Consider the following 69,135-nt stretch of genomic DNA (forward strand, 5'->3'; position numbering starts at 1 on the left):
TAATGGATGAAGTGAGAGGAAATTCAGGAAGGATTTAGGAACTCCAAAAATGAACCAAATAGAAATTGTAGAACTGGAAAATATAATATTTGCAATTAAAAATTCGTTGAATAGAATGAATAGATTGGATAACGTAGAAGAAAGGACACTGAACTGGAGGAATGGTCAATAAAATTACCCAAACAGAAGGACAGAAAGAAAAAACATTTAAAAATCCCCAAATAAGCAGGTCCCAGGGATTCAGGCCACCGCAGTGGTCAACTGACTTTTGATAAAGACACTAAGATATTTTAATGGAGAAAGGAAAGTCTTTTTTTAGTAAATGGGGGCGGGAACAACTGGTATCCATAGGCAAAATACAGCTTGACCCTCACCTCACAACGAACACAATAATTTAATCACAGATTTCAGGCCTAACCCTAAAAGCTAAAGCTATAAGATTTCTAGGAGAAAAATGGAGGAGAGTATCTGTGAGACCTTGGGGTAGGCAAACATTTCTTAGATAATGTACACTAATCATCAAGTACAAAATTGATAAATTGGATTTCATCAAAATTAAACATTTGTGCTTATTTAAAAATTCAATTATGAAAATGAAAAACGAGCCACAGTCGGGGAGAAAATATCCACAGTGCATAGATGTGACAAAGCACTTCTATCAAGAATATATAAAGACTTCTACAAATCAATAAGAAAAAGTATAGAGATGAATTATTTAAATAATGGGCAAAAATTGTGGACGGCAGTCTGGACGTTTCTCAAAAAACTGAAAATAGAAGTACCCTATGATCAAGGAGTCACACTACTGGGTATTTACCCAAAAAATACCAGGGCACTAATTCAAAGGGATACATGCATCCTCATGTCTACTGCAGCATTATTTACAAGAGCCAAACTATGGAAGTAGCCCAACTGTCCATGGATAGATGACCGGGTAAGGAAGATGCGGTGCATACATACACGGAATATTATTCAGCCATTAAAAAAGAATGAAATCTTGCCATTTGCAACAATGGATGGAGCTAGAGAGCATAATGCTAAAAAAATAAGTCAGTCAGAGAAAGACAAATACTGTATGATTTCACCCACATGTGGAATTTAAGAAACAAAACAAATCAGCAAAGGAAAAAAGAGAGAGAGACAAACCAAGAAACAGACTCTTAATTCTAGAGAACACACTCATGGTCACTAGCGGGGAGGTGGGTGGAGGGCTGGGTGAAAGGGGAGACGGGGATTAAAGAGTACACTTATCACGATGAAAAAACTAAAATGAAATGATTGAAATAAACAAATAAATAATGGGCAAGATTTGTAGGCTTGCACAGACACCTCGTATAAGAACATACACAAATGTTCTAACTGGAGAGGGGCTCAGCATCTTTCTCATCGAGGAGACGCAAAGTAAAACCAAGTCATACACCACTTCTCCCCCCCGTTGGAATGTCTGCAGTGGAAAAGACTGGCAAGAGCAAGCGTGGCTGAGGATGCCGAGCACATGGGACTCTCAGACTTTGCTGGTGGGAAGGTAAATTGTGAGCCACTTCGGAATGCTGTTCTTAGAAGCATAACCTACCCTGTGATCCGGTCGTGCAACTCCTCGGTGTTTACCCACGGGAAGCTGAAAACACGTCCACAAGAAGATGTGTACAAGAATATTCTTCGTAGTCGAAAGCTGACAACCAAACCAGTGCCCATCAACGCGGGAATGGACAAGCACATTGTAGAGACAGAGGTAACAGCACTCAGCAGCGGACGCCAACACACCGTGTAGACAGTAACATGGATGAATCTCTGAAACATTATGTTGAGTGAGAGAAGCCAGACACAAAACACTGAACGATTCCATCTCTATGAACTTCTAAACCACAAGTCAGAGTAGTGATTGCTTTCTGGGGGGGAGGGGGTGGAATGACCACAGAGCGGCAGGAGGGAACTTTTGGGGGTGATGGCACGGTCGTAGACTTGCAGTGAGGTGGCTGCTGCATAGGGTGACCAGCTGTCCGGTTCACCTGGGAATACGGGCTTCCTGAGATGTCAGACTTTCAGTTTTAAAACAGGGGCAGTCTCAGAAAAGCTGAAACCAGTTGGTCACCCCACATGACCAGCATGTACGCGTTTGTCATAAAAGTTTTGCATGCACACCTACATGCACGTGGAAGTACATTCACACTTAACATTCGTGCATCTTATTACATGTAAGTTACACTCAACACAGAAGAGTGTTTTAGGGGCGCCTGGCTGGCTCAGTCGGTTAAGCCTCCCACTCTTGGTTCCAGCTCAGGTCAGGATCTTGGGATCCTGAGATCGAGCCCCTGGGAGCTCCGTGCACTCAGCGCCAAGTCTACTTCTCTGCCTCTTCTTCCCTCTGCCCCTCCCACCACTCGCTCTCAAAACGAAATCGATGAATCTTTAAAAAAAAAAAAAAAGTTTTTTAAAAGGGAAAACAACCAAACCATTGAAAATAGAAGTTGACAACAGAAGAAAGCATTTGCCTTTCAGGCATCCAATCAAACTCAGTTTTGATGTAATGGCTGTGAAGGGATCATAACTTAAGGGGCTGCCCAGCACGTCCCCTGTACGCCTCCCTTCCTTCAGGACGTGGGGATGTTGGATAAACAAAGGGACAGTTGGTGTTCGCTGTATTTGATACCGTCTTCTGGGAGAGAGTTTAGCAGGTTGGGATAGTTCCATTTACGTCCTCCCTACCATTTGTTGTGGGGTCTCAGATACCCACGGACACAGTTTTCCTGCAGAAGGACCCCTGGTAACATCAGGACACCAAGATAAGCAGGTGATTCGCTCACAGTACAGGTTGGCTTGTTTGGCTTGAGGTGAAAGGAATCTCGAAGCTCACCCCCACCCCCACCCCACCCCTGGCCCATTAATCCCCATAAGCTTTTCCAGACTCAGGCAGAGCCAGGGTATTCTGGGCTGTGTTTGGATTTGCTGTTGTTTTCTGTCTGGTACTTGCCTGGGTGACCTTAGGTACAGGCTGGTCCCTGTGTGATCTGGGGGTTTGCACACACGCCCACACATCTGGGGACGCGTTCTGAGGGGGAAGTCACCGTGCCCCTCCGCCGCTTACATGTAGCAGTTAGCTAATGCAGTCTTTCCCCTTCTAAGCATCCCCGTATTTCCCAGCAAAACACCGTCCTTATCAATTACTCACTCCCAATCCTCCAAAGCAGAAATTGAGCACAGATGTGTCAGATCGTTTTCATTATTATGGGAAGATGATTGCCATATTTTTGGAAGTGGCTTTTAAAAGCACTCCGTGTCCTCAAATTGCCAATTTTTAAACCATACAAACATTTTACCAAGTTTTTGTTATGCTGAATAATGCTCTGAGGAGTTTCTCCCAAAAAAAATCAGTGGAAATGTCTGCACTTGAAGATAGCACTGACCAATTGGAAACCTTCTGGAGGGGCCCACGCTCTGCCTGGTTGCTCTCTCAGCTGTAACAGGGCTCGGGGCTCGGGGCCAAGGCAAAGCCTCCTTGCCAGCACCCTATCTATTTTAGGAACATAATAGAAAAATAGTTTGCCACTTACTCATTTGCATCCTGTGCTCAAGGTGAATTCTTTATATCCATCTCCCCAGACAAAGAACAGTTTATAACATTTGCTACAAGCAATTTAAAAAATTCAGCTTTGTTTCAAGCAGAACAAAGATTATATGGTTTTTTTTCTCAGAAACATTTTTCTAGCTCACAGCAAAATGTAATCACAATACAAGATAAGATCCTTGGAATGATCAACTGAAATAACCCCCCCACACCCCCTCCCTCGCAGAGTGCCTGGCAGTGACACGTGTATACATGCAGTGAAGCCCTACTGAATGCAGTGTGTGCACGGGAGAGAAGAAAAGGAGGGAGACTGGTTCCTGTCCTCAGTGGGTCTCAAGGCAGCAAAAGGAGCCAAAGCACGAGTCAAGTCCAGAACCGCCCTTCTCCAGTGGAGCTTCTCCCTGGCAAATCAGGAAGGAACACCAGATTCATGGATAGATGTGATTTTTTCCCACAGGAAGAGACGGTAGCAGAGGAAAGCCCAGGCAGGGGAGCTGGGCACAGCACCCTTGCTGTTACACGGGCCTCGCGGTCATGATTTCACTGCCCTAAGAACAAAATGTTAGACCGTGAAGGGTAGAAGGTTATGCCACCCCAAAATGTGCCTCTTTGGCATGAGAGTTATTCTGAGCCGATTATTTTAAGAAACAGTAGACACAGAAGAAGCTCAGAATGCAGATTAGCAGTCGCCCTTTTGTGAGAGAAATTTGCATGTACAGAGGCAGCTCTGGGTGTGGGGGCGTCCCTCTCTACCAGGGAGACAAGCTGACTCTGAACCACAAGGAACTCTGATCAGTGGGAAGGTGTCACTTGAATCTACACAACCTTATCCTTGCTCACTGTGCTTTTCCTGCTGACCTCCCCTAACTGGACACCCACTCTGCCTTTTGTCTTTGCTGAAGATGGCATTTCAGCCAGAGCCTTGGGCCACCTGGAGAGTTACTCATTTTTTTCTGGGTACCTCCCATGTATGCATGAGGTGCACATGTTAATAAACTTCTGTTTGTTTTTCACTTTTTGTTACTCTGTATTTTATTACAGGGCTCTCAGCCAAGAACTCAGAAGGATAGAGCAAAAATTATTGTTTCTCCCCCACAGCCGTCTCTGTGTCCTCCCTGGGAACACCAGTGCTATCATTCTGAGAAAGGGACTCTGGATCCTTGCTCAGCACCAGACCTTAGCTATTGACCAAAGCTGCTGGCTGCCTTGATTGGGCAGAGATGAGACACCGCTCCCAAGAGGAAGGAGGGCCTCTGGACTTGCGGAGGAGAGTGTGGGTGGGAAGGGCAGGGACTGGGCTGGGGGATGGGCCAGGGCTGATCCCAGGAAGGAAGGCCACCCTCCAGAACAAGCCTAGAGAAGGGGACACTTTAAGAGGTGCCTGAGAGAGGAGAGCAAAGAAGAGATAGTCTAGGCCACGAATCTGCAGGTAAGCTTGTGTGCACCCTCGTGTGGGGGTGTGGGGGTGTGCGCGCACACGTGCATGTGCGTGCGAGCAGAGTACATCACTAACTTTCTGCTTCCCAGTCTTGGGCAAGAACTTGCTTTTTGTCTTTCTGGGCAGTTGATGAATGCATTGTGGGGGAACCATCCACATGCAGGATACTCAAATTATTTCGGTTCCTAAATGAAATGTGTCTTGCATTCTGTCACTCACACGGTCATATAACTGTGCTAGGCCCTTTTTGGGTGGGAAGCCCAACTTCTTGTTTTTTTCATTTACCCACCATGCACCAGTTCACTCGCCATTTCAATAAATACTTACTGACGGTCCTCGGGGAACAAGGTCCTCCTCCTTTGGTGGAGTCCCAAGGGAAGCAAAGCCTTTTCCTCCATACTTGAAGACCCTCTTTCTCACTATTCTTTTTTTTTTTTTTCTGAGAGAGAGCGTGAGCGCATGAGGATGGGGGGAGAGGTAGGGAGAGTGGGAGAGAATCTTAAGCAGATCTCACAAAACTGAGATCATGACCTGAGCTGAAATCAGGAGTCGGACGCTTAGCCGACTAAGCCATCCAGGCGTTCCCCCCCCCCCCCGGCATTGATGGTAGTACATCCTATGGTTATTGGGGCTTTTAGAGTTGCCGGTCCTGGTGAAAGAGCCTCTGCTGTGAAATCTTACCCCAGCCTCTGTTTCTAGTTCTGCCCCCTGGGAAAGTGTCTTCTGCATCCCGCCATGTTCCGGGGAGGATAATGGTCTACTCAGGCTTCAGTGCTTAGAGAAGCCGCCTTCACAGCCAACCTGGAGAGGAAGAGAGAGACATGGAAGCAGATCAGGTACGTGCCTTCCCCACTTGCTTCCACACCGGCATTTCTGCCAGTGCATCTCCGCACTTCTGGGCGGGGCACGTGCGCGTGGAGGGCTTTGGTAATTCAGGTAATTCAGGGGCTCATCATAGACTGTTATGGCCACATTTACTGTATTGCTGGCGTGAATAATTTAATTTATTGTACTCTTTACTTTTTTTGACATTTTCTTTGGCCTTCTCACTACACAGTAGGCTCCCGAGGGCATTTCTCTGTGGCTCCGTAGCTCTCTGGCACGGTTCCGGGGGCACGAGAAGGTTTTTGATAAATGCTTAATGAGGGATACGTTTTGAGATCTCTTATGCAAGAGGAATGTTGTGCTCACTCCATTCTCTGTTGGTCAGACTGCTCTTGGGGCTTCGATCTGGTTCTGGGATAAATTTATGTGGGGCATCGAGGAAGTATCCAGAAGGGCAACTGGGAGAGGGGATTCGGTGATGTGAAGAAGCCGAGCGGAGTGGACCACTGAGATTGTGAAGACGGAGCAGCAGGCGTGGCTGCAGTTCGCTGATGCCACGTGAGGGAGACTTTCTCAGTGTTAGACCCTAAGGGGCACAAGGAGCCTCCGGGCAAAGCACACTTTCCAAGAGAGGCCCAAGGAGGGGCTGGCGTCAGGCCGGCGGTGCACCCCCGCCTGTGTTTCCTTACCGCTAGCTCCAGGCATGACAATAGGAAGCTCTTGGAAAATGCACTTAGGATCCAGTAGTCGGGAAATGCTGGTTTAAATCGGGTCAAACAGGTTGCACCCCCATGGGACTTCTCAGGCTCTTCTACACGCAGACGCGCATTGACTCTCCAAGAAAGGATTGCAAGGAATGGCCATTCTGAACGCAACTGGCCACAGAGCCCTTGTCCTCGAATCATATCACACAGGTCTAGAATGCACAGAGCCCACTTCTGGAGATAACAGAGTATGGGTCTGTGGGACCAGATGTGGGTCAAGGGCTCCTCCGGTTGCCAGACTGTAGCAGAGTGACTCGGCCACCAAGCTGGGTGCCCTACTTGGAGCTTTCTGTGGCTGTCTCAGTCCATCCGGGCTGCTACCACAGAAAGCCATGGATGGGGTGGCTTACAAACAACAGACCTTTATTTCTCACAGTTCTGGAGGCTACCAAGGCCACGATCAAGGTGCTGGCAGATTTGGTGTCACTGGAGGCCCACTTCCAGGTTGAGGGACTTGCTGTGTCCTCATGTTGTGGAAGGGAGGAGAGATCAATCTGGGGTTTCTTTTACAAGGGCACTAATCCTATTCATGACGACTCCGCCCTCATAGCCTACTCCCCTCCTAAAGGCCCCACCTCCTAATACCATCAGATGGGGGTGAGGGGGCGAGGGGGGTGGGTTTAGGTTTCAGCAGGTGGATTTTGCAGGGACCCATCGGTGGTTTCAGCATAGCCACCGGTGTCTTTTCTGTCCGGAATCAGAGTGCATTTTAGGTACATTTGCCCTGATAAATTGAAACACTATAAAACCAGATTGGTGGTCACGTTTTAGAGTCTGTAGGCCGTGCTCAGCATGAGTAAGAATTATTACACGATCATCATTAGAGTAACAGCCATCGCTCTGAAGGTTGTCTGCCCTGCTCCAAAGAACCCCCTTTTCGCTCAGATATTTATTCATGTTCATCGACTGGACAGTCCATGGGCCATGGGTATGTGAGTTTGGGGTGGAGACTGAGTGACCGACAGCCACGCAGGGCTGATCCTTCGTCCTTCCCAGAGCTGAGGGCTGCTGCGAGTAGGGAGAAGTAGAGAGGCTGGTTCCAGGCTCGCTGTCCTGGGCTTCAAAAAGCCACCTCAGGAGATGGCTAATAAAATCCCTTCTATTCCTGGTAGCTTGAGTTAATTTAGTAACTTGCAGCCAAAAGAATGTTTTCGAAATACACTGGAGACTGCCCCTCCCTGGCTTCCGGTGGTTTGCTGCAATCTTTGGCTTCCCCTGGCTTATAGAAGCATCCCCTCCATCTTGGCCTAACTTCCCCTTCTTGTAAGGACACCTGTCACACTGGATTAGATCCCACTGTGATGACCTCACTTCAACCTGATGACCACTGTTTGCCTTTAGGTCCAGATGAGGTCGCATGCTGAAGTCCTGGGCATTAGGACTTCAACATACGAATTCTGGGAGGACCCAATCCAACTCGTGACCTTGGCTGCCATAAATACTCATGAGAAGGTCAGTCAACGTGCTTTCCGGTAGGTCTGTCTCTGTGAAAAGCAAGCTGGGAGTTTGCTGAGGTGCAGACCTTTGAGGTTCCCGAACCAAGAGAAGTCTTTGGACTCTAAGCGCTTGTACTAGGTTGAAGAGCACCCCTCAAATTCACATCCAAGGAGCACCAGGGATGGCCAGGAACCACCAGAAGCTGGGAGAGAGGCATGGAACAGATTCTCTCTCAGAGCTTCCAGAAGGAACCAACCCTGTTGACACCTTGATTTCCAAGCCTCCAGGACTGTGGGACGATGCATTTCTGTTGTTTGAAGCCACCCATTCTGTGGTCATTAGTTACCATCAGCCCCAGGAAACTAGCGCAGAATGTAACCCAGCCAGGGCCCTCTGTGAGGTTAATTGCCCGACAGAACATCAGACCAAGCCCAGGTCCTTCTGAGCTTGGTCCCACTCGTGGCTGCATGGATCACACGCTGTGAGGCGCCCCCAGCACTCCCCGGGCCCCAGCCAACAGGTGCTGGGCATGGAGTTTCCCCAACAGAGATGATGGTTGTAACACGAGCACACACTCACTACGTCATTTGTTAGTTCTAAGTGACTAACTAGGACGATCATATTCTCTTGTGAAGCACTTGGCCACAAGAACAGAGACCAAGAAGGAACAAAAGGACAGCAGTGGGACTCTGGAGAGGTGGCAGATTATCATTTGGTCCCTAGAACTGCAGCAAGTCCTGAATCCCTTCAGCCCAGCCCCCATGAGATCCAGAGTGCCCTCCCACTGAAGTCCCTGTCGCTTCTTACAGCCGAAGAACTGATGACATGGTGGCCTTGTCCCTGCCGGCTGGGCAGGGGCTGGGGACCCCGCAGCCGGGGAAAGAGGGAGCTGAGCTGTGCCGTGGAGCCCCAGGGCAACAGCAGCACCAGCGCTAGTCAGGAGGCCCATCTGGAGACCAGCTCCCCAACCAGCAGCTGGTGCAGGGCTCCTCCCCACGCTTTGTAATAGGATGGGTTTTGGGGGAGCACTCGAATGAAAGGGCCCTTGCCTCTCACCCCTGCAGCTAGAACCTCCACTCCCTGCAGAGGTCAGTGTAGGGCCTGTCTGGCCTCTGCCTTGTCCTCCCCCACTGCAGAGAGGAAAGTATGGGTTGGCAAGCAAGCACAGAGGGAGGTTCAGGGCCTGACCTTGGGTTTGGAGCCTGCACTCTCCTTTGCAGGTTGTGGGACCCAGGGCAGGTCTCTGACTTCTCTGAGCCTCAGTTCCTGCATCTGTAGAAGACGAATAAAGCCGGGCCTAGGCCACAGGAAGTTGTGAGCAGTCAAAGGTTGGGTAGGGTCAAGTCCCAGCACAGAGCCTGGAATGGCACGAAGCCGTTGTATGTGTGTGCTGGGGGGCGGATCTTGGCCCTGGAAGGAAGGGACCTACTCTAGTCGAGATGTGTGTTGATACAAATTTCCTCTGAGGGCCTCCTCTCTGTGTTCGGGGCAGGCCAGCTAGAACTGGTAAGTCTGAGGAGTCAGAGAATGCAGTTCTGGCTGCCAGAGTGGCTACAAAATAAGGGCCAACATCTTTGTTTACGGAGAGTTTTTGTCATGAAAGGGTGCTGGAGTGTGGATTACATTAACTGATTATTGAATGTTGGGCTAGTGTTGTGTACTTAGGGTAAATTCCCCTTGGTTGTGGTGAATAATTCTTTTTATACATTGTTGGATTTGATTTGATTATATTTGTTGAGGGTTTTTGCATCTGTTCATAAAAGATATTGGTCTCTAGTTTTCTTATTATATCTTTGCTTTTGGTATTAGGGTAATGCTGGCCTCATAGAATGAGTTAAGAAGTATTCCCTCTACTTCTGTCCTCTGAAAGAGATTGTAGAGAATTGGTATGATTTCTTCTTTAAATGTTTGGTAGAATTCACTGGTGAACCACCTGGACCTGGTGCTTTCTGTTTTGGAAGATTATTAATCATTGATTCAATTTCTTTGATACGTCTAAGCCTATTCAGATGATTTCTTCTTGTGTGAGTTTTGGCAAATAGTGGCTTTCCAGGAATCGGTCCATCTCATCAAGGTCATTACTTTTGTGGGCATAGAGATGTTCATAGTATTCTTTCATTATCCTTTTATTGGCCCTCGGCCTTATTAATAATGTGTTTCCTCCCTCTTTTTTCTTAGCCTGGCTAGCAGCTTATTAGTTTATTGATCTTCTCAGAGAACCAGCTTTTGGCTTCTTTGATTTTCTCTATTGATTTCCTGTTTCCAATTTCATTGATGTCTCCTCTAATTCTTATTATTTCTTTTCTCCTGTTTACTTTGGATTTAATTTGTTCTTTCTTTTTTTTTCTAGTTTCCTCAGGTGGAAGCCTAGACAGTTGGTTTTAGATCTTTCTCTTTTCAAATTATGGGCATTCACTGCTATCCATTTCCCTCTGAACACTACTTTGGCTGCGTCTGGCAAATTTTGATTGAGGTGTATTTTCATTTTCATTTAGTTCAAGACATTTTTAATTTTCCCTTTAGGTTTCTTCTTTGCCTCATGTGTTATTTGGAAGTGTATTGTTTAACCTCCATGTATTTGGGGGATTTTCCTGTTATCTCTCTGTTACTGGTTTCTAGGTTAATTTTGTTGAACTGAGAGCAGATGCTGTATGATTTCTATTCTTTATGCTTATGAAGGTGTGTTTTATGGCTCAGAATGTGGCCTACCTTGATGGATGTTCCATGTGAGCTTGAGAAGAGTATGTATTCTGCTGTTGTTGGGCGGAGGGATGGGATCTTAAAGAGAAGGGAGCCACAGAGGAGAGAGCCCCCAAATTCTGCATGTTGATTGTGCTCAGATCCTTAGCTGACCTCTCAACACTGCACACACAGGTACGACTTCGAGAAGCCTGTAGGGCGTGAAGAGCTGACCAAGCCTCAGCTTCTGCCCACTGTAGGAGAGACAGAGTTTGGAGCTTAAGTCCTGCCAAGTAGAACAGCTTGGTAGACTCCTCAGGCTTTCCGTTCAGACCCCAGAAGGGCCTCAGTTTAGGAGCAAAGGCTATGTGCCAGCACTAAGATTCACCCTAGGATTAATGGCAACCCAAAATGGGTCCCACCCTACCAAGGTGTAAAGCGAAGTTTCCACAGGCTCATGGTGACCCACCAGTAATTTAACTGGCTGCTAGGAACAAGTCAACACTCTCCAAAGGAAAAGAATCTAGAATCTCTGCAACCCATCATTCATGATATTTAATACATACCAACAGTTCCCAGACAAATGAAGAAACAGGAAAATGTGACCCATGGTCAAGAAAAAAACAAAAAACAACCCATCAATAGAAACAGACTACAAACTAAACACATGCTGGAATTAGTAGACAAGGAGTTTTAAATACTTTGAGGGGGGTACCCGGCTGGCTCTGTCAGCAGAGCATGTGACTCTCAGTCCCAGGGTTGTGAGTTCAAGCCCCAGGTTGGGCATGAGGCCTACTTAAAAACATAAATAAAAATAAATAAATAAATAAATAAATAAATAAATAAAATATTCTGACAAATACGGTCAAGAATCTGTATGGAAAGAAAGATCATATAATAGGCAAAGAAGGGTGAATTTCAGAAGAGATTTAGACATTCTTAAAAAAAAGTACCCAGTAGAAATCAGAGAACTGAAAAATAGGATATAATATACTTAAGAAACCAGTAAAGGAGAGAGAAGGGAGTACTACAACTCCTTGCTGAACTCAAAAGGAAGTAGAAAGGAAGAACAAAGGAACAAGGAGGAGAGGGAGCAAATAGAAAATGAACAGCAAGGTGGTAGACGAAGCAGAGCCGCACCCTTAATTACATTAAAAGGAACTGGACCAGACACGCTGAGCTAGGAGGTAGACAGGAGGAACGCGCTCACGGTTAAGCCTGCCCGCTGTTGGGGAGACTTGCACAGGGAGCGTGAACATGCAGACAGGCTTGCCCACTTTGCGTTCGGGGCTCTGTACCGCCTTTACCTCCTCCTCTCCAGCCCCATCCCTCACCACCCGCACCCCCAAGTCAGCCCTGTGAGGCCTGGAATCAGGTGGCTGGGAAAGAAGGCCCGTGGCTAGCAGGGACTGGGGAGCAAGGAGAGAAGTCCGAACTCCTTTAGAAGGCATGTGTTGGGAAGGATGGGGAACGTGTGCATGATAACAAGTCCATCCCACCATGGGCTGTGCTCAGAACATTTATTTATAAGTGGTGTACTTGAAAGCTGAATCACGTTATCCCACTGAGACAAGAAATGGGGCATAGGTTCTTAATAGCCTAGGACTGACGGGTAGATGGTTCCATGTTTTGTCAAGCACACTAATGAAATGGGAGCTGGTGTTGCGTTAAGCTGGGTTAGAGGAAGTGTCGAGGTCATGATGCGCAACCCCTGGGAGCCTCTTAAGTGTCTTCATGTTCCAGTCTTCTTGTGTCTCCCAGCAATTAATGTTTGGTAATTTAATTACTTTTTATCTGGTTACTTTCTAAAAGTCTATTCTCAATAATTTTATAGCTGATATCCTTTTGGATTTTCTAAGTATAAAATTATCCATAAATAATGACATTCATCCTTCTTTCTTATCTTAATTTCTTTCTTCCTTTCTTTCTTTCTTTGCTATCATAATGTGTGAACAAGGATATATAATGTCATGGAACGTAATAATAAAAGGAAAATTTATACAGGGAATCCTTGTTTGGTCCCTGTTTTTAATTAGAATACTCCTACTGCCTTTCCATTAAGTGTGATATTAATTTTGACTTTAAAAATTGGTCTTCCTGTCTTCAGCAATCCTTCCTTCTAATTCAGGATTTCTTCACACTGGGCTCATGGATGAGTCGGTCTGCTCCAGCAGCATCCGGAAATCGTGTACACAGAGACATGTGAAGCTTTGTTCAGCCCTGACTTACCCGGCGACTACTAGGTGCCAGGCTTTGTTCCCAGCCCTGAGGTTACACAGTGAAGAGACAGCGATACGCGATAAGGAAACTATAAAGTGTGTGAGCTGTCATGTCATGGAGAAAATACCGCAAGGCCGTGGGGTAGGGAGTGCTTGGGTAGGTGGGTCAGAGAAGGTCCCCCGAAGAGGGTGATGTGTGAGCAGGCCCTGCTGTGGGCCGAAGCGTGGCCCCCTGAATGACGTGCCCACGTCTCCACCCATGGTACACGTGACCGTGACAGTATCTGGCAAAAGGGTTTTTGCAGATGTAATTGAGTTAAGTAAGGATCTGGAGAAGAGACCATCCTGGATTAACCGCTGGGCCCTAAATCCAAGGCAAGTGTCTTTGTGAGAAGAGGAGGCGCACAGAGGAGGCCGTGTGAGGACGGGGCAGAGCCTGGCCTGATGCAGTCACAGCCAAGGGACCCCAAGGGCTGCCAGCAGCCACCGCGAGTCAGGAGAAAGGCTAGGGACAGAGTCTCCCTCGGAGAATCCACAAGGAAGCAGCTTTGCCAACAACCTCACTGCAGACTTCTAGCCTCCAGAACTATAAGAGAGTCTGTCTGTGTTGTTTCAAGCCACCCAGTTTCCCAGTTTATGGTCATTTCTTACAATGGCCGCAGGAAGCAAATACAGCCCTGACGTGGGTAGGAGGGCGGGCGAACCACGTGCGCATCTGGAAGGAGAAGTTTCCAGGGAGAAGGAACCTGAGTCAGGGTCGTGCGTGGCCAGTGGTGAGTAGCACAATGAGGTCAGAGGTCACAGATAAGGGAGGCTGGCAGGCGGCAGATGACCAAGGCCTTCCAGGCCACAGTGAGGGCTTGAATCGCTGGTCTGGGTGAGATGCGGAACTTTGGGCCAAGTTTTGGCCCGAGCAAATAAAGTGCAAGGAGAGAGGTGCCATCAACTAAGCCAGGAAGGCTGCAGGTGGAGCAAGTTTTGGGGGTAAATCAGGATGTGGAGTTTGGACTCGGTAAGCTGAGAACCAGTGGGCATCCGAGGGACGGTGTCGGGGAGGCAGTCTGGTACAGGACTCCGGACTTTCCAGAGGTGGACTAGGAGGGAGACCCCCATCTGGGAACCGTCAGCATACACTCAGAGTTTGCGTGCCCTTCAGGGTGGTGAGAGCAGACGGAGTGGGGAGGGATGCAGGGCCAGAGGGGGATGGTGGCCCCCAGGGTGTGCAGGTCCTGGACACAAGGAGGAACCAGCAAAGGGGACCGAGGGGGAGCAGTGGCTGGAAGGTGGGTCCGAGAAGCCGCAAGAGGAAAGATTGCTCTCAGGGGGCTGGCACTCATAGGTGGGTGAGGGCCAAGGACTGGTGGTCTGAGCAGCCTGGAGGCTACGGGATCATCGGGAGCTTTCCAGGGCCCAGGAGGTGGCCACACCCACTCGGAGCAGGGTCAGGAGAGAAGGGGAAGAGGGGGTGCGGACCCAGGCAGAAGCAGCTCTAAGGGAGACACAGTGCAGGTGCAGGGGGGAGTCTGTCTACATGCGGACGGGAGCGCTCTACAGGAAGGAAGACTGGCTGAGGCAGGGGTGAGGGGCACGGTGAGGAATGGTGCCCTTTGGCGGTGGGGGGTGGGGAAGACCCAGGCCTTTGTTAGGAAGGTTAGCTATCCGCCTCCAGGCAAGGACGTGAAGGGGCCTACCTCCCACCAAACCTCCCAAGGTTGGGGTGGGGGGTGGGCTCACTTACGTCCAGGTCCGCTTAGCACCCCCTCTCTTTTCCACTGACTATGGAACTTGGACACTTGCTGTCCTTCTCCAGGCTATCCGTCCCTTTCTGAGCTTATTTCCTCAATTATAAAATGGGATAAAAACAATCAGGCCTGTCCCTAATATTCGCAGGGACTGGGACAGGCATCCAAACGGGGTCTGCCTACCATCTATCTAAGTATGTAAAGTCGTAAGTGAAGCCAAGCACACACTGTTGCATAAACGACCTCCCATCCTCCTACTTAGGCAGGTGTGCTTCAGAACAATCCAGAAGCCGAGGCTTGCATTGAGAACCCTAGGGCTCCTGGGAGCCCAGCCCCACAGGCCTCCTTTGCTCCCCACCTGCGTCTGTCTCTCACTGGGGTTGATGCAGACGCCTGCCCAGCCACACCCGTGCTCCGACAACACTGCCCACTGCTGGCCTCTCGGTCGCGAGGGGCCTGGGTGCACAGGCTGGTGGTCTGGTGTGCTTTGGGAGGACAGACCTGGCGCAGAGGCCCATGTGGGCCCTGAGGGTGGGTGGCGGGGTTACCTGGGTGAGGAATCCTTCGTCTCCGGGTTTGGAAGTGTGCTCTAGAAGTGGGGGCCCTAGGACCTCCTCACCCCCAAGAAGGGGCCTGGCGGGGTAAGTGCCAGCGGAGGGCCTGCCGGCTGTGGCTCCCAGGGTGGGTTTGCTGGGAGGGTGATGATGAGATCAGAAGCCCAAGTCAAGGATCAGCACAGCGCCTGGCACATAGTAAGTGCTCAATAAAGGGTTGCTACTTCCTACTTCATTGTTGTGGCGTGTCTAGTCGTTAGGAACTGGACAAGGCATCTCCGCCCCCAGCCGTCTGGCCACCACCCACCGCAGACTCTGGGCTCAAAGACAGCATCCCCCGTGGCCCCGCCGGGCGCCGCTCTCGCCCTCACACTGCTCAGCCGCTTCCCTCCAGAAAGCCCTCCTTCCACTGGTCATTAGGGAAGTTTCTGGTCTGTCTTCAGTGTGTTGGACGTTTCCTCCCCGAAGGAGTCTGCCTTGACCCTTCCCCTTCCGTCTGGCCAGGTGAGCCGGTCTACTCTGCCTGCTGCCGCTGGACCGTTAGGCCCTGGTCCGAAGCTGGGGTGGCCGCCTCTCACTGAGCAGGCCCCTGTCCCCGCCAGTGGGTCCTGGACGCCTCGGGGCAGGACTTTGATTCGTTTGCTCTGCCCAGCCTGGCGGGCAGCCAAGCGCCGAACTGATTGCTGAGCTGAGGAATTTAACTTGGTGTTCAGAAATTCCTGCTGGAATTTTCCGTTGAGATAAGCAGGGGTGAAGCTTTTGAGGCAAGGCAGGCGACCCTTTCTGCTTATCTCAAAGGCGCTGGGAGATAAGAACGTTCTGGAGGATCTGTCCCTCAGCCATCGATCACGCTGCGTCTGACCCCTCACTGCAGCTCTGTAAGGAAGCCCCGGAGGAAGGGGAAGCACCTCTTCCCCACAGAAGCCCAGACGGGCCGCAGTTAACGGTCCGGGCCACACCGGTGGCCTCTGCGCCAGGAGCTGGGGGGGCCGTGGGGTCCGGGCAGGTCGTTGGCAGCGTCCACGACAGGTCCTGATAACCGTGTCGAAAATCTCAGAAATGTTTCTGTGGCAGTGGCTCAGGCGTTTGCCACGTGACCCCAGGGAGGCAAACGGGTGGAAAGTCACGAGAGGCCGGTAGGGATGGGAAGGAGCCCGCATGCAGGGGGGCGCCTCGGGGAGCAGAAGAGCACCTGTGCCTGGAGATACGGGAGCAGAGACTGAAAAATCAGTGGGCAGGGGTGCCGCAGATGCTCCCGACGCAGGCCGGGTGCTCCGACCAGGTACTCCCCAGGGGCCCTTCCGGCTTCGGAACACCAGGATTTGGGCTTTCTTTTATAAGGAGAATTGATGCTGTGAGTGGGTGCGCTCGTGTACGTGGGCTGATGAAGGGGCATCGCAAAGCGGCGCCTCTGTGAACGCCAAGGCAGGGAAGTTGATGACACGCCAGGAGAGAAAGCTGGCACAGCTCTATCAAGACTATACTAGCGGAGGTCACTTAAGTAGATCGCTTGTGTACTATTTTCTCCGTTTCCACGACAAGCAGCGGTGATTAGGGTTACGGGGCGGAACGTGCTCTAAGTGTCCATCCTCCCTGTTGGGGAGTTTCTTTGTGCCTGAGTCTGACTCTGTGTCCACGTGGGAACGCATCTTCAGATTGATCGACTGATGGATTGATTACAAGATTTTATTTATTTATTTGAGAGAGAGAGAGCATGAGCGGGGGCAGGGGCAGAGGGAGGGGAGAGGCAGACTCCCTGCTGAGTAGGGAGCCTGACCCGGGGCTCGATCCCAGGACTCTGGGATCGTGACCTGAGCAGAAGTCAGCCGCTGCACTGACTGAGCCGCCAGGGGCTCCGCACCTTTAGATTTAAACGCGAGAGTTTTCTCTCTCAGTGGATGTCTCTTTGTGGTGAGGTGGTCTTACAGAGATGAGCAGCACGTTTGGGACCCTCTGGTGAGGAGCAGGTGTGGAGGGTCGTGACTGCGGAGCTCCCTGTGGGAGGGGCAAGACCAGCAGGGTGAAGCATGTGCAGGCAAACACTGAGACCAGAGAAGTGATGAGCCCCCCGGACCTCAGGAGTAGCTGGGTCCTAGCTTCTCACAGTGCGCCTGGGCCTTGTGAGGTGGGAAGGGGTCAGGCTGTTTGGGGTTGGCCAGTGGGTGGGCCCCCACCATCCGCCAGCAGTGTGCGAATGGGGAGCTTTCCCTCTGGGTCAGCTGGGCAGGGTGTGGGCCTTAGCTCGCACTGGGATAAGCAGGATTCTAGTATGGATCTCAAGACCACTGGCCCGTGGTGTCCAGACCCAGCATGAAACCCTCCCTCCAAGGGTGCCCAGGGCTGTGCATACGATGGATGTCACTCCTGAGTTAGGTTGTGTTATGTGGCAAGGGTGAAGGAGTTTTTGCAGATGTAATTAATGTTCCTTATCAGTTGACTTTAAGTTAATGAAAAAGGAGAGGGTGCCTAGTGGGCCTCACCTAATCAGGCAGGCCCTTTAAAAGAGGGTCTGGAAGTCAGACAGATTCTCCCGCTGGCCTTGAAGAGCAGGCTGGCCTGTGTGAGGGGCACGTGACAAGGACCAGCAGGTGGGCTGTAAGCTCCGAGGGGCCCCAGTAGACAGCCAGAGGGAGAACGGGAGTTCACTCCAACAACGGCAGGGAGCTGAATTCTGCCCACGACCAGCTCAGAAAGGACCTTGGCCTCCAGACGGCCTGGCCCAAGCCTGTGAGACCCTCAGCAGAGGACTCAGAACGTGGGCCCCTACTCCCGACCCGCGGAAGCAGACACTAAGCATGCTCGTGGCCCTCTGTTCCACAGCCAGGGATGAAGACCGGGCCCTGAGCCTGCTGGTCGGACCCTCAGTAATATAATCTCGGGGCAGCTGGGAAGTCACAGGGGAGATGAAAGGACTCCAGAAATCTCTTCTCTGGACAGGGCCTGGCTTTCAAACCCCTTGTCTGACTGCAGGCATGAATCTCCCGTTTCGGCTGTCAGATGCCGGTTAGTAACGATCTTGTCTCTGTCTTCCTGTCATAAAGCTGGTATTGACGACTCCCTCTCATTCTGGGCCCCTTCCCCCAACCGGCAGGGGGTGGACACTTCACCGTAACTGCCAGAGGCCCATCCGTGTTGAAAATGAAAAAACCACGTCCATCTATTTCAAAACTGGCCGCTCCATCATATGGGTTACAGGCAGAGAAACACATCGTCCCCCAGACCTTTGGTTGGGTCTACAGGTGGGGGGCTGAGGAGGTGATTCGCCAGTGTGGAGAGGTCCTGAGTCTCCCAAGTGGCAGGGCCCAGCCACGCTTGCTGGTGGCACTCAGGGGGGTGGCCAAACCCCAGACGCCCCCAGAGGTGGTGTGGGTATGGCAGAGAGGAGCTGGTCCTGAAGGGGTGGTGGGAGGGCATCCCAGCAGGAGCCCAGCACAGAGCCCTCCCCCCCCAACACAAAACCCCAAGGCCCCAGTGACGGACAGGGCACGCAGAAACCCCGGAGGTCAGAGGGACAGGAGTCCCCTTCCATCCGTCCTGTGGCTGGATCTTCCCATCCCTGGCCAGGGAGGAGCAGTCAAGTTGAGGGGTGACAAACCTGGGAGGGCGTGTTAGAGAAACATAGCACCTCCCCCGCTGTGGAGTCCAGCCTGGATCCGGGTGTCCGAGCCCAGGACTGCCCTGGGTTGCCTCTGGCCCCAGGTGCAGGGCCCCACAAAAGCCGGCTCCCAGCTATTTGTGGCAGGAATAACTTCATTTCACCAAAATACATCCTTTATTCTCCTGGCCTTTGAGTGCAACAAAGATCTGTGCTACCCCAGGAAGGAGCCGAGGGGAAACCCTCAGCTTTTTGAAATGAGAGACAGGTAACAAAGCTGAGACACTCCCTGGAGTTTGGGTGACGCCTCCCCCCAACACCAGATGGGAGTCTGGCTTCCCGAGCCCAGGTGCCCCTGCAGCCAAGGTTTTACCGTCCAGCCTCCCGCCCTGCCCTGCCCCAGGCGACACATGACCGTGGTGGACCTTGCCCTGGGAGCCTCCCGGGAAGGGAGGAGGGGACCTGACCAGGGGGCAGGGGGCGGGCCCCACCTTGGCCAGAGCGGCTGCGTCTTACCTGTTTCCTGTTGGAGCAGAATCTCTGCCTGTCCGTGCAGTGGCCACCGTCCCCGCCTGCCTGTGGGGGGAAGCAAACCTTGTCGGGGGCCAGAGGAGGGAGCCCGGGGAGACAGGTGGGGGTCCTGCAGGACCCAGTGATGACAAGCTGCCTGGCTTCCTGTAGGTGATCAGACCCGGGGAACACGTGAGTCGTTGTTTTAACTTCTGTGTGCTTTGCAGAGTGTGCGTGTGTGTGCACATGCACATGTCTGTGTGTATTTGTGTCTGTGAGTGTCTGGGTGTGTGTATCTCTGTGTGTGTCCGTGCATCTGTGTGTCTCTGTGTATTTCTGTGTGTGTTTGTATGTGTGTACCTGCATGCTCATGTGTGTGAGTGTCTGTGTGTGTATCTGCATGTGTCTGTGTGTGTACGTGTATACACGCGCGTGTATGAGGGTGTCTGTACCTTCGCCCTTGTGTGCAGAAGCAAAAGGGCAAAGTGCGGTGTGAGGAGTTTGAAGACCAGAAGTGCCCCTGTCTGGATCTGCTGCCGCTGGCTAGGTCAGGCTCCCGGAGGGAGGCCTTGGGAAGAGTCCAGCTCAGGCCTTGACTGTAGATTGCTGGTGGGGAGCGGAGCCCTTCGAGGAACCCGTCTCAGCTGGATCGCGATGCTCAGTGTAGATTGGCGCGGGCATAACCAGCTGCTCAGAAATCTCGGTGTTCTTTACACACCCAGGCAGAGATGACACCAGTGACACCTTGGACGGGAGCCTCAGCAAAGCAGACCCTTCCCCGAAACGCCCTCCCCTACCCCGAGAAAGGACTACTGCAGATCTGCAATGCTTTCTTTTTCCCTTTGGTGAACAAGAGATGAGAAAAGAAATTTTAAAAAGCCCCAAATCAGGATGCTGCAGAGGGCATCTCTTACCTCTAATCATGAATATTGTGTTCCTGAGAACATCTTTGTGTTTAAAAAGACTTCAAATAACCCCATCTTGATTAAATTCTAGAGGTTGGGTCAGAAGTCACATTTTCAATTTTCTCTCTGAATACAGGGCTCCTACCTCTGATTATTGGAAGCTTACAGTATGTCATCACACAGAGAGTTGTACCGGAAGTGCTTTCTGCAGTCTTATGTATTACTGAGAAAACAGTTATGACCAAGAAAAAATCCAACAGTTGGGAAATGGGTTAGCAAAGTGGAAAAGCTGTAGGAACGTTCTGTGGTCACTGAACATATCATGCTGGATGCGGTGGAACGAACACAGCAGCGTGGAAAGCTGCTTTTCACGTATGTTGTTTTTTAAAAGGTGGGATACATAATTTTATGTTAAAGCTGGATTTTGGTTTGCCTGTTTTTAAGATTCATAGCCAAAAATCCAAGACGAAAATAGGCAAAATGCCTTTCTGGTTATATTAAGGGTGTGAGATTGTGGGTGATTTAATTTTTTTCATATTGACAATGATGTGTTTATATTTATAGTAAAATACTATTTTTTTTAAAGATTTTATTTATTTTTTCGACAGAGATAGAGACAGCCAGCAAGAGAGGGAACACAAGCAGGGGGAGTGGGAGAGGAAGAAGCAGGCTCATAGCGGAGGAGCCTGATGTGGGGCTCGATCCCGTAAACGCCGGGATCACGCCCTGAGCCGAAGGCAGACGCTTAACCGCTGTGCCACCCAGGCGCCCCAATAGTAAAATACTATTTTTAAACAAAGAGATGTATCATTGCCAAAAGAATAAGATGCTGCAATGCGGTATCATAGGAATGGTATATTCATTCACGGGAATGGTGTATTCATTCATAGGAATGGTGTATTCATTCAGAGTCCACCTGTTGTGATGAATTCAGACATGTCTTAGGCTAAAGATTTTCTACACTTAAGAGCTTTATTAATCCGAGCGCATAAATAGCAAGGAACACTTGAAGGGGTGTCTTTAATACTCGAGAAGGCATCCCCGTAGGTGTGTTAGAAGCAGAATTACAGTACAAATCAGTGGGACACCTGCTTCCAAGCAGGAGCTGTACTTCCGGCTGGAGACCAGGGAATGGCTTGGGGCGGCACTGGAAGCCGGACAGTCCGTTCGGCAAAGGATGTATTTTTCCAGCTTGGCTGAGCTGTAATTGACATCCAGCGCCGTGCAGGTGCAAGGCATGCACCCCTGTGGATTTGACACGTTTATGTATCGCAATGCGATGGCTGCCACGCTGTTAGCTGCCACCTCCATCCTGTCTCATAACGACCACGTCTTTCTGGCCCTGAGAACATTTAATCTACTCTCTTAGGGACTTTCAAGGACATAATGCAGTATTAGTAGCTATAATCTCCATGCTGTACGCTGGATGCCCAGAACTTGTTAATCTTGTAACTGGAAGTTTGTACCCTTTGACTGGTATCTTCCCATTCTCCTTCCCCAGCCTTTGGTAACCAGCATTCTACTCTGTTCCTCTGAGTTGGGCGGGGGGAGAAGAAGAAGTTTATAAATTAGGATCTGCTATGGAGCTGACTGTCGCCTCGGCCCTGAGCCCAGGAGGGCAGTCCCCCCAGACGGGCTCCCTGCACCACTCTCTTGATGCGGGAAGTGCGTGCTGGTGCTCTCTGCAAGTGGCTGGAAGCGCCCTGGGCTGCCCGGTGTGAATGTGAACACAGCCTGCTCTGCCTTCAAATTCTGCATCTGTCTTAGAAGAGCTGCCGGGCCTCTCTCTAAGGTGGGGTGACGCCAGGACCCCCGGAGGCTGCTAGCCCAGCTTTAATGGGAGGCTCTGTGCAGCCTGAGCTGGGCAGGGCTGTGTGCACATGTCCGTCCCGCTCCCCCGTGCAGGTGGCCTGCGTGTTAGGCTCAGTCACTTCTTTTTTTTTTTTTTTTTAATGATTTTTTATTATATTATGTTAGTCACCATACAGTACATCCCCGGTTTCTGATGTAAGGCTCGATGATTCATTAGTTGTGTATAACACCCAGTGCACCATGCAATACGTGCCCTCCTTACTACCCATCACCGGTCTATCCCATTCCCCCACCCCCCTCCCCTCTGAGGTCCTCAGTTTGTTTCTAGTCCATAGTCTCTTATGTTTCATTCCCCCTTCTGATTACCCCCCCTTTCTTTATCCCTTTCTTCCCCTACCGATCATCCTAGTTCTTATGTTCCATAGATGAGAGAAATCATATGATAGTTGTCTTTCTCTGCTTGACTTATTTCACTTAGCATTATCTCCTCCAGTGCCGTCCATTTTGTAACAAATGTTGAGAACTCGTTCTTTCTGATAGCTGAGTAATATTCCATTGTATATATGGACCACAACTTCTTAATCCAGTCATCTGTTGAAGGGCATCTCGGCTCCTTCCACGATTTAGCTATTGTGGACAATCCTGCTATGAACATTGGGGTGCATATGTCCCTTCTCTTCACTACGTCTGTATCTTTGGGGTAAACACCCAGTAGTGCAATGGCTGGATCATAGGGTAGCTCAATTTTTAACTTTTTAAGGGACCTCCACACGGTTTTCCAGAGTGGCTGTACCAACTTGCATTCCCACCAACAATGTAGGAGGGATCCCCTTTCTCCACATCCTCTCCAACATTTGTTGTTTCCTGCCTTGTCAATTTTTGCCATTCTAACTGGCGTAAGGTGGTATCTCAGTGTGGTTTTGATTTGAATTTCCTTGATGGCTAATGATTTTGAACATTTTTTCATGTGTCTGTTAGCCATTTGTATGTCTTCATTGGAAAAGTGTCTGTTCATATCTTCTGCCCATTTTTTGATAGGCTCAGTCACTTCTGCCTCCAGTCTCCTCCAAGTACCCATGCAGGGCGACCATAAAGCAAGTAACGTTCAGCTTTTCTTGGCCCCTCAGGGCTGAGCCACCGTGTGGAGCTGCTCTCAACGGCTGCTGGAGGTGCCATTTCTGTTCAGCATTCTGCAGATACCCCACTTCACTGCATGGCCAGCTGCCTGGGGTTTGACTGGCCGTGCAGACCGTGGGGTGGAAACAGCATGGCTGTCCAGTTGTGGCTTTTTGCTGAGTCATTCCTGTGTGTGTTCATGAAATATTTATTGAGACCTACTATATGACCTTGCTCTCATGAGAGGTTACAGCCCGGTGTGTGTGAGAAGATATTGATAAAATAATTATATAAATGTATCTCATTAGAGGTTACAGTCCAGCAAGTGAGATAAGTCATTAAAAAACAATTCTATGAGTTAAGGCAGAGTTCAGAACTGGGATTATTTCAATCAAGAAGAGGAACAGGGTCTATGGGCCACATGATGGCAGGGAATTTATCTATTTCATTATCTGCTGTTGATGGGGACCGGATATGATCAGGGCTGGGCGCCGTGGCAGGACGGAGGTTCGCATCGATGGGACAGAGAGACCTGAGCGGATCTGGCAGATTTACTGGAAGCTGGCAGCTCTCTAAGTGACCCCAGTACCCGCTTCAAAAAAACAGAGATGGAAAACTTAAAATACTTCATCTTTCTAATCCTTCTCTGAAACATCATGCATTGACACCATAAGCATCATACTTGATGGCGAAACCCGTGAATCCCACATAAGATGGGGTTCCACATGCCTTCCGACAACTCCGCTCTGCTGTGTCGAGCCCCCTGTCCCGAAGGCGCAGAAGCGGCCCTGAATCCTTCTCTCAAATTCTGTAACTCCCTGGATACTTCTTTAAAAAAAAATTTTATTGGGGCGCTGGGTGGCGCAGTGGTTAAGCGTCTGCCTTCGGCTCAGGGCGTGATCCCGGTGTTGTGGGATCGAGCCCCACATCAGGCTCCTCCGCTATGAGCCTGCTTCTTCCTCTCCCACTCCCCCTGCTTGTGTTCCCTCTCCCACTGGCTGTCTCTCTGTCAAATAAATAAATAAAATTTTATTTATTCATTTGTCAGAGAGAGAGAGAAAGTGTACATGAGCAGGGGGAGGGGCAGAGGGAGAAACAGGCTCTGCGCTGAGCAGGGAGCCTGATGTGGGGCTCAATTCCAGCACCCTGAGATCATGACCTGAGCCGAAGGCAGACACTTAACTGACTGAGCCACCCAGGCGTCCCTCCCCAGTTGAGTTCGGTTGAGAACAGTCTTGTTAGTATTTAGGACTCAGCCCTGCTTGTTCATGTCTCCTACCCCACCCCCACCCCCAAGCTCGCTTCTTCCCCTCCTATCCCTGCAGGCAGACCAGGCAGGGACAGCTGCGGCGGTGGGGGTGGGGGACATGGTTTGCTTCTTGTTGCTGTCGCTTTTCTCTCTGTTCCTCTTCAAAATTCCTTCCCTTCCTCCATTCCCATTGCCCTTGGGGGCCTCCCTTCTGCCCACCAAGTGAGAGGGAGAGGACACCATTCCCAGGACTGCCTGCCCCTGGTGGGTTTCGATGATTTTTAGGGGAAGTTGATGTTTTTTAGGGGAAGTTTTTCTTTCTAGAAGCGACCCAGAGCATAAATGGAGACAAAGTGGGGACATTAGAATGTCACCAGTCTGCAGCTTCTAGTGAAACAGTGGGTCTGGCAACGGTCTTCAAGGACCCCTAGCATCACCACTAGAGCTCTTGGCCATTATTTGCCCTCTGGGGAAATGCAAAGCCCACGCAGGAAGCATTCTTGCCGAAAGATAGCCCGTATCTGATCAGATTTCTGTTCGGAACCACCAAGCTGTAGCAAATATGGGGTTCACAGGACATGGCAAGAACGGGGGCTACAATCAGCAAGATCCCGACTGCAGAGCCGCAGGACAATCTGATCTCTTGAACAGATTAATTACAAAGAAAAAAAAGAATACCTGTATATATACTGAGATTTGCAGATGGAACAACAGGATGTCTGGGATTTGCTTCAAACCCATCTTTGGGGGGAGGGGGTCTGGGGATTTGGCCACAGCTCAATATTGTGGAAGTGCAGGAGGGTGCGTGAGGCCAGTAGGACTGTCTCCGTTCCATGGCGGAGGGTGCCTGAAATTTTCTGTAATGAAAACATATGCAGGGGTTACCCAGATTTATTTTGATCACAGAGCTGTTTCCCTCCACAGCATGTCCCTATGGGCGCTGAGGCTTTAGATACGGTGGGAAACACCAAAATGTTTGGAGGTCCTTGAAACGCCGACTTTTTCTTTAGACAGAAACACCAACTTTAACCCATGAGCCACAAGGAAGAGAGCACGTTGCCTCTTGGGTGATTCCGGTACTTTTTGAAATCAGTAATCGATTTTTTAAAAGTGAGAAGTAATGGGAACGAGGACAACGAACAATTCCCAAGCATCACTCACGAGACACCTGTCACGCAGGGACTGCCCGCCCCGCTCTGTAGATGAGGAGACGGGGTGCTGAGGGGTGCAGGGGTACCAGCCCAGGCTGCCTGCCTCTGACTGGGCTCTGTGCTGTTCAAGGCTGTCTGTCTGTCTTCCAGCGGGGAAGGAGCGCCCCAGGGCTGAACTCACTAAGACCATTTGACGCCAGGATTCAACCTCCTGCAAATGCCGTCTCTTTACAGGGCATGGCGCAGGCGGGTGGGGTCCCCTCTCCTGGGGCTGCCCCGGACCAGTCCTACGTGTTCAAGCTGGTCCTCTTGGGAAGTGGCTCCGTGGGCAAGTCTAGCTTGGCTCTCCGGTACGTGAAGAATGACTTCAAGAGCATCCTGCCCACCGTGGGATGTAAGTGACACGGGACAGCACGCCCTTGGTTAGTCTGCTAGAGGAGAAGCCAGGTGACGGCCCAGGTGCGGGGCATTTCCCACGCTTCTCGGAGCCTCGGAGCACTTCAGGGAGGGGAGGATGTCAGACACACGTGCAGTCCAGAGCGGGGTCCCATGTCAGCTTAGCGGGAGGCTGCAGGGGGTAGAGATTCAGGGTCAGGGTCTGGGGCCACCAGGGCTTGGTGTGAGGGGTTGTACCTGGTGGAGCGAGAGCCCAGGGGAAGGCTGCCTAGGCTCTGCCACTCAGCCGCCCAGACAAGCCGGCCTCTCGCCCTGCCGGGGTCCCTCCTGCCGATGCTGCTCCCTGGGTAGTTTACCGAAGAGTGGCTCCCTTTCTGCCTGGTCTTGGTTTACCACCTGGCCTGGGTTGGGGAGGTGGGGTGCAGAGGATGGGGCGGCAGGGAGGGAAGACCCTCTCACTGCACTTCTTAAAGAGGTTAACGTGTCATGGCTCTCAGGGGAAAGGGTCTTTGGAGTATCTGCTGAGCTGTGGACTTCCTTCACATGCTGCCTGGGGCTGGAAATCCTAAAATAGAGAAACTCAACATGCGTTTCATGCCAACCCTCCTGGCAGGTGGCCAGCACCGCAAAGGAAAGATTCCCCACTTGGAGCCAAAGCTTTGGCTTCAGACCTGGACTCTGCCAAGGACAAGCCTTCCGCTTCGCACTTTGTCGAGCCCACTCATGCATTCATTCACTCATTCATTCATTTACTCCCTCCCTCATTCATGTCGCAATACCTGCTGGGCATGGCCTCTGTCCCAGGCCTGCACTGGGTGTGGAGGTTTCTAGAAAATGCCAAACAGGCACACTGGACATGGACACACAACACTAAATTTGACACATGCATCAGCTACCTGGGACCCTGCAGTCTTCTCAGGAGGGCGATTCCCGAGAGTGCCTGAGGGACCTGGGGGCTGAGGGATCTGCCAGGCCCAGGCCCCCAGCACTGGTGGTGAGCCGGGCAGAGGAGGGGTGAGGGGCCTGCTCCAGGATGGGGGAGCTCCGGGAGAGCTAGTGAAGACTGGTCCCGGCTGGCTGAGGGGGCCCAGGGCGACCTTCTCCATCAGCAGAAGAGTGACAACACTCAGCCACGCACGATACTGGACTGGACTTAAAAAAATACAACAAAGTGCTAAGTCTGGGCTCGGCGAGGCGGGAGGGACTTCAGTTGAGAGCAGAGACTGGAGAAGGGGGCGTGGCCCAGCCGTGATTGGGGGGGCTGGGCACCTGGGTGTGAACCGGTGATGCAGATTCAAGATGAGGAGGAGAGACAGCAGGTTCCATACGAGGCAGCTCTTTGGGGTTGCATGGGAGACAGAGGCCCGCAAGCTGTGGCTTACAGGGCTCTGCTTGATTTTGCAAATAAGGTTTTCTCGGACCATGGCCATGCCCATCATTTGCGTATCCTGTGGGGCTGGTTTCAGCCTGAGGCCAGGGCTGAGTAGTTGCCACTGTGATTGTAGGTCCCCTAAGCCAAAAATACTTGCTGAAGTCCTTTGCCCAAAAAGTCTGGGAGCTCTGCTCTACCCATGTGTGAGAAGGGGCCAGTCCCTGGAGAGGCACTGGGCTGCCATTGGGCTCCAGTGGGAGAGGAGGGGCAGGGATGGTGGTGTGGACACTCGCTGTGAGCTGGGAATGTGGCTCCATGGGATCAGACTTGCTGGGTCCAAGGGGGTGGGCTGCAATGTGGACCCTCCCTGGGGGACTGGGGGGAGGGGCTGTAAGCACAGAGCCAGCTGCGTCTGGGGCTGGTGCAGGCGCTCTCTATTAATGGAAAGGTCACTCACTTTCCCAAGCTGGGCAGACAGTGCTTCCCAGCCCACAGTGGCTGCAGGGACGGTGGGTGAGGGCCTGTCCCTGCTCACAGAAACCTCCCCCGTTTCCTTCAGCAAGTCAGGGACAACACTGTCACCCTCCGCCGCACTCTTCAGGGGTTCTGCTAGGCTCAGGAGGGTGGACAGAGCCTGGGCCCAAGTCAGAGTGGGGGTCTTTGCTTGGGGGGCAGGTCTAGGTGTGCTGTCTCCAGCTGTGGTCCTCTGCCTGGCCTGGACCATCCCCTTCCTCGTGGGCAGCTTTAGCTGCCCTCCCTGCTTCCAGGCTCAGGACCCTGCCTCTCCTTGGGGCCAGTGCTTTGGGTCTTTGTTCCCTTCCCACTGTCCCCGGGTTGCATGAATGTGTGGTGGCAGAAAACCTCCCGATCAGCCCCCATGGAGCCACGACCCTCTAGCTGAGTCCGGCAACCCTTCATTCGAGCAGCTGCCAGCCATGGGGCTAGAACTCACTGCTGGGGCACCTACTCTGTGCCCAGCCGTGCTGGCAGCCGGGGATGTAGAGGTGAATAAGCCCTCCTTTGCTTTGAGGAGCTAAATCCCATGTGGAAATGCTGGCTTCCCCCACTTAAATCTCAGGGTCTACTTCACGTGCTTTATGATACAAGCTGTGGAAGTGGCTATTACAATGATCATAGCATTATAAAAATAAATAAAGAAGGGCAGTTAATTATTTTATTTACTATTATACTGTCATATTTAGCAGTATATTCTGTATTATTAGTTATTATGCTATTATAATTGTTACATCATTATATATTATTATAAAGGTCGATCTTCCCACTTTTCAGACGAGGCGATGGAATACGATCCTTCCTCTCACTTACGTAAATGTCGTTTGTGTTGTACGAAAGCGCTCTGAAGGCAGACGCTTCATCACTTGTTTCCACATGTGGCCTCTTCGGCTTTATCGGGAGAACCTGCTTTGCTCTGGAGCAGGTGCCGGGGAGCTCAGCCGTGGCGCGGGCACGCAGGGCTCACCTCCTTCCTGGCAGGTGGCAGGTGGCAGGCAGCAGGTGGCTGGGACGACCAGGAGAGAGCATGTGCCAGGTGCTGAGCGTGCTGGAAACGCTCCGTGACTATGAGCCGAGTGACCAACAGGTGGCTAAACGGCTTGTTCGCTCATCCTGACGTTGTCATCTGTGAAATGGGGACATAGACACCCCTCTGTGGTGGGCACTCCATGCAAGGCTGGCTCGACACTGTCTTAGGTCACGGGTTACCATGTTATGACTTAAGGTCATCACTCCAGAGAGCAGGGGTGGGACCAGGGGCTGGCGTGTCCTGCATGGTGCTGCCTTCTGAGCGGGCTGGCTTCCAGATCCTCCAACCTTTGGGGGGGTGGGGGTGCTGGACCCCCCATTGGGGGGTCTGGATCTGTGGGTGATCGTGGGCTGCACAGGCCCTGAGTACAGCCCTCCAGCAGGTACGTGAGCCTGGACAGTGTTCCAGCTGTCTTAGGGCAAGACCCCGTCCAGCCAGGGGACAGACAGACTCGTGTCTCTGACGCAGAGCCAGAGTGGGAATCTCAGGTGAGAGGGGTCAGCCTGCTGAAGGGAGACCAGAAAAGCCCTGGAACTCCTGGCCGCATACCCCCTCCCACGGAGGCCCTTGTCCCTCCGCAGGAGAGGGCCTAGCGGGGACGGCAGCAGCTCCAAGGGCGAGTGCTGTGGCTGGGGGGCTCGAACCACGGGGAGCTCCCAAAGACCCCACCTGGCTCCCCGCAGACCCCTCATCCTGGAGTCCCAGCTGGCACAGTCCCCGGAATTCTGCACCTTTCCCAGGGCCGGCCGCACTGTCTTAGTGGCATCTTTCGGAGAACGGTGACATCTAGTGCCGGCTCGCATACTTGCGGGGGACCGCAGAGGCCTGTGTAGGAGGGAAAGGCAGCCCGCGTTCAGCTTTGCCACCAGCCCTTGTCAGCTCCCACGGCTCACGTTCCCTTCAGCCTGACTCCGGACTCCACCGATACTCTGTACCAGAAAGGCGGTGGAGAAGCTTCGACGAGCGGAATTAGCTGTTTGTTGACATTAGGACCAGAAGGAGCACAAGCCCGTTCCTTACGTCAACATTTACGGAGACACTTTTAATCTGGGGCAGTACAGTAAAGCTGGGGGGGGGGCAGTTTGTCATTCCTATGCCCTTCACTGCGCAGATGGGGGCGCTGTGCAGCTCACCTGCTTCCAGGAGCCCCCCCTCTGGATGGAGCTGAGGCTGGGGGCAGGGCTGTCGCTGGGGCGCCAGTGCCGAGGTCTGTGGTGGGACCAGGGGAGAAGGTGACCTGGTGTGATGGGGCCACGATATGTAAGTGCGCCCGGCGGCCCCAGCGCAGTCCCCTCGAGGCCCTGTGAAAATGTGCCAGTGTGTCCTCTCCACCAGCGTATTCCAGAATCAGGAAAATTCCTGGTTCTTGGCCTGATCCCATTCCCACCCCCCACTTTGTGGCTAATATCATTTATTTTTTTTTGGCTTTAGCTGCGATGATGTAGAAAATGTGGTTGGTGGGTTTCTGAACAAGGGAGATAATTAATGTGGGCTCTTTTCCCGATTGGAGCCAAGGCGTCCGTGGGGCCGGGTGGAAGTTTGCCATGGAGACCAGTCCAGGGGCCCCCGAGGGACCTCGTGTGTCTCTCTAGGGGAGTCAAGGCTCTGCGCTCTATGAACCCCCAGTCACTTGTGTCTCATCATCGCTTGGGCTGAAAGCCCTCTCTGCAAGCTTGTGGGGTACACGCGGGTTGAAGCTCGACCAGCAGCCGTTGTTCACAAACTGGAGAAGGAACATATGGGAAGCTAGGGTTGCTGAGCCCGGGAGGCTGACCCGAGAGTGACGCCCGTGGGGAACCTGGCGGTGGCGGGTTTTAGGGTACAACCAAAATCAAGTTCAGGAACGTGATTGCACGTGACAGAAGGATGTGGACAGAAGGCCACTGTCCTAGCCAGTGAGTCAGGGAGAGCCCAGGGCAGGCAAAGGAAGGGGAGCTTCACGCACAGATCCCGCTCTCCTCCGTTTTCTCGTGGTTTGACACCCACCATGGCAAGGGGGCACCGTTGGCTCACGTGAAGAAGAGGACACTGAGATTTGGAAGGGTGGGAGAGACAGGGAGAGAGGGGAGGAGAGAGAGGGAGGGAGAAACAGAGAGGGAGAGAGGGGTCAAGGGTTCTGTGTCTCTTCTTACAAAGGCACTGATCCCACTGTGGGGACCCGCCCTCATGACCTCATCTAACCCTGATGACCCCCCAGAGGCCCCACCTCCTAAGACCATCACTTTGGGGGATAGGACTTCACATATGAATTTGGGGGGGTACGACACCTAGGAGGGTTATCTGACCTCAGGCTCGAGGCTGTGCAGGGAAAGGTGGGATGTGCAGGCAGACACGGGTTGGTGGGTTCTGTTAGGAGCCCCCCAAACTAGAGTCTCGTGCCAGAGAATCATGATCTTACCCACTCCACGCTGAAAACCTCAGCCCAGACCCGTCCCTTATCCTCTGTCCACAGCAGCGTGAACAGTCCCCCACAGGCTATGTCCACATCCTGACTCGCTAGCCCTGCCGGAGGTGTAGACGAAGACCGTGTCCTCTAGGTAAAGCTCCCCCTGGGCTTCTGTTCCAGGTGCGTTCTTCACCAAGGTGGTGGACTTGGGGGCCGTGTCTCTGAAGTTTGAGATCTGGGACACGGCTGGCCAGGAGAAGTACCACAGCATCTGCCACTTGTACTTCAGGGGGGCCAACGCGGCGGTTTTGGTGTATGACATCACCAGGAAGGTGAGGCTCGCCTCGGGCACGTCCCCACCCTCCTTTGCGAGACGTCTGTTTTCTGTTCTCTCGGGCACAGGGATGCTCTCTTCTGAGGGCTTTCCAGGACCAGCCATGCTGGTGCTTTATGGTAAACTCACCACAACCAGTAGACGACACTTTCATGAAAGTCTGTCGCTTCCTCCAGGAAGCCCTCACTGATAACCCCTGCATGGTTGATAACTACTGCATGGTTGACTTTGTGCCCTTCCATGGTCCTCTCAGAACACCCTGCATAGAGCACCCCCATCCATCACTCACGATTCCTTGGGTGCCCACAGCATTGGTGAGGAGTGTGTCATGGAGACAGCACACAGCCCCTGGCTGTACACCCCCCCAGTGTCATGTGGGGAGATGCTACGTATGAGTGAGCAGGTACTTAGAGCAGGAGGAGGGAAGGGCAGGGTTCTGCGGGAGTTGATGGGGGGCACCCGACTCAGCCCGGGGTGGGGGTGTTTCTTGCAGGAAGGGAGGGAAGAGTGGGGATTAGCCTGTTGGGGTGGGGTGGGGTGGGGCGGGGCAGGGCAGGCGGGGAGGAGACAGACGACAGGTGAGCAGGAAGAGAGCAGAGTCTGTGGGATGGGGGGTGGGGGTGGGACAAGCACCATGGCACGGGTTGCCAAATGGGAGGCCGCCCACTTGAGCAGCTCAGATGCAAGGAGAGGGTGTCGTGTGGGGGGGCTGTCGTATGGCCGGTTGGATCATATGTCTTTTTACAGGGCGGCCACCAACCTCTGCCTGTTCTTTGCTGGGATAGCGGATGAAAACCACCAAGGGATTTGTCTGATGTTGACTGTTTCCCTTTGCTAGGATTCCTTCTTCAAGGCTCAGCAGTGGCTGAAGGACCTGGAGAGGGAGTGCCCCCCAGGGGAGGTGGTGGTGATGCTGGTCGGGAACAAGACGGACCTCGGCGAGCAGCGGGAGGTGACGTTCCAGGTAGCCCTCGACACTGGGTCGTTTTGTTCCCCGAGGGGGGATGAGAGCGACCCTAAAGCACCCATGTCCACGCACACACCCACCCATACCCCGCCCCCACCCACTCGCATGCACACGCACACACCCGCCCATGCACGTCACACAAGCTTGCACACACATGCACAAACACATACCCTTCCCACTTGAATTTCCCTTTTGGGCAAAGATTTCTGGTCTTTCCTGGAGAAGTCAGGTCTAGAGATGGCTATTATGCAGATGTGGGGAGGGCACCACGCAGGCCAGCCCCCCTGCGAGCTGGCGGAGGGTCGGCCCCGTGTCCTGTCTCCCAGGCAGCAGGGAGACACCCTGCAGGGGCCCAGGCGGGTGAGCCAGGGTTGCAAGGAACCCACGGCCCTTCCTATCCTGCCCTCCCATAGTCACTTATGTGGGTTTTCAGATCTTTTTCTTTGTGCTCAGTAAATTACTGATAAAGGGACAAGTGAGTAAACCCAAATTTCCTTGCTAAGAACTGAGTGAGGGATAGACAAGAAGAAAGCCATAGTTCTGTAAACAACCAGAAGCAGAAAAAATGCCGCGGAGATGCACGCAGAGCGCTGTGAGCGAGGGGGGTGTGTAGGAGGTGTGTGTACACGAGGGTGTGTGCGTGCGCGTGTGTGCAGGCTGGTTTCAGGGAAGGCTCTGGGAGGGCACGCGCAGGCGGGACGAGTGGAGTGTGGCGGGCGGAGCGAAGGGCAGGGTGCTGGCTGCAGGGGGGTCGCCAGGAGGGGAAGGCCGCGATGAGAAGGCATGTGGGCTCAGCAGCAGAGGTCCCAGTGTATGGCATTAAGGATTGGGGCCAATATTTGGGGGGGCAACAAGGAGTCCTTGGCGGATTTTGAGAAGATGGGGGCTGGGACGTGATGGGTGATTTGGAAAGAGTATTTGGAGGCAAGGTCAGGCCGAGCTGGGGAGACCAGGGGAGATGTCTGGGAGGGGAGATGTCTGGGAGGCAGGCAGCCCAGCTCAGAGGGTGTGAGGGGCCTCGGGTGGTAGCACCCCTGCCCTGGGCTGAGCCTGTCCTGCCCATGCAGGGAGGCCTCCTGGCTTAGAGCTCACAGTACCGGCCACCCTGAGGCCAGGGCTGTAGACCCCACCGGCCACCTGGGCCCTGGGCCAGCCCCTTGGCCTCTTCTTTATTCTGAGCTCTCACTAAGCACAATTGGGCCTTGGGTCTGGAGGGCCAGGTGCCAGGGACACTGGCATCCAGCACGGGGAGCCGGCAGGTGCTCTGGCCGGGGCGGAGACAAGGGGAACACAGATTTTAGATGCATTTTTTGGTTCCCATTTTCAAATAATTTCAGAATTACAGAAAGTCTTGCAAAAGTACCACAAAAAGGTCCCGTGTGCACCCCTGCCCCAGCCTTCCCGGATGCCAACGTCTCGCATAAACACAGAACAGCCATTGAATCAGGAAGCGGACAAGCAGACAATACTACCAAGTTCTCCTCTTACTCAGATTCCATCAGTTTCCCGCTAGCACACTTCTGTGTCACTCCCCGCAGTGCTAACCCCTGTGGAAAGCCAGGAGGGACCTGCAGAAGGAGGGCCCAGGTGGGCTCCCCCCAGGGGCTCTGCCTACTTCCCTTCTATGTTTCCTGCCTTCTCACTTGGTTTTCCCCACGTCAGAGCCCCCAGGTGCCAGAGGGAGAAACGTGAGGGTAGGGAGTCACGAGGGGAAGCTGGGGCTCAGGCTTTGGGGGCGAGGGCATCCTTCCTGGGGAGGTGAGCACCTCCCTGCCTCCCCACCTCCTTGCCTCCCCACCTCCCTGGCCATGGGTCCTTGCAGGAGCAGCAAGACCCAGAAAGGAGGAACCCTCCCTGGTTCTTGGGTCTGAGAAGGCAGCTGAGTATTCCTGGGAAAGTGTGTTTTTGTAACCAGTGTGGGAATTTTATTGCTGTTTCTTGCAGGAAGGGAAGGAGTTTGCGGAGAGCAAGAGGTTGCTCTTCATGGAGGCCTCGGCCAAACTAAACCAGCAGGTGACCGAGGTCTTCAGCGCTGTAGGTGAGTGCTGGGGCCCCCAGGAGAGCCCGGGGAGGGGGCATCTCTGGCTCTGCTTCTTGGCTCTTCTTTCTGGTGTCCTGGGAGCCAACAGAGTGTCTCCAGGGGTCAGAAGGTGAGCAGGGTTCCCAGGGGCCGAACTCCGTGGCTCTGGGTAAGCATCAGGGAGGGTGGGGACCCGGGACAGCCTGGCACACAGGGTGCATGCTGGGCTGGGGGCCTCCCCTCCCAGACCACCCTCCTCTGCCCTTCACAGCCTGGGAGCTCCTGCGGAGAGAAGAGAGGAAGGAGGGCCGGCCGCAACGGGGAGATGCGGGGCTGGCTCTGAGTGGGGCGCCTGCCGGGCCGGCCAGATGCTGTGCCCGCTAACAGCAGCCACGCCAGGAGGGGCCTGGGAGGACCCCCCACCCCGGGCCCCGCTGCTCCTCAGGGGGAGACGCTGCCTCCGCCACGGGCTCCGAGTCACCGTCCAGCGGGCTTGCTCCCCGAGTCCTAGAGGTTCTGGAAGCTGCACCCCTGCGTGTTCCCACGTTCCAAAGCCGGCGGGAATCATTCAGGAGGGGATCCGGGGCCAAAGGGCTTCCAGGGCTGATACAGGAAATGTCCACCTTTGTGTTTGTGGGCCCTGCCCCTGGGTTCTCAGGGAAGCTGCAGTTTAGTATTTACCAGGGTCAAAGTGACTCGGCGAAACCTCTTCAAAGCACGGGCTCCGTTTCTGCCCCGAGCACACATTGCACATCGGCTTCATGGAAAAAAATAGGTCACAAGGAGCATTCCAAACAGAACGATAAGAAAAAGAACAACACCTCCCTGGTTCCTGTGAGGTTAAAGTCATATAACCCGGCTAAACACATAAGATAAAAATCTGTAACTTTCTGGAACGTCCTTCATGGCGATGATTTGTAACTCTGTGCAAAAGACATACATGTTCCTTCCCAGGGTCACGCTCTCCTTTGTGAAGGTCGTGTCCTGGGCAGCTGTCCTCATTTGGGCTCCAAGAAAACCCTTTTCCTTTTCTCTTTAACGTTTTAGAGAAGGTTGGTTCAATTTGCATTGACAGGGGTGTCGGCCCCACCTCGACAGAGGAGGGAGGCGGGCCAGAGGGGGCCGAGGATTGAACCTGTGCTGGGCCGGGTGCCGTCCATCCGGGGCTGGGCCCGCCTGGTTCTGGGAGCTGGGGGAGGAGGGGACAGGCCCGCATGGAGGTGACAGTGCCAGGAAGATCATGGGGCTGCGTCCACTTCCTGTATCTTGGGGCGGTGGCCCCGGAAGGGACGGCATCTAACGGGGCAGCTGGGGCGGGGTTGGGGTTGGGGGCCAGGCCCCTCCCCATTCTCGTTCCCTGGCTCTGAGTTCAGTAGGTGAAGCTCGTACGTAGCGAGCCTGAGGACGCAGACTTACGGCCGTGGTGTGAGTGGTGCTGCTTATATGTCCGCAAACATTAAACCGCTTTCTCTAACCTGGTGTTGCTGAGTTTGCAAGGCTGGGGTTTGGTATGGCCTGTGTTCCAGAAGGGCTCGTCCTGAGTGAGTAAGGAGGCGGGCCCACACACTGACAGTGGCTCGGGCGGCGCGGGGACATTTCTCCAGGGCTGACAGGTCATGTGTTCCCCTCGTTACTGCCTGACTTTAGGGGGAGGCCAGACGGTCGTTCTGGGAGCTAAGCCCTGATGTCAAGGCAGAGGGGGCTGTATTTTGTGGGGGGAAGGGGTGGTGATGGTTTTCCTCCTTGCCCCTGGGACTGGGGTAAGCAAGTCTGAAATTGTAAACACGAAGACACCGCTGTCCGCCCCGAAAAGGCTGGCTTCACTGCATCGATTATAAGGATCAACAGCAGGACGGGTGTAAAGCATCCTTTCACGTTGACGCTGAACTCTTGACGTCCACGAAGGGTGTGCCAGCATTTGCAGGGGCTCCTCTGGACTGGTTCTCTGCTCGCGTCCACCCTACATGGGCCCATCAGCCCAGCCGCGGGCCTGGACATTTGGTTGGGGACCAGCAGATGGGGAGCCCTGGACGGACCAGGATGCAGCCGGGCCTTGGCGAGGACCCGTCCAGCTGAGGACCCGTCTCAGTGTGGCTGTACCCCACCAAAGGTCACTGCAGGCTCCCTCCTACCTTCTGGCCCCTGGTCCCTCCCTCATCAGCAGGCCTGGGACCCCCTGCCTTCCAAACTCGATCCCCGCTGGAGGGAGCTGGGCCTGGGCAGACCGAGGGAGCTCTGATCTGGGGAGGTGGGGACAGCCCAGGAGCCCCACGTACCCAGGCCTTCCTGGTGTGTCTTCTCAAGGAGCTCCTCATGTGTCTTTCCAGGCAAGCGCAGATTTCACAAGGCTTCTTTTGTCATGATCTCCCAGAAAAGCTAAAGGATAAATACAGAAGTAAAGCGTCTGAGAGGGCCTGCTACCCAGATTTCCACTCATGCCGTTTTGTTTCTTAACAACTTCATGGGTGAGAGTTTCTGATGTGGTCAAGTGGCACGATGTTTCATATGGATATTCCCGCGTAGGTGAAGTATGTGGGGTGAGTCCCTGGGGTGCCAGGCTGTGTCTTGTGCTCCCCGCCCCCACCGCAGCAGGGCTGGGGACCCCCTGTGCCCACCTGGTGGGACCCACCTTGGACGCAGCAGGAGGCCGAGGTCGCTCCTGACCACGAGATGGCGCTCCAGCACCACTCAGGGCAAACCCCGCTGCTCCAGGGCACAGGGTCCCCCTCATTCGCTCTGCTAGATGCCAGGCTTTCAGAGAAATTTCCGATGAGTTGATTGACGCAACAGGAAGTAGGGAAATAGGATGATGTGTGTAGGATGCCCACGTATCTATGCCTATTCCCTCCCGTTTTGTCAAGCTAGTATCACGGTGTTAGAATGTATTATTAAAACACACCCTCGGCCGGATTCCCCCAGGCATCCTTCCATAGCGGCCCTACACTGATAGGGTGCATTACGCTTCTGGAGCTCAGGCTCCCCATCCCCCAGGATATGATTTCTCCTCACCCTCTCCTCCAGGCAGGCGGCTCAACCCTGCCTTGGAGTCACCTGGGAGCCTCTGCCTGCAGCGCCCCTCGCCCACCACAGGCTCTGGTTAGATCGGTCTGCAGTGCAGCTTGGGCCCTGGGCGTTTTGAGCCCTCCCAGGTGAACCTAATATTCCGGCAAGGCGGGGGAAGGGCCCCAAGGGCAGAGGGTCTGTCCTTCTTTCTGTGGGGTGCTCGGTGCCTGGTACAGCATGTGACACATGCCAGGTGCCAACGAATGTGTGTCCAACAAGAGGGTAGAAATTGTTCCTTCCGCTGAGGTGTGAAGGAAAGGCAGGCTCTCCGAACCAGCCTCCCCCACACCCGGCAGGTGTTCAGGGAAGGTTCTCTGCGCCATGCTTTGCCCACCTCATCTCACTGCATCCGGAATCTGTGACTGGGGGTGGGGGGCAGTGGGCATGGGGCACGCAGAGAAATGCACTCCCTGTGAAGACTGCCAGGAATGCCACCTCCAGGTCTACACTGGCCTCAGGTCCCGAGGGAGGCCAGCCTGGGAGCCCCCGTTCTGCCAGCCGCCTGGGACGCTGCTCCAGGCCTGCCCAGCCTGAGTTTGGACCTGGCTCCTCTCTGGAGCTCGGGGGTTGCGCACCCGTGCAGGTGGTGGGGGCAGGAGGCCCCTCGGAGGAACCCTGCTGACCTACCCGTGACCGTGCCCCTTCCCTGTCTCCTGTTTCTGCTGGAGGTGTGTCCTCCAACTGCCCTGGAAGAGTCCCCTTCGCGCTGTCAGAAGGAAAACCACGAGGCCATAATGGTGCCACTATGTTACGTACGGAGCAGTAAGGCCGGATTTACTCCTTAGCCCAACTGCACTTTCCACCCCCTCTGGAATGTGACCTTTAACCTGCCACGCTGGAATTTCCTGGAGGCAGCCCTCTGGAGGACCCCGACCCTTTACTAGGGCGACCTTGCCTAAACAACGCTAATAAATTCCTTAAAAAAAAAAAAAGGCGCCTTCTCTCTGCCTTTAAAAAGCTTTCCTTTTCTGCCCATTGGCAGAGCTCCTCTGCGCCTGTCAGACTGGCTCCTGCCCCTGGCTTAACAAGGCCAATTCGATCTTCAAATGTTTGCATTTTGTTTTTAAGAGCCCAGAGGGCCTGACTCAGGGACCCATTCTTCTTGTTCTAAAATTTATTCCCGGGGCACCTGGGTGGCTCAGTCGGTTGAGCCATCCACGTCCGACTCTTGATCTCAGTTCAGGTCGTGATCTCAGGGTTGTGAGCTCGGGCCCCGGGTCGGGCTCCATGCTGGGTGTGGAGCCTGCTTAAAAAAATGTACCCTCTTCCTGGGGCTCCCACTGGCCAAACTGAGGACCATCTGAGCATCCGAAATTATTTGTAAGTGTTGCACAGAGAGAGAGAGAGGAGGGGGGATACCTCCTTTAGAAGAATCCAGCTAATAAATGTGGGAGGAATTAGAAAATCTCCTCTGTGTGACCCCCCCGGTGAGGTCATGTGCTCCCAGCAGGGATGTCCAGTGGGTGCTTGTATCACAGGCGGGGGGGCTCTGGGTAAACTGGCTGCTGCCTCGGGCACACGGCAAAAGACAGGAAAGCCCCTTATAGTTGAGATCCGCCTCTGTGGGGGGGGGGGTCAGCCCCAGCGTCTGTCCGAGCAGGGCCTGGACTGTCCATCAGATGAGGTGTGATAGAGGGGACACAGAGCCCTGGGGTCCCCGGTGAGTAACCGAATCCGGCTGAGGCCCTGGATCTCCCTCTCAGACCGCAGGAAGTGCGGGGACAGAACAGGCACAAGGTAACAGCCCTCCGGGGGACACTGCACACATCACATGGGCTCATTCCACAGGAGAATGTGCTGGGCTCTTGTGATAGTCAGTGTCACGACAAAATAAGGTCAGGGACTGATGAGCGAGACCTAATGCACCAGGGAATTTAGATTGCAGCCTGGTTTCAAAAAAAAAGGAAGGAAAAAGACAGCCAAGACTTTCCGGCCATACTTGGGGATTTTTGAATACGGACTAGAAACTAGATGACGTTATGCATGTTTGACAATGTTTTAGGCACAATAATTTTATGGCTATGCAGGAGACTGTCCTTATTTTGAGGAGAAACATGCGGAAACATCTAGGGGAAATGTCACGATGTCTACAACTTACTTCCAAATGGGAGGGGAGACAGAGAGGGAGTGAGAGAGAGAAATGCCGTAATAATTGTTGAATCTAAGGGGAGGGTACGGGGAGGCTCATCAGGCTACTTTTTGAACTTTCTTGTGTGTTTGAAAATTTTCATACTAAGTTGTAGGAAACATAAAAGTTCCTGCCTCTTCATCCGTCTGGCGCTCAGAAGAGGTTCCAGTGTCCTGGGGCGGACGTCCCCACGCCGCTGTGTTGCCCTGAGACCCACCCTGAGCTGGGAACTCTTTTCTCAAAAAGTGTGCAAGTCAGTGGTGTTAGCACATTCACGGTGTTCTGCAAACACTACCTAAGTCTCGTTCCAGGACGTTTTCCTCTCTGCAGAGCAAAGCCCACCGTTAAGCGGTTACCCTGACAACCAGCAAGGTCTCTTTTCTGCGGATTTCGTGTAGATCCGGTCATGCTGTGTGTGGGCTTCTGTGTCTGGCTTTTTCCACTCAGCATCACGTTTGCAAGGACCCAAACTGTAGCATTCAGCCAAACTTGGTCCTCTTTTATGGCTGAATCATAACCCACAGTGTGGCTGGACCACATCTGGTTTCCCTGTTCATCTGTTGATGGGTCCTCGGGCTGCTTCTACCTGTCCGCCTGTTGTGAATTGTGCCGCTGTGAACAGTTCTGTGTAAATATTTGTTTGAACACCTTTCGGGGACGTATGCGGCAACGCTAGGGGCCATATGATGACTCTATGCGTAGCTTTCTGAGGATGTGCCGGACTGTTTTCCTGGCTGCCCGTGCTTCCAGGCCTGGGCCAGCACCTGCCTACCCTGGGCACGGTCCTGGTCCCTCCTGTCCCCACGCTCACTCCACCCTGGGGAGGTGCCCAGTAGCAGGGCCTCTTCCCTAGGAGGAGCTGACCTCTGCCCTCCCTGGGGCCTCCCTGGGGCTGGGGAGGTGGGGCAGCTCTGCCTCCTCTCGATGTCTGCGGAGCCATAGACCCCCTTGAACTGGAGCAGGGACAGCTGGGGCCTGGGGTCCTGCAGGCCTGCTCTGGGGCCTCCTGAGTGTGGACCGGCAGAAGTCCTGTCGTCAGGGTGGGCTCCTGAGACCCTGCAAACAGGGGGCAGGCAGAGGCCCATGTGCTCTGGGCGTGGAACTAACTGGAAAAGCCTGTCCCTACTGCCCTCCTTCCCGCACAATGGGTTGGAGAGGGCCTTGGGGAAGGGGTCTACACTGAACAGCCACACCGTGTTGGCCTGCAAGCAGGTGCTGGGCCTGCCTGCGCTGTGGAACGAGCCGTACTGTCCTGGGGTGTTCAGATGTGGAAACTGAGTCTCAGAGTTAAGGGGTGGGCTTAGGTGCTGGGTCAGAGGCAGGACATAGGGACATTTTGGTGCAATTTGAAACAGGCGGTAAAGGGACACACTGTCGTTCATTGAGGTTCATGTCTCCTGCTATTGATCAGAAACAAGCGGCTCACGCTTCTCTTTCTCCTCCGAGCGCCAACAAGGGAGGTGAAAGGGACTGGGCTTAGAGAAGGACAAGTCAGGCTGAGGGGCTGTGCTGCCCTCCCCTGGGGGTCTCCTGCACGGGGTGGTGCAGTGTGCAGCCTGGGCGGCCACTCGGAGTGGCCTGGGTGGAGGGCACAATGGGCTGCAGGTAACCCCGGAAGGCCCCAACTCCCTTACTCAGTGCAGGGTGCCTTCGGGCAAATCATGGTGCCTCTGGGCTGCTGGGCCCTGAGTGTCCTTCCAGACTAACATCCCGTGAGGACAAACGGCTCCCACGTGGCCACGACAAATACGCCCCTAAGCCAGGTCAGCTGCTTTTATTAGGATCGAAGGGGAAGTAGCCCATGGTTGGGGGGAGGCTGGGGGATGGCTCCTGGAGTTACTCCTCCGTGGGCTGGGCTGTCACCCATCCTGGGCGGGCTGGGCGCCTCCTTGCAGGGGGAAGCAGGCGGGCTGGTGCCAGAGGCTCTGCTTCTCTGCATCCCCCAGGGCCTCTCTCCTCCGGCCGAAGCGGCCCACAGGCCTGATTCTGCGGCCTGTGTACCAGGCAGGATCGAGGTTGGGGGCTGGGGAGGAAAGAACAGGAGCAGGGCGTGGGTGTGGGCGGTGCGTCCCCTGGCACGCATGTGCCGTGTGCTCCCGCGGGTGGCAGAGCCCAGGGCACATGCACAGTGCTCCCCACGCAGGGTCCCAGCTCAGTGCTGCCCACATGCCCAGGCCATGCCGGGACCCACCTGCAAGCAGGGACACCCAGAGGGCGTGGTGGGGCCAGGGCTGGGTGGTGGGGAGCTTCGGGAAATGGGAATTCAAACTCCCCAGCAACCCCTTTCTCCCCTCACCCCCTCCCAGGTTCTTGGGCCAGGGGTAGGAAAAGCCAGCTCTGGGCCACCCCGAGGGCATGAAGTGAGCCCCTCCACTGTGTGCTGCGTAGGGGCAGGGGCACCGGGGAGCAGGTGACAGGACCACTCTGTGGAAAGGCCTGGCAAACACCAGGCCATGGCCCTCCCAGAGAGGAGGCACTTAGCAAGGCCGGTACCCCTGGCCAGGCCCCTGGGGGTGGAGGGGGGGCGGATGAGGGAGGCTGACACCCAGGGTCCGGCCACTCACTGCGGATCTCCATGGAATGCTGGTGGGCTTGGCCGGCGGCCCCCTTCAGGGCCAGGCCCAGCAGCAGCAGGCACACGAGCCAGGCCTGCAAAGCCTTCATCACCCGGCTCCTCGCTCAGGCCCCGCTTGAGGTGGGATCCCGCACGGGAGGGCACAGCCTGGGGCAGAAGGGCAGGAGCGATGTTACGCACATGTGAAGGTGTGCGCTCACCAAGGTGGCCGCCCTGGACGATGTGGGCACTGTGCGTGTGTGTGTGTGTGTGTGTGTGTACGTGTGTGTACCGGTGTGCACGAGTGTGCACACGTGTGAGTGCATGCGTGTGCACACAGGTATGAGACAGTGTGTGTGAGCACTCGTATGAGACTGTGTGTGTGTGTGTACCGGTGTGCACGAGAGTGTGCGCACATGTGTGTGCGGCCACACTGCCCTGCGCACTCCTCTGCTCTGTGCCGGAGTGGCCCGGACGTGCATATCTAGCAGGCAAACGTGGCTCTTCCCAAAGTCCGTCGCCCTCATCCTGGGACCTCATTCTGTCCTCTGTCCAGTGAACGTTATGTGAGGCCATCACGTGTGTGTCAGACACGTCGCACCGACCCTCTGTCCTGGGAAGGATCCGGGAGATGTATAAGTGGTGGGTGCAGAGAGGTGGGCTGTCTTGGAAGTGCCTTGGTCTGTCTGTCTGTCTGTCTGTGTGTGTTAGGGAACCGGAAGGATGGGAGCTCTCCGTACCTTGTGTGTGCTGTGCACCAGACGGGGCGGGGGGCAGCAGGTTGTGGGGAGCTGGTCCCAAGGAGCCTGGGGTTGCTGCAGGGGGTGATTTGCCTACCCCAGACATGGCTGGGGGTGGGGTGTGTCGTGTCTGCGCCAGGCTCATGGGCTGGGACCCCTGTGCAGGCTTCTTTCCCTCCTTGAGCCCAGGACCTCTGGACGCCCCCACAGGGCAGGCAGCAGCCGGGAGCGCAGGGGAGTCAGTCCTCTGTCCTTACAAGAGAACTCGCCCTCGTCATGGTGGGACCTGATCTCATGCAGCAGGACCCCCCACCACGCGCGGGGCACAGCAGGAGCAGAGGGCTGTGGGCAGCAGAGGCACCCAGAAAGTCCTCGTTACCTGCCGGAGTAGAGGCGCCGAGCTGCCTAAGCAGCGTCCGTCAGCAGACCTGGCACCCCGCCCGCAGGTGCCCGCACCCTTGGCACTTGGAAGACGCCCGGGATCCCCGTCTGCTTCAGGGAGGATCCCCTCTGCTGACCTTGACTTTCCAGGCTGTCCGAGCCCCATGGAAAGTGCTCGTGGTCTGAGCAATTTAAAATACCCACCTCTCTCCATTTTAAAGGCCCATTGTGGTGTCACAGACCAGGTGGGGACCCCCAGTCTGCAGCAAATGGAGGTGCCAGCATGAAGCAGGGAAACAAAGAGATCCATCCAGACCACCTGGGCTCTTTCTCGTCCCTCTGGGCGGGCCCCACGCCAGGTGGTTGGTGTCGTAGGAGAGGTTGGCAGCGCCCGGCTCCCGGTCCCCAGGACCTGCTTCCCTGCCTGCGGGAGATTCTTGCCGCCGGACCTTTGGGCTTCCCGGTATGCATTCCCAGAGGGGTTGCATGGGACAACTAGGCCCGTTGTCTCCACCGCGGACCACGCTTGAGCATGGGGGGGCTCCGGGCAGTCTGCAGGAAGCACCCATCCCCCCGCCAGGGAGGAGATGGACCGGGAAGGAAGGAGCACAGGGAAACAGCGCGAGAGCTACTCACCGTGGGTCCCCACGGGGCGGCGGCCAGAGTGCGGCGGCACAGTGGTGGCCCAGGCAGAGCCAGCTCACCCCCTTTTATAACCCGAGGAGGAAGCAGCCCACCCCCCAGATGCCCCTCTCTGCCTCCCCCTCCCTTCCAGGGCGGCATCAGGACAGAGTCTCCGCGTTTTTTTTTCTTTCTTCTATTTTTTTAAAAACTCATCAGCGACGTGATTTGTCCCTTCCTGGGTTATATAATTGCATTTGGGTCGAGTGGTTTTAAAACACATTAGCCTTCCTTCTTCACGCTGGCCCTTGGGCTGATGGCAATGTCTACGCCGCCCGCAGGGCCCACTGCAACCGCGGCGAGGTGGCAGGAGCCACCCGGCCAGGCACGGCTTCGCTGCCCTCAGTCCCCGCCGGGCGCCACGGAGACCAGCCTCGTCCTATTCCTGTGACTGCAAGATGCTTTTTCCTAGGCCTTCCACAGTCTTCACGATTAATGTGTAGAACTAGCAAGTTCGTTACTGTTATAAACCAAATACATTCATTTTTATTATAAACAAATTTGTTTTTTATTATAAAAGCAATTTATATACATTTGGGAAGAATGTAGCACATAGGGGAAATGAGGGGAAAAAAGCACTGATCATGTCGAGGAAGCCAGTCATTCAGCACGTGTGACGTATCTCCTTCTAGTGGGGTAACCCCCCACACATTGTCTGGGTACATTCCCTGGACGTGCACATTTTAAATCTCATGGCTTTCATTCCACAATCACGCCCTCGAGTTGTTAAAAAAAATCTGTATTTATGCCATTTAAAATAGCTGTATGGTACGTGCGCTCTACCTGGGGCTGAAGAACCGGACTCCTCGTATTCTGAATAATTCCAGAGGACGCGAAGGTCACATACGCGCGGTTGCGGTGCGGTCTTAAGGAGCCCATCCTGGGGAAGAGGGCTCCTGGTGGCTCCTCTCGGATGAGTGTGGGGGGACAACCCCCACGTCATGCCTCTGTCGGGCTTCTAGGAAAGCTTCAGGGCCGTGCCTGGCCCTCAGGGGATTGGTCCCACGGGCTTCTCCCCTGCCCCACGGCTGCCCGCTCCTGGCGATGAAGGTTCTGGGGCTCCCTGGGCGATCGGGGGTCCGGGGGCACAGGTGAGGGGGCACAGCGTAAGGAGCAAGGGGGTGGAGGGCAGGTACGGAGCTTCTACCCTGGGCTGCGGGGTAAGGACACTGGGGCTGGATTCTGCCAGAATTCTGGGTCAGCTGTGGTCAAAGCTGCCGGCGCTCCTGGTGAAGAGTAGTGATGGTGATGCAGGACCCTCTCGTAGGGTGTGGTCTGTCTGAAGGGGGTCCCCTGGGTGGTCCCCACAGATGTGTGCGCAGTCCCAGGGCCCCCTGGCACAATGGGAACTGAGACCACGGGAGCCGTGGGCAGCTTCCTGGCCATCACAGTGGGAGCGTGCGTGTGCACGTGCGTGAGTGTGGATGCGTGGGCATGCGTGTGCACGTGTGCGTGCGTATGCGTGTGTGCATGCTTCTGTACGTGAACATGCGTGTGCGTGCATGTGCATGTGAGTGTGTCGTAGTGAATCCTCCCTTTTCAGCTAAGTGCCCTTGCCCAGCTGGACTGGGCCCCGGGCTGCCGTCGGCTGCCCATGGATGTCTAGCAGGCAGGTGACTCATTATGGGTGCGGGCGCATAGAGGGAGGCCCTCCGACCCTCATGGAGAGACCGCAGCCTGGTTTCTGAAGCCCAAATGCGCGAGGTCGCGGTGACCCATGTGCGGGATCAAATGACCAGCTCCCCCTGCTAGTTGGGGGCAGGGGTTCTCATGGGGATCTGGCAGCCCCACCCTGGGTCGCCAGCGTCTGGGATGCACGTGGCCCTACGCGCACTGTCTCTGTGTCTGCCACCATGAACTATGACCACTGCAGGGGACAGTCAGGACGGGGGCTGCAGAGGCCGCCGGGGCCGCCTGTTGAAAAGTCTGCTGAGCGGTTCATGGTCATGAGGGACCCCTCAGAGAGGTCACAAGGGCCCGGCTGCCCCGGAGCCCCCTTAGCCCTGCCCTTCCTGAGGGTGGGTCTTGGGTTCCCGGTGTCCTGAAGGAAAGTGCCATGTGCATCTCATATCTCCCTATCTCACCTGGGCTGGTTTGAGGGGATTCTGCTCCTTGCAATTAAAGGAGCCCCACATTGAAGGACCCTCATGAGCAGCTCACCCCTTCTTGTCCTTCACATTAGCATGACTAAGAGGATGCCACTTTTTGGGATGAACTCGATGGTTTTGAAATCTTTGAGCTTCTACCCTCAACAAGGTGGGTCTCCAGGCTTACTTAGCACGTTGCATGATGATGGGTGGCTGTTTTGGGGTCTGGTTTTTGGACCGTAATGGTGCAATGGATTGAATAGTGTCCTTCCAAAATTCATGTCCACCCAGATGTGGTCAGAATGTGATCTTATTTGGAAATTGGGTTTTTGCAGATGTAATCAGATTGAGATGAGTTCATGCTGGAGTGAGGTGGGCCCTGAATGCAGTCACTAGGGTCCTTATAAGAAGAGGACAGACACACAGAGACACATCAGGGGAAGGTGTACAAAGACAGAATTACAGACAGGAGTGACGTGGCCACAAGCCAAGGACTGGTGGCAGCCACCAGGAGCTGGGGCGGAGGATGACACAGAGCTTCCGGAAGGAACTGGCACTGTTGGCAGCTTGAACTTGGACTTCCGGCCTCCTGAACTGTGAGAGAGTAAATTTCAGTTGTCCTTAGCCACTTTGCTTGCGGCCCTGTGTGACGTCAGCCCCAGGAAACGGATGCAGGGCCCCGTAAGTGTGAAGAGTGACTGATGAAATACTTCTTTCTGGTGCTTATTTCTAGAAGAAACTCGTCCTGTGACTTTGGCCTGTGCGTCTTAAATATGGGATCCTTCTGGAGGCCCAGAAAGACGTGCACAGTCTGATGGGAAGAGGTGGCCTCGGGGACTGGGAGTCACCAGAGTCCTAGCAGCAGAGTGGCCGGGGGGGGGGGGGGGGGGGGGGTCAGTGGCAAAGCTGCTCCTGACCTAGAAGGCTTCTGAAAATCCGAACTCTTTTTAAAAAAACAATTTATTTCAAATTAATTTAATTAACATATGGTGTATTATTAGTTTCAGAGGTAGAGGTCAGTGATTCATCAGTTGCATAGAACACCCAGTGCTCTTTACATCACGTGCCCTCCTGAATGCCCAACCCCAAGTGACCCCATGCCCCTGGACCCCCCTCCAGCAACCCTCAGTTTGTTTCCCATGATTCAGAGTCTCTTATGGTTTGTCTCCCTCTCTGTTTTCGTCTTGTTTTATTTTTCCCTCCCTTCCCCTGTGTTCATCTGTTTTGTTTCTGAAATTCCACATATGAGCAAAATCATATGGTATTTGTCTCTCTGACCTATTTCGCTTAGCATAACACCCTCTAGTTCCATCCACGTTGTTGCGGATGGCAAGATTTCATTCTTTTTGATGGCTGAGTAATATTCCATTGAATATACACCACGTCTTCTTTATCCATTCATCTGTCGATGGACGTCTGGGCTCTTTCCAGGTTTGGCTATTGTGGATATTGCTTCTATAAGCATTGGGGTGCGGGTGCCCCTTCGGATCACTGCATTTGTAACTTTGGGGTAAATACCCAATAGTGCAATTGCTGGGCTGTAGAGCAGCTCTATTTTCAGCTTCTGGAGGAAGCTCCATACTGTTTTCCAGAGTGGCTGCACCAGCCTGCATTCCCACCAACAGTGGAAGAGGGTTCCCCTTTCTCCGCATCCTCCCCAACATCTGTTGTTCCCTGACTTGTTAATTTTAGCCGCTCTGACTGGTGTGAGGTGGTATCTCATCGTGGTTTTGATTTGTATTTCCCTGATGCCAAGTGATGTTGAACATTTTTTCATGTGTCTGTTGGCCATTTGTATGTCTTCTTCTATGAAGGTCTGTCCATGTCTTCTGCCCACTAAAAATACAAATTCTTGAGAACATTTTAAAGGACTCATCTTTAAGTTAGAAAGCGGTTTCCCAAGTATGTGTCATGTGGGAAGCGAAGTTCCCGAGAGCTGAGATCAGGTTTTAGTGAAAGACAAGCAGCGGTGGGAGCATCTTCTTGCCCCAAGAGGCAGTGGCTCTGGGAACTTGGCATCGTACTTGTGGTCAACGGAAATGGTGTTCTCCAACACTTGCACGTGACTCCCACCCAACTGGTTTCTGAGTTTCCAGTGTGGGAAATATTAGACACAGCTCTTATGTGGGAACTGTGCGTGAGTCAGTTTCCTCCAGAGAAATGGCACCAATAGTGTGTGTGTGTGTGTGTGTGTGTGTGTGTGTGTGTGTGTGTGTGTAAGAGAGAGATTCGAGGAACTGGTTCATGGGATTGTGGGGCTGGCAAGTCTGAAATCTACAGGGCAAGATCACGGGCTGAGGACCCTGGGAAGAGATGATGTTGCAGCTGGAGTTGGAAGGCCGTCCTGGAGTAGGATTCCCTCTTGGAAGACCTTTCTTGCTTAAGACCTTCGCCTGATTGGACGAGGCCCACCCACATTAGGGAGGAGAATCTGCTTTACTCAAAGGCTGCTAATTGTAGATGTTAATCACATCTAAAAAATATTGTCACAGCAACATCTAGACTGGTGTTTGGCCAAGCATCAGAGCACCATGACCCAGCCAAGGTGGTACATAGTTGACCATCACAGACTGTTATGTGTTTGCAGGGATGTAGTCAAATGCTACTTTCTCCAGCATGACCCTTGCCTTGGGATTCTGAGCCCGGGTGCGGCGGAGCTGCAGGTGTGGAAGTCCTGGGGTGGTCTGAGGGCACCTGGCTTGCTCAGCTACCCGCGAGGCTGTCTGTGGGCAGACTTCGCGGGAGGTGTCTGCAGGGGAATCGGACAGCAGGAGCGGGTAAAACCCTTCTTTCCGGAGCCGGCTTTTTCCTGAGAAGCCCCAGTTGTGCAGGTTACATCCGGGGTGGGGGCTTCACCTCCTCGCCTGTGCGTTCACCTGCAGGAGTTTCGAGTTGAAAGAGGATATACGGACAGATGCCTGGAGGGATGGACAGGCTGCTGGTTGAGAGATGATGTTGACTGTTCTTGTTGCTTTAGCTTGTCCACATTTTCTGTTTCCTTCCCCACAAAACACCAAGAGAGCTCATAGGTCATAATAATTCTGTGCAAAAAACAGCTTTGGTGCTGTGGACCTTGCGGGCATGCGTACAGGTCACTCTGCCCAGCTGCGTGCCGGATGCCAAGCGCCGGGGGATCAGAAAGCCAGCACACGAGAATCCTATCGTGTCTCTGTGGTGGGTAATGTGGGCCCTGTGAAGCGGGCTCTTCCACAGCGTGCTTCGGAGACCTACAGAAATCGCGGCTTGCTGTGTCACCCTGGTGGAGGAGCTCTGACCCGGGGTTGGCGTGAGGCCTGATGCGCCAGGGACAGCCTGGAGGCTGTGTATTTCCCCAGCCATCTGCCAGGAGCCGGGAGTGCCGTGGGTGTCGGGGCCTGGACCGCAACGTGTCACACACGAGCTGATCTGAGCAGACTGGCCCCCGCTGCCCACTCCGGGCTCACTGGAAACTCTGAGGGATCTTCCGGAGAGCCATGCACTCAGCTCCTCATGAAGCTTTTCCTCTTCTCCCTGAGGAAGAAGACTGTCGGAGGATAAAACTCTGGAGAAGTTTTAAGTTTTTTTTTTTTTTTTTTAAGAGAGCAAGTGAGAGGGGGTGGGTGGGAGACACAGAGGGAGAGGGAGCGAGAATCCTAAGCAGGCTCTGCATGGAGCCCGATGTAGGGCTCAATCTCACGACCCTAAGATCATGACCTAAGCTGAAATCCAGAGTCAGATGCCCGACCGACTGAGCCACCCGGGTGTCCCACCTCAGGAGGCATTTTCAATGCTGACTCTAAGATCCATCCATCGTCATAATGAAAGCACCGACTTCTCTCGGTCTTGGTTAGAAGTGGGTGAGCACCAGCGTTGCGGGTCCTTGACCTGTCCGTATCCAGCTTCCAGGAAGGATGTCTCAGAAATGACCATCTGCCAGCAAAAGGGGCAGGAGAATTCTTCCAAATAGTGGAATTTATAGATAGCACGGGGACCTGAATATGTAAAATCACATCTTATCTGAGGCTACGGGGAGCCAGAAGACAGATGTTGGCGTGGGCTCCCATATCTCCTGAAGATGCAGGGTACCGCGCCCCAGCAAGGCACTGTGGACTCGCTCTGCGTGAGAGAGTGAATGGAGAGCAGCCTGGGGAGAGTCCCACTCGCAGGGGGCAGGAAACGCTTCCCCTGGTCAGCCCTTGGGGACACAGGCCGACTCTCGTCTCTGCTGCCTGTTCGACTGCCAAGGAAGCCCTCCCCCGAGCCAGGGACGCAGCCTCAGGGCTCTGTCTGGAGCGCGAGCAGTAGCGTTGGCCCTGGAAAGGCTGGCATGGAGTGGGTGGTTTGGGGGCTTAAGCGTTACAGCCACGGGCAGCCTCCGCTCTCTGCCTGGGGAGCGCTGGTCCTGTGCATGCCTTAGGCTGTCCACAGGCCACTGCCTCGGGGCAGATGGGCACTCATGCCCGACGACCCCCTGAACACTGGCAGGCCGGTGGCTCCGTGTCCCTCTCTGGGTGGGACCCTGGCTGCCGTGGACCCCACAGGTATGGGGTTGTCTTGTGCTCTGACCTCCATGTTACTGCTTGGCGAGGTCACACGCACACAGCTGTTGTTCCCGAATCTCTTACGCTGTGTCGGCGCAGGCTGGGCCCTGGGGCGTCTGGCCATGGCCACTCTGTGCCCGGGCGCCCATGTCTGGTCTCCCTTCCCTGTCTCCCTTCCCTGAACTGGCAGAGCTGGAGGTTTACTTGTGCGAAAAGGGTCTCCGGCCTTGAGTGGGGCAGGGAGCGCTAAGTCTGCCATTGGTGAAGTAAGGACAGGCACCGGGGAGTGTCCATGAAGACGGGCCAGGAGGACAGGGGCCGGTATGGCTGTGCCACGGGATGGAGCAGAGAGGGAGGCCGGTTGCCCGTGCTCACGGCTGTGCTCGGAAGCAAAGTGCGTGCCTGAGCCCGGGCTCCCTGGGAGGCTGGGGAGGAGGCCGCTCCCCCGCGGGTGTGCAGTGTCCCGTCTGCCAGCTCCGGGCTCTCTTTTAGGGTCTGGATGGGGGGTTCCACTCTGTCAGCAGATTATAGGTTTCCTGGCTTAGCTAGAGCGGGTTGGATGGTGGCTCCCCAGACTCTCATCCTGGCTCCTGGAACCTTGCACGTGTATTAGGGTGAGACTCTCCAAACACGAAGATCAGCCTGGATAATCGAGATGGGTCCTAAATCCTATGATAAGCATCCTCGTGAGAGAAGGTCAGAGGGAGACTTGAGATGGACACAGAGGGCCTCTGAGGACGGAGCTGCTGCTCGGAATGATGCAGCCGCAGGCTCAGGATGGGGGGACCCCCGAGGCTGGAAGAGGCGGAGAAGGGAATGTGTCCTGGAGCTTCTGGAGGGAGCAGGGTGCTGCCGACACGTCGATTCTGGACTTCCGGCCTGCGGCACAGCGGGAGAGTCAGTTTCTGGTTTGAAGCAGCCTGGATTGTGATGGTTGGTGAGAGCAGCCCCGGGACCCATGGAGATCCGGGCGGGCTGCCACCCCTACCCCAACCTGAAACGTCTTCAGTGTTTGCTAAGACCGCGCTAGTGTGGGGTGGCACGCCTCTTTCTGAACATGCGGGGGCGGGTAGTGCAGGGGCGGAGGGCTGCGGAGAGGGCAGGGCGGCTGCGTGGTGGGGGGGGTGGGGGCCGACTCGAGAGAGGCTGGTGTGCTCCCCTCGCCCTGGCCAGCCGCTGCCTGGGTTCAGCCCTGGCCAGCCCTGCTGCAGGAGTGAGGGGCAGAGGCCAGGAGTCGGCCAGCTCCTCTCGTAAGGGGTCGGAGGGTAAATGCCCACGTCTGTTGTTGTAGCACAGACAACAAGGGAGCTCATAGATGCAGCCAGGCTCGCGGACTCGGCCTAGACACGGGGCAGGTGTCCCCGGGGGCGGAAGCAGGAGCACGGGGGCTTTGGAGAAATGAGGCGGGGTTGGACTGCCTTGGATGGGGTCCCCCAAACCGACAGGCCTCTCAAGGTTCCCAGGAGCTTGTTTGGAAGGCCGGGGGATCTGAGCAGTGGGGCTCGTGGTGACCCTCCTGACTCCTCCGGCTGCCCCCACACGATGGCAGCCAGAGCGGCCGATGCTCCCTGGGGACGTGAGTTCACAAGTCACAGTGAGCGTCTCAGCAGAGCAACAACCCATGGGCCACCAACGCGAGAGCGCAGACAGCACCGAAGTGATGTGACAGTCGGAGACTAAGTGCCTGGGTTTATCAAGGGAGGGGCCGGTGTGTCGAGGGAGCAGCAAGTTCCAGACGTCACGGAGAAGAGCCAAGTGGAATATTCCAAACAGCCAGGTTCTCTGACAGAGTGTGGGGGTGAAGGAGAGGAAAACAGCGTGAGCCCCTGGAAGGCTGGAGTGGACACGAGTGGGCACTATGAACGGCTGGGGGGTGAGACCCAGTTCGGCTGGAAGGGTAACGTGGAGTTGCTGCAGGACGTGGTGGAATTGGCCACATTTCCAGCCCCCGGTTGCCCCAAGCCAGGGGGCTCGATGGGGACGGAGACGAGCTTCGACACCCAGGGCGCTGGAGGGGCGGAGGGACCAGTGCAGGGGGTGGGGAAGGAGACTCGATCCTGGACATCCCGGCCGAGGACGTTCCGGGTCAGCACTGACCACTGGGCCTCCCATGCTGTCAGGGCGCCCGCGGTGCCGCAGAGCAGGTCAGCGCCCCTGCTGTGCCTCTGACGGGCTCACCGACACTTCACAGACCCGAGAAGGCCACTCTGACAGAGGAGACTGCTGTGTTTGAGTCTGAAGTTCTCTGTCCTCAAATCAGCAGTGGAGGAACATGGCTAATAAGGTTCTGGGGTAGGAGCGAGTAGTATGGGGGACCCACTGTCCCTATTCCATTAACACCTGGGGACACACCAGGGCCAGCGACTGTCTCTCTGATTCCTGTGAACTCACAGAGACTTCAGTTTACTTTGGGAATAAGGAGAGGTGCACCAAGAAAGAAACTGATCCCCTTTCATTTGTAGGAAGCTTTCTGTCGTTTGGCACTGAATCAGGAGCACGCATCTCAGCCAGCTTCCATCCTGAGAAGGGGTATCGGATCTGGCTTTTCTGCAGGTCCCAGCATAAGCTGCAGCCCAGTCATCCGGACCGACCCAAAAGCGGCTTCCTGAAACCTGTGGGCCAGCCCAGGGACGGCGTCATATCTGCGGCGGCTGCGTTCTGGGCTCAGTGGACACGTGAAGCTCGCGGTCCAGGGTCTGCGTGGCGGTGGGGTGGGGCTCTGTCCACCGTCAGGGCAGAAGACGGGCTCACTAGCTAAGGCTCCCGCGTGCCACTTCTCCATCTGCCTCTGGTTCCCATTTCATTTAAGAGAGTTTAAGAGAAAAAGTTAAAGCTGGCCCAAGGTCACTTTAGAAAGTATCAGAGGATCCCATGGTAGCTTCTCGCTGTGGGGGGCTGCCTCACACTCAGGGCTCAGTGTCCTCCTCTACAAAGTGGGCTCAAATTGAATCCAAGGATTAAACACACGAGTTCCTGTGAGGCACGTAACAATGCTCAGTTGGGGGGGGCAATTACGGTTACTTGTTCCAAGGCAGCCCCGAGGGTCCCAGCGGGCTCCCCTGAACACTGGCTGAGCCAGAGACACCCGAAGAAACCGCGAGTCCCAGACTGTCCCTTGGAGCTCACCTACAGCACGGACAGCAGGTGGCCAGCAGGCATGACTAGTTGGTCCTGGCCCTCTGTCCCCCTGGACGTCACTGCAGCAGCGGCAGTGCCAGGCTGGACCCCACCCTCCTGCCTGCATGTCCAGGGCTCCAGCACTCGCCTCTCCCGCAGGTCCTCCGCGCCTGCCCCTGGACATCGGTCAGAGGCTCACCCGCCACCATGCGCTCGCTCTGCCCTTGACCATAGTGGAATTTCTCCTGGTCTGCGAACCACAGGTGAACCCGCAGAATAGGTGCGAGGGGGTCGGGGAGGTCAGCTGGCCATGAGTTCAGTCACTCGTCTTAATGCCCGATTTCCTTGTCCGACAGCACATGCACGCACACACCCACACACTTACATGCATACATGCACGCATGCATGCGCAGACATGCACACATACACACAGAAACGTGCATGCACACATGCACACGCGCACATCCACGCATGCACACACGCACACACATACATGCATACACGCACACATGCATGCGCAGACATGCACACATACACAGAAACGTGCATGCAGACATGCACACGCACACACTTACATGCATACACGCACGCACATGCAGACATGCACACATACACACAGAAACGTGCGCGCGCACACGCACACACAGAAATGCACACGCACACGTTTACACACGCACACACATACCTGCATACACACACGCACACACGTGCAGACATGCACACATACACACAGAAACGTGCGTGCACACATGCACACGCACACATACACACATGCACACACGCGCACACAGAAATGTGCACACACATGCACACACACACAGATACGTGCACGCCCGCGGCTCCGACACCGTGTAGCATGCACACAGCACAGCCGCTGCGTGGAGTCAGCAGGGAAAGGGCTAAAAGATCACACTGAGAACGTTTTTCTTTGTGTCCTTCAAAAAGTTTAACACCGTCTTACAGGAAAGACGTGTCCGCTTAGATGTTTCTCATGGATCAGAGCAGGCCGGCAGGGGTGGTGGTGGAGGTCGTCCGCGAACACGATGAGGAGCGGAGGGTCTGAGAACGCTGTGCCCTCGCAGGCGGGGCTCCCTTATGGACGGCGCCGCGTGCTGTCTCTCCCCGGACGGCGTGCGGCCGGAGTGCGGGGCGGCTGCAGGGGCGGGACACTGCGGTGCGGGAAAGCGAAGGCTGGGGCCGCTGGTCGCTCCGTCCTGTTCCGGCAAACCTCCTCCTTCAGGGCCGGTGGGTCATCACAGGTTTCTGTGGAGCACAAATATACACACACATAGTTGTGCACAGATGGGTGTGCACACGGACACACACACGCACAGACACGCGTGGGCACACACACGGACACACGAGTGTGGGCACACAGACACACACAGACACGCGTGGGCACGCAGACATACGCGCGTGCACACACACACAGGAGTGCACACAGCAACACGCAGACACAGGAACGCGTTGGTCAGAAGGTGCGGGTCAGGCCCGTGGGGCTTCCGCACAGCGTCTCTGCCCCTGCTCCCGCAGCTCTGACGCTGGGTCAGCGGCACCGGTCCCTCCTGAGGGGTGTGCGGACAGACGGAAAGTACCCGAGAATTTAAGGCTCTGAAACACAGCGAGCTGTATTCCAACTTGAAAGCATGAAGATTTTCAAGTCCCTGTTGGCCAGTTTCTTATTAATGGTCATCGGCCCTCCGTCGGGGATGGCCACGCTCTGACCACAGTCCCGACACCTCCTTCTGGTTAAGGTGGGGCCTGCGGCACCTCTACCCTTTGCCATCTCCCCCTACTCACGTCCCCTCGTCCCCTCATCAGGCAACCTAACGATGGCGGTGTCACCCACGTCCCTGTTGGCCAGCACAGCCCACACGGTCAGGAACAGCCTGTTCCCTGTACTCACGTGTCCCCAGCATGAGATGCTTGGAAACCCTTTTTAAAACTGGAGTTCACGGGGAGAATCAAGCACTGGTGGGGGTGGGAGGGGAGAGCCAGCGGGGTTGCGGGGGTTCGGGCTTTGACGGCGGCCACTGCACTGAGTCAGCATGCCCGGCCCCAGGACGTGGGTGTGACCCTGAGCTCCCAAGAGATGAGCTCTTCTGAGCTGTCACGCAGCCACGTTTGCAAGGCGCTGCTGGGGCGGCCTTGGGCAGGCGGCGCCCACGCGGGGGGAGCTGGGGCCTCCCCCGGGGTCCCGTGAGGTGCTGCCAGGACGGGCCTCAGAATGCACTTCTGCGGGAACCGGGACCACCACCCTCTTGGTGCAGCCTGACACTTCCTGGGGTCTGGAGGAACCCGGGAAGCTCGTTCTGCAGAGTGTCCTCTCCCACGGGACCTGGGGGACAGCCCTGACCCCGGCATCCGCACGTGTGGTTTGCTGAACGACCTTCACAGCACTGCTGAGCTGCTGGGGCTGTGAGGAGAGTGTCCTCTCTTGCGTGCGGGCGGTCCCTCCCCCGAGTGTCCTCTCTGTCACGGATGGTCCCCTTCCCCAAGCCAAGACCCACCCCAAGGTAAGCAGAGACCCCTATCACTGGTACATTCTGGCATCTTTAAGAAATGTTTTCAATTTTTCTTTAAATCTTTTGCTGATTTCACTCTACTGGTGAGTTCATCCCCGTTTTCTCTGCTCTGGCGTCTTAGCACCAACACGTAAATCTGACAGGTCTAGGCATTTTCAAGCCACTTCAGGAGGGGAGAGTCAAGCTTACCGCAAAGCTGTGGTTGGCCACCCCCTTCCTGCTGTTGGGGTTTCTCTGGGTCAGGGATCCACGGTACACTGACTGCCGAGGAAAGGAGGCTCCGTCTTTACCTTCAGGGGCACAGAAGTGTGTCAGCAGTTGTGCAAACGCACAGTTCAGTCCAATTCTTTCTCCCCTGCCTCGGAGCAAGCATTACAATCCTATCTCACGGTGGGTCCAGAAACGCTCCCTCGAGCGAAACACAAAATGCCATTACCTTTTCTTTGATTCTGTGATGTGCCATGGGCCTGGGGGGGTCTGGGGACTCTGCCCCTTGGAACGGAGGGTCTCCCCCCACCCAGGGCTTCAGTCATGTCGTTGGGGCATTTGGTCTCACATCCTAATCAACCGTTTGTGTTCACGAGCACAAGTGAGCAAATCCCGGGGCTGGGCAGCCAGTGGCCTTCCTCCTCTGGCAGGTGTCGTGGGGGCCCTCCCTGACATGCACCTGCTCCTTGGGGGGGGATGCCGGGCCACGTCTCCTCTGCCCAGCCCCATGTCCTGTGACACGGCAGCTCAACATCAGCCACGGTGGAAATGTTTCCACCATGGAAGTTGGCAGAGGCCACGCAATAGGGCTGTGTGTCGCGTTTTCACAGGGGGGCTGGCGAACGAGCTCAGGGTTCCATTTTTGGGCAGAGAACGTGGTGTTGGAATTTGCCACACCTTCCTGCTCCTGGACCAAACTCTACGGAGGGAACTGCTAGCCCAGCGATCCCAGCTACGGGGCAGGGAATCCCTCCCGTGTGGGGACGGACGTCTGGCACACGGGTGAGAAGCCGCTCCACTGAGGCTGGCCATGGTGGCCGGAGACGCGTGTGGGGACCCGCAGCCGCAGCCAGGCCTGTTAGCCCCTGGAAAGCCCGCCAGCTCCAGCGGGACTGGGACCAGGTGAGAGGCCGCGGACTGACACAGGCGCTTGCCCCGTGTCCTCCCACTGTGACTGTGATCCCTCCCTTGGTGGTAGCCACGAGGCCTGCTGGAAGCTCGTGGTGCATGCACTCCGAGAGTCTCCTCCCGGCCCCGCTGACAAGGTCCGTCACCCGGCTTGTGGCCCTGAGTCAGGGATTTGCCTCAAAGGGCCTCGGGGCCAGCTCTGTTTCTGGCCTGACCTGCCCGGGTACGGGGAGCTCTGGGGTGCAAAGAAGGGGCTGCACGGAGGGGAGCTGGGTGCAAACAGGGTTGTACAAAACGTGCCCCGAGGAGGTGGTGACAAGAATGTTCTGGAGGTGGTGGAGAACCTCCTGGGAGGGGACACTGCACTTGGCCTTCAGAAGGCAGATGTGGGTAGGAAAGGGAGCGAGGAGTGCTCTGGGCAGAAGGCCCGGCCCAGGCAAAGGTACAGAGGTGTGTTTGCACAGAGCGCTCAGAGACCCCCATGTGCCTGTGACAGCTGTCCATCCAGGGATCCCGTGTGGGGCAGAAAGTGAGGCTCTGGAAGGCTGTGCTAAGAAATCCCACTCATTCTGCAGGCAGGTGGGAGCCAACGATTGTTCGGGAGCAGAAGAGGAACACAAAGAGAGCTTCTCACTGCGACTGTGGCTGTGGGGAGAACTGTAACGATGGGGTGGTGAGGACAGAAATCAGATACGGGGACAAGAGGAGACACCACAGCGGCTCAGAGGCCTGACAGAGCAGCGGAGGGACTGGACCCTGACCCGGGAACGGGGCTGCTACCTCTGGTGACCCGAGGTCGGGCTGTAAGGGAAGCAATGCAGAAGCACACGATTCCCTCAGAGCCCGGCTGTGCAGAGGCAGCCAGGCCTTCCTTCCTGTTCCCCTGGAACAAAGTTCGTGTCCTTGTCACCACTGAGACATGAAGGGAAGCTAAGTTCCGTGCTTGCACGAGAAGGTGGGGAGCTGCTTACCTAACCCTGAGAGTGATTTACAATGCAAACCGGGGAAAACACCGGCGCCAGCCCCCTGCACGCTCAACACACCGGATTCCAGAACTCCAACCCACCAGGATGCTTGCTGACAGCGGTTCGGGAGCGTCCTTCAGGCTGCGGGGCGTGAGATGCAGCGCCCCAGGAATTACACAGAAACGCAGAATCCCCACTGGCCCCTTTCACACCCTCGAGCTCATCTCCCAGGCCCTCGGGGATGAGGGAAGCCGCTGCGAACTCTTACCTTGACTTTTCGGGGAATGACTGAACTTCCTTCTGAGAAGATGGGGCTCCGTCATCGCCTAGAAGAAAGAAGACATCTCTGGGCTTCACTAAATTGCTGTAACTTTTGGAAGCCCTGGGAGTTAAATGGGGACTTCTCACCGTTCTTCCAGATTCTAGTGAATCCGGTCGGCTGTCTTCTGTGCCTTGGCAATATTGGAAACTTGTCAATATTAAAATACACGGTATCGGTAACTGAGGCCCCAAATGTCAGAGCATAAAAGATGCTTACGTTTGTCAACGGTGGGTGGGAGGGCAGGGAGAGCACGCATCTCAGCCCCGCAGACCTAGGTTCAAATGCAGGTACCACTCCCCCACCCCCGTGATGCGGACGACTGGGTGTCCTCTCTGAACTCACCTGTAAAATGGGCCAGCAGCCCCTTCTCGGGGTTATTGGGAGATGACCTACTCCTCCCGTGTCCCCAGCTCCCATGGCTGTTGGTCCCCACGCCTCTCCCTCACTCTCACTCTGCTGTTGACTGCCTCTCCGTGATGGGGTTGTCCCTCCCTGTTTTGCCTCTCTGGGCATGAGCAGGTGGCCTCACTCCCCTGGAAATCTTCCCACCATCAGGTGCCCTGGGATTCTGCCCGGTTGGCTTTGTGGGCTGCACCTGTGGCTGGGCTTCCCTGAGCCAGTCAGGAAGCACCATGGCCCCCAGAAGAGGGTGCGAAGTCAGGGCCAGGGGGTCCGTGCTGAGACCCCTCTGTCATTTATGCTCTGCGCGATTTCAATCAAGGATGTCAACGTCCCTGTGCTTGGGTTTGCTCATCGGGACGACAGTGTTAATCCCAATGCTTCCTCACCAGGTTTGTAAACCTCAAATGTAAGGAGGGGGAAAACACAGTTTTTAACCATAGAGAGCTACCCAGCGTCATTGTCACGATACACAGAAGTGACCGCGTGTTCGCTATGGCACCTAGGGGGCATCAGGCAGCAAGCAGGACTGGGAAGACGCCACTCTTTTGGGGGCCCTGGGGATAGTGCCTCCCACCGCACCCCTAACCACACCACCTGCACCTTGGAGATCGGGCTCCCTCCCGTCCGGCGCCTTCCCTGCACGCTGTGAATGCGGCCACGGTCTCCCACAGCCCTGGTCCCCGTGACGCCGCACGCACACAGACTCTGGTGTGTCCACTGCTACAGCCGGCACCTGCATCTCCCAGACGGGGCCTGTCCCCAGGCTGGAAGCCCGCCCGCCTGCGCAGGGCCAGGGAGAAGAGCCCAGAACGGACGTCGTCCATGACTGATGGGCGTGGAGGGGTCCACGCAGCCTCCTCGCCTCCACACGGGACAACTCCCGATGCGTCACTCTGAGCCAAAGGTACCTTGCGTGGGGTTTGCCGAGGTGGGAGGCTTGCTTGCCTCCTTCCCTCTCTGCCCACCTTCCCGCTCCCCAGCGGGGTTTTCCCGGATTTCCCCACCAAACACCCTGACACCAACCCTGTCCCAGTGCGCGCCTCTGAGGAAGCGGCCCTGCGGGGCTGGCCGGGCTTGCACCGTCTCTACGCGCCAGCCCCGCCGCTTCCCGGGCTTGTCATGCTTCTAGAAGAGCTGCAGAATCTCTTACTCTCAGAGGGACACGTACCTCCTCCGAAGGGTCTGCGTTCGGATCCTTAGGACTCTCGTCCAATCTCCCAGCGAGTCGGGGGAGAAATATCTGGAGGACAAGGAAGAAGCCTGTACCTGAGGACTGTTTGTTTGACCCCCGTCACAGGGGGCCAGCAGGACAGAGGGATGGCCTTTCTCCTTGAACACGGGGCCAGGAACTCGGGGCCAGGAACTCAGGGACAGCCCTCTGCGGCCTGGGCTGCCAGGTTCAGCAAAGTAACACCCAGAACAGCCGGTTAGCTTTGACGTTCAGATAAACAACAGATATGCTCTGTTCATAAGTATGTTCCAAGTATCGCCCGGGATATACTTACACTCAAAAATGACATGTCATTCATCTGAAGTTCAAACATACTGGGCGTCCTGTTATCACCTGTACCCAGACATGGGGCTGTCCCGGGACCACCCGGCGTTCACCTGCCAGGTTATCCCAGCAGTGTGACTGGCCTGGGGGCCCCGGCTGGACTCTGGGGAGAAGGATGTTGGTCCTAGAACTGCTGCGGGGGTTGGGGGCCAGCCCCCTCCCTGCCGTCCCTGGGGAATCTGTTCCAGTCGCACCCAGCCAGGCTGGTGGTCTCCTGGCTTCAGGCCCCCAGGGCGGCCCCCGCTGGGAGGCTGGGGTGGCTGGGGTGGCTGGGGCTCCGGGCACAAAGCCCAGTGCTGGGGCCCCCGCACTCACCGGGAGGTTGGATTTCCTCCGGGGCTTTCCCGACGGCTTCACCGTGAGTCCTGCAGCCTGCAAGGCGGCAATCTTGGACTTGATGTTGGAAACCTGGCAGGAAAAAGGACGGACACACGGACGTCACTCTGATGCGCCAACTCGACGTCACAGTCCAGGAAGAGCAGCTGCCCGTTCACCAATTTTGTTACGGTTCCCTTAAGATGGGGGTCCCAAAAGACATGCTTCCTGGGGGCCCGTTTTTATGCATCTTTCACAGTTGTTGGGGAGGGGGCTGCTGTTCCTTGTGGGTCACCCCCAGGCAGGAGGAGGGGGGCTCCGCACATTTTCTGGCATATCAGGAAATCTGGTTCCCCCCAGGGATGGAAGGAGGGGCAGTGATGGGACAGTGTCACCAAAGCTCTAAGGGACAGGGTTATACCATGCGCAAAGTCTTGCCTGGTGTCTGGCAGAGCCTGCCTTCCTGACATCATTGTAAATCAGTCCCCACCCCTGGCCCCCATAGCAGCCAGAGGAAACTTCTGGAAATACAAACAAGGCCCCATCACCCCTGTTCTGATGCCTCCAAAGGCTCTCTGGACTCTGCCCTCCTTTTGGGCCTGCCTCCCACCCTCTCCCCCTCACTCCCTCTGCCCCAGGCTCAGGGTTTCACTGCTCATTCCTGAACATGCCAAGTTCAAGACCACCCCAGGACCCTTGAACATGTACGCTGCCTTCTTCTTGTAATATCCCTTCCTGAGCAGCCCACCTGGGGGCTCCCCCGAGCCACCCTCACTTCCTGTCAACACAGCTGGCTTCAAGAACTGAGCTCCTTGATCGTTGGCTTGTCCTCTGTCCCCTCCCAGGAAAGCAGAAGCCCCACGAACGCAGGAGCCCCATCTAAGAATGCAGCAGCTGTGTCTTTTGTGTCCTGCCATTTTCAGGAGTTTGAAGATTGTCTGCCAAGCAAGAAGGAATAAAGGAATGCAGGGCCTCGGGCTGGCTTGGCCCCTTCATGAGCACAGCTCTGGAGACGTGCTCCTTACTCCTCGGGGGCACCTGCTGATGAGCAGACGCGAGAAGGGGCCGTCGGTGCAGGCTCCCCTTGCAGCCTGAGGGGCAGACCCTCTTTTTTCTGGGGGCCCCTGGGGGAAGGGCAAAGCCGAGCCCAGTCCCCTCGGCTGTCCCTGAGAGGCCCCGGCTCTGTCCTTTGTACACTACCGACACAACCCTCACCCGAACTCAAGTCCTGGCCCCACACTCGGCCTCAGAGGATGCCCCTAGCGTCCGAGGGTCCAGAGCCCCAGGGCTGCCTAGAACATGAGCCTGCTTCTGGAGAAGCCCCTTCCTCCTGGGACAGGGCGGGGTAAGCGGCAGCATCATTCCTGTAGGGCTGAAAACCCTGCCTGCCTCTCACCAAGGCAAATGGGACGAAGGCAGGATGGTGGGGTGGGCAATTCCCATGGAAACCCCCAAGCTCCTGTTTCGGAGCTTCAGAGGCACTGTCCACAGCTGCCAGAACTTTGGGCCCACCACGATTCCACTTGGGGAGTCCCCGCCCCTGGGGCTGGTGTTACCTCATTCTCCACCTGCTGAACCTCGGAAGCTGTGAGGGCCACTCCGTCCTCCAGCTCCAGCAGCTTCTTGTCTGCGGTCCTGCCGGGCTGCACAAGGTCCTGAGGGTCCTGGGGGGTGGTTTCCTGTCTGTATGTCTGGCCTGCAGCCACGCTCACCTAGGAGAGGGAAGCATGGAACATGACGCCAGCAGGCCCTTCCCCAAGACGGACCCATCCTATGACACTCTTTCCTCCGAACTTGGGGCTGGTTGACCAGCTGGCCAGCCGGGGGCTAAGCATCCCATGCAGCTCTTGTTGGGGCCTGGTGCCCACCTGGCATTGGCTGGCTGCCTGGGGTGGGCCAGTGGCTTAGTCACAAACTCTTGACTCCTGGCCCTACCACTGCCCAGGTCCTGCCGAGCCTACTTGGCCGGACTGACCTCTGGAGCTGCCCCGGGGAGGTCCTTGATGGAGGAGCTCCTGTCCAGTTCTGCCTCTTTCTCCTTGCTCCCCTCCTCCTCGGATGAGGCCCCCTGGTCACTGATGTGGCTGGTCAGCTCCTCCAGCTTCCTCCTGAGGGTCTCTTCTTCTCTGTCGGCATCTGTGGGCTCGCAGCCAGTGAGACGCTGAAACAAACAAACAGATCTGCGTTCAGCTGATCATCTGTGTGCACTGGGCTCAGAGGCAGGGCTCTGGGAGAAGTCTCCATCCCTTCTCCGGAAGAGCTTGCCCGCGGTGCCCGTGCTAGGGCCAGTCCTGGCCCTCGGGAACCAGGCTCTGCAGGGTGGGGCTCTCAGGTGATCCTGTCGCCACCCAGGCCAAAGGCCCACCGTTTGTGAGCAAGACACTGAACTTTGCTTCGTGGACACTTCTACCACGGGAGGACAGTTTTTCCCTCCGACCCTAAATGGGGTCCCCAAGCCGAGGGAGTAGCTGGAGGATAGATCCCACTGCCACCAGCAGGAATGTGGGGCCCATCACCTCAGAAGCACCAAATTCCCAAGCACTGGAAGGAACGCTAAGGCCGCCATGTGCAATGTGACCCAGGAAGGGGAGTGTGAAGCTCATTTTGACACCGAGAGTTCCAGAACACCAAGCAAAAGCTGGCAGTAGTTGCAGAAGAGCGGTAAGGGGTGAGCACAGAAGAAGAGGTGACAACTTCAGCAAGACAAGGAAGCTAAATCTGAAAGGTATGACGCGTCATGACCGCGGGGTGGCTGCTGTCACCACCACTCCTGATCAGCACAGGAAGGCGCCAATTCATTAAGCCAGGCTGCTGGAACCAAAAATCGTTAGCTGGCAAGAGCCTTGGGTCTTGTAGGCCAAGAGGCTCCAGGTAACAACGTCAAGTGACTAAAGTACAACTTCCTCTTCCCTGAGTCACCAGAGTCTGTTAGCGCCCAGGCTGGGACCCGAGAAAATCAATTCTTCCGTTTTCTTCCAAGCCCAGCAGGTGCGTCTTTCCTGCCATTATCTCTCCGTGGCTCACCTTGTTTTCAAAGGGAAACGGCACTTGCGGAGCGGGAGGATGCTTCCGCTTTGTTCGGCGGGTAATTAGTTTGATCTTCACAGCACCGAGGGTTTCGCGGGGGCACATTTGCCCGCAGAACGGAACGCGGAGCAACGTCAGCACAAGGGTCTCAGTGAGGACGCGGAGTGGCTGCTGGTAACTGAGGCCCCCTCTGGCTGCACTGGGCGGAGAGGCGGGGATCGACGCCAGGCCGGGGGAGTGAGCACGGACTGCTTCTGTCTCCCGGAGAGTATGGTGTGCGTAGGACACTGGCCGCCACGGCAGACCCCCGAGAAGAAGAGCATGACCCCACCAGTGCCCGACACGGTCACTGTCCAGCGTCACCCCCAGAGTGAGAAAGAAAAGCACCCCAAGACAAGGAACTGAAAGTTCTCATCTGGGGCTGGTGGAGCGGCAGGAGCTGAGGGGCAGCACGGAGCCACGGCCCCTCGCAGAGACCCCGTCAGAGTCTGCCCTGGGTTTTCCCCTGCGCACCGGGCCTGCTGCCCACTTGCCTTTACACAAAGATGCGTGGGACGCATGCGGGGTGAGCTGCTGGTGGAAGTGGAGTCGGAGACGAGCTCTCAGCACGAGACAGAGAATTGCTCAAGGAGGCGGGAAGCAGGGCGGGTGCCAGTGGGGCTGGATGCCAGGGCATGAATTTTACTGGAAGTTACTGAAGTTGTTAAAAACGTACTGAAAATAGACAATTCTAGTCTTTATTGTCCTGTCTTCTGACTGGGGGCTCCTCTGCCCACTGTGGCTCTGCCACACAGGGAGGTCCCTGCCCTGGCCTCACTGCCCCTCCACCACCATCTCCAGTCCTCCCGGGGGCTGAGCCCTGGTCTGATCAAAGGTCACTTCCCTATGTAGTGTTTTCCTCGTTATTCCATAAAAGGGGGTTCAGGCCCCAAGAAGTGTGAGCCACCCTGGGTAGAGAATGATAGATGGCTTTCACTGCAGACCTTCTCAGGGCCTTTCACACCCTGTTGTGCTCAGGGCAGAGGGAGAGCACACTTCTTCCGGAGATGGAGGGTGGGCACAGGGAACTTCTAGCCCACTGGCTGTAGGAAGCTTCTGGGTGACATTTCAGGAGAGAGAGTCAGCTGTGCCTGAGGGCACGGACTCTGGAGAGGGAGAGACTCCACATTTCTGTTCTGCAGACATCATTGAGCCCAATCAATTTTTAAAACAAAAAACACACACCGATTTCTCAAAAGCCATGCAAAGAAAGGCTCCTCCCACAAGTCTGCTGCTGGTTTTTGGCAGATCGTTTCCTAGGGGCTCGGTGAGAGGACGGAAGTTGGAAGAGCCTCTAACCTTTCCTACATTAGTGGAGACTGAGGAGTGGCTGGCATCCCACCTGCCTCGTGCAGGTCCTGCCCCCTGTGGGCACATCTGCTGCTGGGATAGAGGGTTCAGCAAAGCCCGGGCCCTGCTGGGCAGCGCCACTGGCCACGGATGGCCGTGCATGGTGCTGGTGGAGTGACAGCCAGGAGTTTTAGCTGCAGGTGTGGGCTGCGGCTGTGTCAGACGACGCTCCCCCTGGGTTGTCTGAGTGCACAGAGGGGTAAGGGGCTGGGGAAGGCCCTAGCTCCCTGCAGAACAGCCCCTCCCAGCTCTGGCTCCTCTCCAGCCTCTTGGGTCCCCTGCCCCTCCCCCTGCGTCTAGAACTGCGTCAAGCACGGCTGCACGCGCCCAGCTGCTTCCCGCCATTTCTGAGCACGCTCAGCATCGGTGAGTCCTTCTACTGACAGCCCAGAGCTCAGTCAGTCCCTGGGTCCCTGGAAGGGAAGCTCCACAGGGGCATCCCCCACCCCTCAAACGTCCTGCAGGGAGGGTCCCGGGAGGAGCTCTGAGCCACGCATCAGTTCTGGCTCCTGAAAATGTGCCTGAGACCAGCCATGGCTGAGCTACGTCCCGGATTCTCCGTCCAGAGTAGGGCTCTCCTCCCGGTTTCCTGCCTCTGGGTGGCTCACTTACAAACGGCCCCAATCCCACTATCTCCTCCGTAGGAGTCAGGCCTTCCCGGGTCTTTGGTGAGTCTGTATCAGCCTCGTATAAAGCATTGTTGCCTTTGCCCCAGTGAAGTGTATTTGCTCAGACCTACATCAGTTAGCGGGACCACGGTTTAAATTCAGCGGAGGGAACGTGGGGCACTCAGAGGAATCTTGTGACTTATGTCGTCAATTGGGGTCTACAACGTGAGCGAGTCTCACCACTTTACAGGTGTTACATATTCTAAGTTCAATTTTCTTAAAATCTGCATAACGTCTGCTAAAGGCATAAAATAATGGAGTATTTCCTCCTCTTGTAAATGACAGAATACTCGATCGAGTACGAAGTGAGTATTTGCGTCCAAAGGAATCAAGCACGGGCACAAGCTACAACGTGGACGGACCTCGAAGATGGGACGCTGTGTGCAGGAAGCTAGGCACGAAAGCCACACAGTCAGTGCTTCTATCTACACTGAATGCCCAGAATAGGCGAAGCCAGGACACAGGAAGCAGGCTGGTGGTCGCCAGCGGCCGGAGGGAGGGGACGGGAGAGACTGCTCACGGATCAGGTTCCCTTTGGGGCGATGAGCTTTGGGACGGATAGAGGTGGCGGCTGCACGATGTCAAAGCACTACGCGCAGTGAATGTCCGCTGCAGGATGGCGAGCTTTATGTCATGTGAACTTCATGTCAATAAAACAGCGGATATTCTGACGAGATCGCACGCATGTGGGCTACGCAGGCCTGTGCACACTTGCAGTTTTAAAGTACCGACAGCTTTGATTTCACTGATTTGACTTGGCGTGGAAGGAACTGTTCGCCGCCGCCTTACCTGGCTCTGGGACGGAGCGCGGCCTCTCCATCTGGGATGCTGGGAGGTGGCGCTGGGAGCCCGGGTGCTCTCGTCATCGGAGGTGTCCACGTCGGCCAGATACTCGTCCCTTTGGAGTGAGAGAGGGTTCGAATTATTCAGAGCGAAAAGCTGGGAGCCAGTGGACACGTTTTTCCCAATAAAGAAAAACAAGAGATGACATAAACCAAAGATGTGATTACAGCCCCTGAGGTGAGGGAGCGGAGAACCTTAGCTCAAAGTCAGAACGGACGGGCCACAAGCCCTCACATGGAGCTTCAGGGAACAGGTCCCTGCCCAGCACTCTTGGGGGGCCAGAGGAGCAGAGAGCCACATCGGCCGGATGATCACAGCACACAGAATTCCACCACCCGAATCCGTGTGCCCAGAGGGTGGCCGATGTGGGGCCCAGGGAGCGTCCACGAGTGGAGGGGACTTCGGGAAGTCTTTCCACACTGGTCACTCCGGGCTCTTTCTCATGCCTTTACGTGGGCACGGGTCACCTACAGCGTGCCCGGAAACGCTCATCCTGGGCTCCAGTCGGGGGGAAGCTGACTATTCCCACGGACTCACCATATGGTCCCTCTCCCTGGGGCTCCAGGCAGCCTGGATGGCACCGCACACACTGCCCGGGGAGGCGGAAGGGGAGAGGGCTGCGGCCGGGGCTGACCGCACAGGAGCTCCCGCCCCGGCGAGTCCCCGTGCACAGCCGCGTCTGTTGTCCACAGCACCAGCCCCCACTGGCTCGGTGAGTCCTGCCAAGCACCTGCACGAGCCTGCGAGAGGCCCCGAGCTCCAGTGAGACCCCAGCCCCGTGCCCTGCTGGTGTCAGCCAGGGAGGCTGTGCACTGAGGACGCCGTGAGGCCGTGCCCGACTTCCGGCCACGGGGATAGGAGGCAGGTGCGCTGTTCTAAGCCGATACGTTTGTGAAACTACGATCTCATTTAGTGCCTACAACCATGCCGCACGTTAGGCATGAAGCCCTCTTCGCAGTGAGGAGAAACCGAGTCACAGCGGCTAAGCGGGGGGGCATGCCACGTGCCACCAACCCTCAGATGGTGCACCTGTGGGCTGTCTGATCCATCTCGGGCCAGCACTGGCCGTCAGGCTCCTACATGTCTCCGTGAGACGCTCCCAGTTTAAGGGATGAGCTGAAAACTGTGCTGGTTGGTCAGCAACTCTGTTTCCCTCAGCTCCCTCCCCACCTGCCGCCCTGCCCGCATCCTCACGGTGGTGTGGGATTACGGCGCGGGGGCACGGAGTCTGTGCACGTCCCTGTCTGTCCCTATCCTATGACTTATTCAATATAGATTCGTTTATTCACTGTTCAGGAGGAAGTAAAGCCCCATGTTCCTCCCCAAATGCCCCCAGCATCCTAATTGGCCTGTGGACCATGAGATTATGGTCCCTATAATATAATGAAAAGGAAAACAGAAAGGGGACTGATTTCCTGGCAGACGGTGACTTAACCATATTTCCCGGCAGCTGGCCCCACGCGGCGGTCACGTGGGGGCTCATTAGCAGGAGGGCCGGGCTGCCTCTGTGGTCTCATCTGCTCCTGCATCAGTAGGGTGTCTGAACTCCTGAACCCACACTCCCACAGGGCACAGGAAAAGACAGCAATTCAGGATTTCATTATGAAGCACACTGTCTGACAACAAAATTAAACTGAGCAAGTCTAGGTTCTCAGCACTTACAGACCCCGCGATTCACAGCTGGGAGCTGATGGTGGACCAGGGGAAGCAGTGCCCAAACGGAACCTGCACCGTCCGTCCCCAGGTGCACCGTCCGTCCCCAGGTGCACCATCCATCCCCAAATGCACCATCTGTCCCCAAGTGTACTATGGGTCCCCAAGTGTACCTTCCATCCCCAAGTGTATCGTCCATCCCCAGGTGCACCGTCCGTCCCCAGGTCCACCATCCATCCCCAAATGCACCATCCGTCCCCAAGTGTACTATGGGTCTCCATGTGCACAGTCAGTCCCCAGGCTTGGACCTGCCCTGTCCTTTGGTCAGGGTTGGTCCAGGGGACCAGTGACCCTAATCATTTCAGGGACACCTGCATGTCCCTACCCCAAACCAGCTCATATCCTCCCTCAAGGTGGCAATAAGCCGTGTGGCCAGTCGAGACGTTAATACTGGAACTTCTGAGTGTTACAAGAGCAGCGCCCAGCCTGGGGGTGGGAGCAGGTG

The 69,135-nt window shown here is 55.3% G+C and overlaps 3 protein-coding genes across 3 annotated transcripts in view; 1 reads left to right on the forward strand and 2 right to left on the reverse strand.

Moving 5' to 3' along the window:
* Positions 1 to 25,697: 25,697 nt before the first annotated feature.
* Positions 25,698 to 35,987, forward strand: RAB17 (RAB17, member RAS oncogene family). Its single transcript, XM_040637056.1, has 5 exons — positions 25,698 to 25,955; positions 31,439 to 31,590; positions 32,431 to 32,556; positions 34,504 to 34,597; positions 34,851 to 35,987. The coding sequence occupies exons 1-5, from the start codon at positions 25,799 to 25,801 to the stop codon at positions 34,961 to 34,963; spliced, it is 642 nt and encodes a 213-aa protein (XP_040492990.1). The 5' UTR covers positions 25,698 to 25,798; the 3' UTR covers positions 34,964 to 35,987.
* Positions 35,988 to 41,629: 5,642 nt separating this feature from the next.
* Positions 41,630 to 42,434, reverse strand: PRLH (prolactin releasing hormone). The gene is made up of 2 exons (XM_040637058.1): positions 42,335 to 42,434; positions 41,630 to 41,793 (listed from the first exon to the last, which is right to left on the reverse strand). The coding sequence occupies exons 1-2, from the start codon at positions 42,432 to 42,434 to the stop codon at positions 41,630 to 41,632; spliced, it is 264 nt and encodes an 87-aa protein (XP_040492992.1).
* A 12,348-nt stretch (positions 42,435 to 54,782) lies between these two features.
* MLPH (melanophilin) overlaps positions 54,783 to 69,135 on the reverse strand; it is a 42,453-nt gene continuing 28,100 nt past the window's right edge. The window contains exons 9-16 of the mRNA XM_008690288.2: positions 66,924 to 67,032; positions 63,026 to 63,211; positions 62,607 to 62,762; positions 61,051 to 61,143; positions 60,349 to 60,420; positions 58,725 to 58,782; positions 56,565 to 56,665; positions 54,783 to 55,113 (exon numbers count right to left, since the gene is read on the reverse strand). Coding sequence (XP_008688510.2) covers positions 55,087 to 55,113; positions 56,565 to 56,665; positions 58,725 to 58,782; positions 60,349 to 60,420; positions 61,051 to 61,143; positions 62,607 to 62,762; positions 63,026 to 63,211; positions 66,924 to 67,032 — 802 coding nt within the window. The 3' untranslated portion in view covers positions 54,783 to 55,086. The remainder of the gene's footprint in view (positions 55,114 to 56,564; positions 56,666 to 58,724; positions 58,783 to 60,348; positions 60,421 to 61,050; positions 61,144 to 62,606; positions 62,763 to 63,025; positions 63,212 to 66,923; positions 67,033 to 69,135) is intronic.

The sequence above is a fragment of the Ursus maritimus genome, unplaced genomic scaffold (genome assembly GCF_017311325.1).
Source record: "Ursus maritimus isolate PB19 unplaced genomic scaffold, ASM1731132v1 scaffold_1, whole genome shotgun sequence".
Lineage (NCBI taxonomy): Eukaryota > Metazoa > Chordata > Mammalia > Carnivora > Ursidae > Ursus > Ursus maritimus.

Bases quoted from the DNA above. Each gene is read 5' to 3' on its own strand.
- RAB17 (XM_040637056.1), top strand. From the start codon at position 25,799: ATGGCGCAGGCGGGTGGGGTCCCCTCTCCTGGGGCTGCCCCGGACCAG. The intron at 25,956-31,438 runs GTAAGTGACACG...CTTCTGTTCCAG, and splicing joins CATCCTGCCCACCGTGGGAT to GTGCGTTCTTCACCAAGGTG. The intron at 34,598-34,850 runs GTGAGTGCTGGG...TGCCCTTCACAG, and splicing joins CGAGGTCTTCAGCGCTGTAG to CCTGGGAGCTCCTGCGGAGA.
- PRLH (XM_040637058.1), bottom strand. From the start codon at position 42,434: ATGAAGGCTTTGCAGGCCTGGCTCGTGTGCCTGCTGCTGCTGGGCCTG. The intron at 41,794-42,334 runs GTGAGTGGCCGG...TTTCCTCCCCAG, and splicing joins GCATTCCATGGAGATCCGCA to CCCCCAACCTCGATCCTGCC.